The sequence below is a fragment of the Chelonoidis abingdonii genome, chromosome 5 (assembly GCF_003597395.2).
Source record: "Chelonoidis abingdonii isolate Lonesome George chromosome 5, CheloAbing_2.0, whole genome shotgun sequence".
Classification (NCBI taxonomy): Eukaryota; Metazoa; Chordata; order Testudines; family Testudinidae; genus Chelonoidis; species Chelonoidis abingdonii.
The window spans coordinates 18409684-18475634 of record NC_133773.1 but is presented as its reverse complement, the minus strand read 5'-3'; the positions used below and the strand labels follow the sequence as shown (position 1 = coordinate 18475634).

The window sequence follows — 65951 nt, the reverse complement described above, 5'->3', positions numbered from 1 at the left end:
AAGAAGGAACTGAAGGGTGGCCGGGTCGGCTGGGGTATTTATGCGGCGCCATGGTGGCGCCACTCCAGGGGGCGCCCAGCCGACCCGCTGAGTGTTGCTAGGGTAAAAGTTTCTCCGACGGCTGTGCATGTGGCGCGCACACACCTAACTGGAATGGATATGAGCAACACATCTCGAAGAACAACAGTTACAAAGGTGAGTAACCTTGTTTTATTGGACAACACAAATTATACACAAGGCTCAGAACAATTCAGAAGCCATGCACCAAATCGCTAAGCATCGTGGGAGGTATTCGGCACAGGGTGAAGCTTAAGCATAACTTTAAAAATGAAAAAGTTTCTCTGTAAAATCGGCCTCCACATCCTGTTCCATACAGACATCCCAAGATGCTTTCTTCTGTGGCATTACTACTACTGTTAACCCATTCCACCCTCAGCATTAATCATGTCGTGGTCTTGGATGGACATAACTCTCCTTTAGTCCATAGGGGACAATTTTATGTTGCATCAGGGTGGTGTTTAATGCACACTGTAATAGAATTAGTAATGTCTTGATATGTTTGAACGTATTCTCAACCCAGAAGGTGGAGAGAGGCTGATCAGTTCTGGTCAAAGCTGTTAATGGTTTAGTGACTGAGTTTTATTTACCGTTGGACTGCTGAATGGAGAAAATCCAAGTCAGCCATGGAATAAAGTGTCTGTGACGGGGCTTCATTTAAATCAACCAAGGTACTAGTGCTACAGCTCTGTTAAGTATTTTTGCGGCTATTGTATAAGGTTCTTAAGTAAGTGCTGCTTCAGTTTTACACGCTCACTGTTAAAGCCTGATCATGCATTTCAGAGCTTCATACTTCAGAAATGCTATAGAAAGCTCAACTCCTGGAATCTCCATTTACACAAAAGAAGCATTGCTAGACATTTCACTGTCTAGCAAACTGCCCATTTTTGGACGCGTCAGGACACGTTGCCAAGTTAAATTTAAAAATAATATATAGTCCTATCCATTGCCAAAGTGCTGAAGTAATATTTACAATACCTTAAGTATTCAAAGCTGTCTCTTGTGCCCAGTGTAGAAATTCCTACCGCTTTCTGTTGGTAAAGAGACTGCTGAAAATGGTTCTTGCTCATTGAGGTCTCTCCGAAGTAGGGCTAGTATGAAGAAAAAAAATCTACTAGTTGCAAATAGAGAATTTAATTTGTTTCTTTGGGGGTTTTATTTATGATAAATATTTCAAATAATCACTAGAGTGTGAAGAGCAATTTGTGGGGGTGGGGCAGGGGGGGAGGCGGAATCACAGGGCTAAGTACCTCAGGAGAAATCTCCAACAGAGAACAATAGACATAACCTTCATAGGGGACCTTTTTAGTCATGTCTTCAGTCTTTGTCAGGACTGGTGGATCTAAATGTTGTTAGGTTTGTTTGGCTCTTCCTGGTTTTGTTCAAATCTTGCGGGGCAAAAGACTGTATAGGACTGTTTGGAGTCTCATAACACTCACAAGGACTGTAAGAAAGCTAATAGAGCACTGTTCTGGGTTCAGCATTGGTGCCTCACAACTCCACTACTGTAATTAATGTTCTAGGAAAACCTATAAAAGTAACTAAGCTATGTGAAGTATTAATTTATTATGGTAATCATATTATCTGTTAATGGCTATTTTTTATTGTAAACACTTAATTAAAAAATTAATGTAAACATTTGATATAATCTTCCCTACATGGCAAAACTAAATAGCAGAGAAATAGTCTTCAACAGCAGTTGGTATTTGGGTTGCTTACTCCCCTGTGTCACACTGCTTTGTTGGTTTTGTGGTGTACAAAGTGGCGTGGTAGTGTTGCTGCCAGAGAAGATGGAGTTTAATCATCATGATGGGTGTAAGAGATTATGTGAAGGGTCCCCCAAAGGCCACAAAACCTGGACCTCCTCAAAAGACATGAAATAAAGGTTATATGTATTAGAAACAAACACAAATTCAATTCCTCAAATCCCAGTCAGGGAAGATTTAGGTTGGCATTTGTCATTTCTGCTATTGTTTCTGCTATGGATGCTCATGTGTTTCCCACGGGTATTCTCTGATATGACCTTTGCTTTGCTGTCTTTAGAATTGAAGTGGTTGAGACGTCAGCAGTTGAAATGAACACTACACTACAGCCAGCTTGGACTTCATTGTCTTTGATTAAATAAGCCAGTCTATTCAAGGTGTAAAACTGGGTGTTCATTACCCACTGATGATAAATGGCCTGTATGGTATGTCTTGCTGTCTAAAAGCTCACCCCAGGATGGCTTCATAAACTCAGGGGAGAGTAAAACTGGTCTAATACAAAAGCTACTTCTAAAGTGGAGTCCAAGCTTAAATTGCTATTTTGATCATAGCCACTATGTAAGTGAGATGTGTTTTCTATGGCCTTGTAAGCCAGTTCCATGTGAGTTAGTTCTGAGAAGGCCTTTCTAGTGCATGCACACTCTCATATTGTAAAGCTTCATTTTACCTTTTTAAGTGTTGCCTCAGCTTTGGATATCCCCTAGAATATAAGCCACCTACTTTGAGTTAAATGTGTTGCCTTTTGTGACTCGATTTGTAAGAAGGTGACCATTTGGGTTTTTTTCTGCTTCTGATGTTTCAATGTCTTGAGCTGTGTAATGGTCCCAAATTATCTACAGTTGCCAGTTGTGTATTCCTTGGAGAGTATTTACATTCCACTGAATGGCAACAAAGTCATACCCTTTGGCAGCTTGACAAACCTAATGTTCCTGCACAGCAATGAAATGTTTCCTGTTTGCTCTTACTGTCTTTTACTCTTGCATTTCCCTGTATTGCAAACTCCACTCATTCGTCACAATGAATAGCTGGATTATTTTTAAAACCACAAGTTTTCTTTATTTTTAATTGGAAGCTTTTAAAAAAAGCCACAGGCTTGAAGAATAGCTACTGATGACTTTTCTGCAGCTTCTCTTTATGAAGCCTTGTGAAACACTGGGAATCAAATAGCGTCAGTAAATGTTCCTCTCGTGTCCATAATCATGAATAAAATAAACACTGAAGAAAGTTTAAAAATCAGAGAAGGAAGAGAAAAATTGGGTTTAAGCAAACAAAGCAAGTTCAGTGAAGGGTTGTCTTACTCAGCCCGCTAGCTTCAGGGGGCTATGTGGTAAGTCTAGGCAGGAATTGTCCGTCTGTGCATGACCAGATCAGCTTGCTGGTTTAGAATCGGGCTTGGAAGGATTTGCCTTTCTTTGGAATTTCAGATGTTTCCAAGCTTCTTTGTGTTGAATTTTTCTCCAACAAAGGAAATTACCAAAACCACTCACTTAATCAAAATATGGCTGTGGGAATCAAGACTCAGAAATCATACATTTTGTCATTGTTCAGCTTTCCAAGATGCTTAAGTCTTTGCTAGAGCCACTAACATGCTTCTTGGCCTTCCCGTGCATTTTAATTACAAATGTTTAACTTGGTCTCTAATGTAGTGAGGAAGCTTTTTTGGATGGAAGGGAGAACGGATTACCACCATTTGTCTATTTAATGCCGAAGTTTTGAGCTGTATTAAATGCAGAGTGGTTCAGCTAAGCAGGTTAGATTAGATGGTTTAAAGGTTCACTATAAGCAGAGAGCACCTCATGCTGCTGGAGGCTGAGGAGAGTAGTTTTTTTGTCTCCCATAATTATTATGAATAAGTCTGGGTGAGTCAGTACAGTTAAAATAAGAGTTCTTTCCTTGAATTTTTGAAAATGGGGGAGTTTCCTCCCTTTTGACCCCCTCACTCCTTCTGGTATTCATAGAGGTAGATGTTGTTTTAAACTGCACCAGTCAGTTGTGCAGTCCAGAAGTCCTCTCTGTCATGGACAGGCAAGAATAGATTAACAGTTAAGGCCAGAAGGGACTAAATCCATTATGATCTAGTCTGACCTGCCTGCATAACACAGGTGTCACAACCTCACCCAATAACTTCTGCATCAAGTGCATAACTTCTGATTCAGTTACAGCATGTCCTTTAGAGAGACCTCTAGTTTTCACTTAGAAGTGCACGTGATGGAGAATTCACCATGTCCCTAAGAAAGTACATAGCTGCAAAATTTCAGTGGGTGGGGATTGGAGAGGAGAGTGTTAAACCAGGACCTTCCCTGGCAACTCAAGTTTGCAGCCTGAGCACAGAAAACAAACCACCAGGTCTGTTTCACTTCTGCATTTTGTTCTTACTCTATCTTACAGAAGCTTATGGGCTGAATCTGGAGTTACTCCCATTTGATGCTCAGCTACAAATTGGGGGAGAAAAAGGTTCAAAAAGAAACAGCACCCTTGCAAAATTGTCATGAAAGATGGCTAACCTAGGCCCAAACCCTCCCCCCTTACTCACAACACTGCTGATACACTTGTTAGTTGACTAATCTGGGTGAGTCGAATTTTGCAAGGGCGCTGCAGGGTAGAAGATAGTTATGTAAACTGCAACTGTAGGGATGTTTTGGTTGTGGGCTTCCATGGTCACAGCTGGTGTGTGTTTTGTGCAAGCCAGAATAGAAGGTCACTTGGTACTTTCTGCTTAAAAATAATAAAATAGAATGTTGTGCTGGTGGTTAGAGGCTCATATCCATCTCAGAGTCTGAAGTATCAGCGATGACACAAACTTTAACCAGAACCATGTAGTGACAGTGCTGCTTTTACTCAATTATTTGCACTATAGTAGCACGTGCATATTTCCTACCAAATCCTGGGACCCATTGTGCTAAGCATTAAAAAATATGCCTGACTCCAATTGCTTACGGTCCAGACAGACAATGCGTGGTAAGGGAAACCAAAGCAGAGAGAAGTGAAATAACCTGCCCAAGTTCACATGGCAGGGTAGTGGCAGCACTGGGAATAGAACTTAGGTCTTCCAGTCCTGGTTCAGTGCTCTTTCCACTACACTTCTTTCTCCAAAGGTGGGTTGTGGGAAGAGTCTAGCTGTGGGTCACTTCACACCTTACCCTGCACTCTCACTTCCACTGGGCTTGGGCATCAGGCGGAGGGAGCAGTGTATCCAATACTGTAATCTTTTTATGAAGATAATACAAAATCAATATTGCCATTGCACATTTACTGGATTTAAAACATAGAAAATAGTAGTTAAATACACACAGTACATAGGTAATTGTGATCCCCATAAAAGATTAAATGCAGCTGGTAGGTCACATTAGTAAAAAGTTCGGGACCCCCTGAAGTTAATCACACTGTCCTTCTGCCTATTGATCAGACAAATAACAGTGTGAATAGTCATTCTCTGCTCTTCATTAAGGGCTCAGTCCTATGAGGTGTTGAAGGATCTTCAGATCTTATGTTTACATATGCCAGCCAATTATGTCATTCAAATGTATAGACCCCTCAATGCTCAAATTGTGAAGTTGGAGCACTCCTATGCAACGTGTGAAGGTTATTTGATATTGACAATCTGTGAATTAAATTAGTTAGAAAACCAATATTTTGTTGTGCACATGTTCAGTACCCTGTTGATGAAGGGACGATGGCCAGCTGGCATCTGCGGCAGTGTTAAGGTAATTGGGGGGGCTCTTTTGAAAATGCAACCTTGACCGTTTCTGGGTTTCTAATCCTTGTTTGGGGGGGAATAAATAAATACGAGCTATAGTTCTACAATCTGAGTTTCACCTTACCAAAGCTTTCTGTGCAGGAATACACTACAGTACGCAGTCAGCCGCTAAACTGTCAAATAGGACAGTGTGTTCTAATACAGTTCAGTGTGACTCAGTTAATACTGTGTGGGAAAGGCCACTGGAATTTCCTGACTTTCTCATGGGTTGAAAATCTTTACTCTTTTAAGTTCCTTAATATACAGGCCTTTTTCTGGCTTTGCATGATACATTTTCAGCTTACAAGAAACAGAATTAGCTGCGGTCAGAATGGTCCACCTCGTTTCCCTGGATAAGTCTGCACTTCCTCTGAGCCCTATTTAATTTCCTAGAATGTTTTATCTTTACCCCACACTAGCTTTAAGAAATAGAGTTGATTGTAATGACCACAGGACCAATAGCGTGAAATGCTTTGACTATGCAATACCATGATTACCCCTTCCAAGAAATGAAATACCTCTCATACAGTCATGGGTTCCTCTGGGGAAATGAGAAGAGAACTGAGAATGGGACTAGGCTGAAGGCACTGGGGAGGTCTAGTTCTGGTTGACATGATGCCTGTAACCTTGGGCAAATCACATGCTCTCTGCTGATTTTTTTTTCTCCATCTAGAAAAAGGGGCTAGTGCCACCAGACCTGTCTCCCAGTTGTGAACATTAAGAAGTTTGCAAAGCAAGTTGAAAATGACAAGTACAGTAAATTGTTATAATGAGCCCTATCACTTGAGTCCGGCAGCCTTCAACATCAAGCTTTTGTGGGCTACTAAAAGTACAATGGAGCCCTGGACTTGCATAGCCAAAGTCCACAACATTTGGATTCAATGTGCAATGTGACAATCACTCAGCTCAGCTGGAAGGTAAATAGTGTGACTAGGTGAGGTAGGGAAATATAGAGAACAGTGCTGGCAAGAGTACAAAGAATCTGTTTTGTGAGCACTTCCACAGCAAGGCAAAGGGTAGATCTGGAAACAAACACTGACAAGACATAACTAAACTCAAATAGTAGCCTCTTCTGTACCTGTACTAATGACTTTAATTTAGTGTTTGCTATAATAATTGTCCTGTACTCCACTGATTCATTCATTAGGTAACCCTTACCACATTCCATTCAACTACTCGAATGTGAATTACTCTGGCAGATATTCAGAACGGGGTGTCTCACTCCTGCGCGGTGTATCCATACCAGGGAAGACAGGAGAGCCATTAAGGATCTTGTGCGGGGAGAGCATTGGATTTGATACCGGCTGTCACAACACATGTGTTAGTTTGCTCTGCTGGGTCTTGCTCTGTTGCTGACTAGGAACATGTGAAGGCTTGTGCCAGCCCGAGGCCTGCCGATTTCCTGCCTTTGCTCCAAGAAGGGTTGCATTCCTGGAGCGCAGGGGCAGGTGCGAACCACGGCTTATTTCAAAAGGTCTTTGGTCCAAGAACTTCCTTGTGAGATGAAGGACGGGAAGAGGCCTGGCTTGCTCAGGGCAGCGCTCGGGCCATATGGGCTAGGCACAATGGTACTGGTGGGCAGGGTCCGAACAGCTGTGGAGAAACACTAGCCCGGATCAATCCCGTTTGCAACGCATATGTGCAGGCGGGCCCGGGGTGCAGAGAGCTGCTTACGCCACGAGTGCTGCGGCCGGGAGCGCCACGTGGGGGCTCCCTGCCCAGCCTTCCCCCGGCAGGGGCGTGGTTCGGCTCCGCCCGGCCGCTAGTGGGAGGGCTGGGGGCTGTGCCGCGGCCAGGGAGCTGTGCCGGACGGCGGAGGCAGCAGCTGGAGCCAGCAGCCAGCAGGGCGAGGATGCTGCTCTGGCTGCTGCTGCTGGCCGGGGAGGCGGCGGCGGGCTCCGCGGTGGCGGTGCTGAGCGCCGAGCTGCGCGGCGAGCCGGTGCAGGAGGTGAGCCCGGCTTTCCTCTCCCTCACCATCGATGCCAACCTGGCCGCGGACCCCAGGTTCATCCCCATCCTGGGGTAAGTGACCGGCCCGTCCTGCGCCCCTCACCCCGGGTCACCCCGCGGCTGCCTCCCCTCTCCGTTAAAAGACGGGGGGGAGGGGGCTGTGACCCTCCGCTTCTGCAGCCGCCAGCCCGGCGAAGTCAGAGGGTAGCTAGAGTCCGTTCTTCCCCCCGCACCCCAGGGCCAAACAGCCTCCCAAATCCTGCCACCCTCACCCCCACCCCCAGGGAGTCCCTCCCAGCCAGGTGTCCAGGGGATCCTGCCCTGCTCTCCGCGGCCAGGGACTGACAGGCTGCCCAGCTCCCTGCCTTACCCTGTAGTAGCCCTGGTCTGCCCAATGGCCAGTGCCTGTGCTGTGTTGTGCTTTCTCTCCCAGGGCTAGGAACAGCGGGGTGCCAGCAGTCACCGGCTGCCGCCCAGCTCCCTCTAAGCAAGCGCCTTTATTCGTAGTGTAATAACATTCCAGAGGAAACATGTGAAAAACAACAGAGGTTCCTACCCACCTGCTAAAAGCTTAGCAGAGGTCACCTGTGGGGCCCTACTACCCTTCCGTTTTCCCAACCCTTCCGCGAGGCTTGGGGTACCCTGGGGCAGGAAAGCCTGTCCGCTTGCTGAATGAAAAAGAAGGATGAGGCCCTGTGTCAGTTCAGGCTCCGCTCTTTATACCAGGACACTTATGGGGTCTTCTGGACCAGGACCTCTACCCTGCAGTTTTATAGCCTCCCAGCCTGAGCCCCATGGGCCTGAGTCAGCTGACACGGGCCAGTCATAGGTGTGTGGTTGCAGTGCAGACATACCCATTGGCAGGAAGGCCGGGTGGAGGGAGTTCACAGGACAACTGCCCATGCTGTACTTGGTTTGAGGATAAACAAGGTGCTTTGTTCTGCAGGGCTGTAACTGCAACAGCTTTCATCAGCACAAAATCCGCAGGATTTTTTTAAACTGAGTTAAAGAGAGCAGGAGAACTGAGTGGAGAAAAAGGTAGGGCTGAGGTGCAGTGACAGGAGCACAGGTGTAATCCCAGGAGAGGTGAGCAGTACAGCTACCAAGGGTCAGATGGGGGCCAAACACCACAACACAGAGGAAGCAGAGTCTTTCAGTGATGGAGGGGCTCCTGAACTCACAGCCTTCTAGCTCCTCCACTGAGCAGGGTCATGAAGTGAGCTGATCTCCCAATCCTGGTGTAGTTTTGGACTCTCCTCCCACTTATCTCTTTTGCTTAAAGTGGAGTAAAACAAACGGAGGAGGCTCTGTCACTGCCTGAGGCTGAATCTGCACCTGCTGGAAAATGCAGTCCTCCCTCATCTGCCGCCCTTTTAAGGAAATACATCAAAGAAACCAACTCATGTTTAATCTTCACCAGAGTTTTTCCTCTCTCCTGTTTCCTTTCTGTTTTGATTCTCCATGTCTTTTCTCTCCCCCCCCCCACTTTTACTTCTCTTGTGTCCACAAATCTTTTCTTTTTTACCACCTGTTTTCTATCCCTTTTGTCTCTTTCCTCATTTTTTGACTTCCTCTTTCCTGCAGCTGCATTCAACCTGCTTGTCTTGCTTCTGTTCTCTACATCCCCTTACTCTTAGTCCCCATTCATGTGTTTCCCTTTCTCTCCCCTCACCCTGCCTCACTCTTTTTTTCTTTTTCTTTTTCTTTTCTCCTTGCCCCTCTGTTGCATTTTCCTTTGCCAGGTCTCAGTTTTACTGTCATCTCACAGAGGTGTAGAGGATTAAAGTGTTAATGTTTGACTTGTTAAACACTTTCTTCTCTCTCGGCTTGGGCCTTGTAATTTTTTGGGATCCCTCCTGTTGCTTGGCTACTGGAGATGGTCTCCCATCATGTGGGAGTCTTCCTTCTAGCTAGCCGCAAAGAAAATCTGCCCTTCTCTTCCACTGCCTGAGCTCTGGGAATAAGAGCCTGGAGCAGGAGTGGGCAAACTTTTTGGCCCAAGGGGCACATCTGGGTATGGAAATTGTATGGCGGGCTATGAACACTTATGAAATTAGGGTTGGGGTGCAGGAGGGGGTGAGGGCTCTTAGGTGGGGCTGGAGATGAGGAGTTTGGGCATAGGAGGGTGTTCTGGGCTAGGACTGAGGGGTTTGGAGGGTGGGAGGGGGATCAGGGCTGGGGGAGGGGTTTGGATGTGGGGAGGGGGTGCAGAGTTCAGCTGGAGGTGTGGGCTCTGGGGTGGGGCTGAGGGGTTTGGGGTACCAGAGCGTGCTCTGGGTTGGGATCGAGGGGTTCAGAGGGCAGGATCAGGGCTGGGGCAGGGAGTTGGGGCATGGGAGAGGCTCAGAGGTGCAGGCTCCGGGCGGAATTTACCTCAAGCAGCTCTCGGAAGCAGTGAGCATGTCCCCACTCCAGCTCCTACACAGAGCCGTGCCCAGGCAGCTCTGCACGCTGCCCCATCTACAGGCACTGCCCCTGCAGCTCCCATTGGCTGCAGTTCCTGGCCAATGGAAGCTGTGGGGGCAGTGCTTGAAGCAGGGTGCAGAGCGGAGACCCCTGGATGCCCCTAAGGGCCATCCCTAGACATTGTGGTGCCCTACGCAGCCCCTCTGTGGGGGGAGGCTGGCCCCAGGCCTCTGCAGGGGTTGTGTTCCCAGGCCTCTGGGGGGGCCTGCCCCCCAGCACAAGCCAGCAGAATGGGTTGGGGCCAGGTCGCTCCACTTCCTGCCATCTAGTGAGTGCAGGGTGAGCCCAACCCCACACTCACGGGGTAGCAGGAGGTGGAGTGATGCAGCCCCAGCCCACTCTGCTCCCCTGGCTCCCAGCCTTGGGACTTGGGGGGCAGGGGGGAACCGCCCCCAGCACTCACCGGTGGCATGGCTAGGAGCCCATGGAGCGGGCTGGGGCCTGGTTGCTCCACTGCCCAGTGAGTGCAGGGCATGCCTGACCCCTGCTGCAGTCCCCGAGGACGTAGCTCAGGGGAAGGGGTGGAGTGAGGGTGGGGCTGGGATGGAGCAGGGGTGGGAAGAGGTGGGGCAGAGCAGGGGCGGGGGCTATGAGAAATGGATGGAGTGGGCAGGAGCGGGGGCAGCTTTCCTGGCCAGCTCAGCCAGCCGGGGGATTGGGCTGACTGCTGGAGCACACAGCTGCGTAGCTTGCATATGGGTAAGGACTGCCCTGCTGCCCCTACATTTAGGAGCCGGAAGGGGGACCATGCTGCTGCTTCTGGGAGTCACGTGGAGCGGCCTCTGACCCTGCTCCCCAGCTGGAGCGCCGGAGCGGGGCAAGCCCCAGACCCTGCTCCCCAGAGGAAGCTCGAGGGCTGGCTTAAAACAGTTGGCGGGTCAGATCAGGCCCATGGGCCGTAGTTTGCCCACATCTGGCTGGGAGCCACTTGCTCATCCAGTCACCCTTTTTCTACTGAAAATGCACCCAGCAGCAAGTGGGGGTGGGGGAAGGGGAAGTTATCTTCAACCTGCCTAGTGCATTTCTAACCTCTCTGACATTCAACAGCAAAGTGAAAGTGGAATGAAAAATGTCTATCAGAGTTCATGATTCAGGCTCTGCCACAAAGAGGAAGTAATTGGCGGCTGATAATCTCCTGAACAGTTGTTCCATAACAGAGATAGCATCGGTGAAGTGGAACATTGTTGCCTCTGCCACAAGGTCAGACTGAAGAGGAGCAGTCTTGTCTTTTCCTTTGCAGTGGCTGGGCTCACAGAGCATGTTCCCTTCACGTTACTCCAGCTGAGAACTTGGGCAATCTCTCTGTGTAGACCAGTTTAATTTAAATAGATTTTTTTAATCTAAGTTAAATTGATGCTAGCCCCTGTGTGGACTCTGTTTTTGGTTTAAGAGTCACTGGCATCAGTGTTGCTTAGGTCAATTAGGAATCAAAATTTAAAACCAATTTTAAGTTAAACCAGTGGAACTTTCTTATGTAGATAAGGCCCTGGTGCACTCCAAACTGCTGGTTGCAATGTTTCCTTATTTCAGAAGGAGAGAAGCATGGGTACATATATTCCCCCCAGCATTCAAACATGACATTTAAGCTCTGTCATCTCTTCCAGTTGTTGGAATTTTTAGAGAGGGAAGGTGGGGAAAACCACAACAAAATAGAAAAAATCCTTCATTTGCAAAGGATACTCTCAGTTGTATCATTGACCATTTTCATCAGAAGTGAGGACTTTCCCTGGAGAACAGCTGCCTGACTTACAAAATCATTGATGACTTAATCAGAAATCTGCCAATCCTATGATCTAATGGCAGCCCTGCTATATGATGCAGGGGATTGAGGTATGGATCTGAGAGTGCTGGAGGTAACACACTCAGCCTCTGGGTGTAATAGGAGGCAAAGAGTGACATGGTTAAGGGGAGGTATAAAGAGAGGAAAGGGAGGGGAATTCCTGCAATCCCCACACCCCCTCAGGCCACATGCTGCAAAATTTGCATCTGGATTTGAATGTTTCTGATGTTCAGACTCATCTCTACAACTAATTATGGTGCGCTTGACTGTGATGAAAATGTTTGTTCCATTTCTCAATACTCCCTTCTGCAGTTCTCCCAAACTGCGCACCTTAGCAAGAGGTTTGACTCCAGGCTTCTTGAGATTTGGTGGCACCAGAACCGACTTCCTGATCTTTGATCCAGAGAAGGATTCAACTTTAGACGAGAGAGACTTTTGGGAACCACAGGAGAATCAAGGTAAAACAGATGGCAACATGTTAACCATGAACATGTCTTTGATTTAAATTGATTAAAATGTGCTTTAAAGTATGCTGCAGATACAGTAAATACAGGGCAAAGCATTCCACTCCATGCTTACATGTCAGTAGACTCGCCTGAGGTTCACAGGCATGTCCCATGTTCTGGAGGACTAGCTCCTAGCTGCTGGGTGAGGACAGCACAGTTGAGTGGAGTCTGCCTTAGAGGTACCACTAAGTGAAGCCTCCAACTTAGTGGCCGAGGGCTGTTTAGAAGATTCTTCTCTGCATGGGTCTTTAGAAGCATCTTCCCTCCCACCCCTTCCATTCTGCTCTGTCTCTTCTCTTACCACTGCCCCAGTACTTCACAGGCTGCCTGTCTCCCTTGCCCCATCAGCTGTCTCCTTGGGTTTCTTTACATTATGAACTCTAGCAGGGCCTGTTTGTGTGCTCAGAGCCTAATGCGTTCTGACTGGTACCAGAGTACAAAAACCAACAATTGAGATGCAGGGTGGAAAACCGGTCACTTTACAGGCAGAATCCCTACCCAACAATTGGGAAATCCACCTTTTTACTGCGTTGCTGTTCCATATGCTGTCATCAGAACAGCGTTCCCAGCCTCTGCTTTCACCAACAGGAGCTGGGAAATTTCAGCTACATCCTAAAAATAAAGCACTAACTGACAAAAATAATTAGGTGGAAGAGAGGAGATTATTCTGCTTTACCTTCTTGCGGAGGATTTGCAAAAGCACTCAGTTTTGGCTTATTTCCACTCTCATTGAGACCATGGTTGTCTTCTTTCTTAGGGCAACTTGAAAAGCAACTTTAAAGATCAGTGTCCAGGTTTGTCATCCACTCTGTCAGCTTCCAGTGACATGAAATGAACCAAGGTTGTCCTTCTGGAGAAGGATCTTAGGGGGCAGTGACTCACTAGATGTTCCATGGTTTACTCCCACTAACTTTAAGGGGAGCAGAGTAAGGATAACATTGAATGCTCTAGAAAATCCCTCCCTTATATTTAAATAGTGTGGTTTTTTTTTTAAATTCCACACTTTGCTTCTAGACAGATGGCTTGCGTATGCCAAGTTTTAGCATCTAATGAACTTCACTGAGAATTTATACCTTTCTAAAGTTGGTTTTACTGATAAAAAGCCTTGACAAAGCAATCTGTACAGTGGTACTAGTGGGTAGTGTTAAACTGAAATATTTCTTGTACGTTGTCCTGCTCTCTTGAGGTGCTTATGAACGTACATCCTCCTCAGTTTACTGTCCGACAGTGTTGGTGTGTGGTTTATCGGTTCAGTCATTTTTTTAAAAAATGTTGCCTGAAGAACAAACTTAACATTTCCAGAACTTCTGCCAAGACCTTTTTCTCACCACTCTTGTAATGAGATCAGCAGTTCTCACTGCCTTAACCAGGAAATGAGTTTTTCCTGTTTTGCACAATGAGAGCTGCTGAGCTTGCCATCTTCCTGCACTGTGGTTCTTTATTCAAATGGTACATTGTCTGTCTAGTTGCTTTGCATACAAACTTTAAAGACATTAGCATGATAACTCAGAGAACTGCCTCCAGTAATAACTAAACAATCTACCAAAATATAGCCACCCATAATCCAAACTCACCATATTCCAACACAGTCAGTCAGTCCCCACTCTAAATGTCTTAAAGAAAAGATGTGCTTTGCACATATTTAAGTGCTGTCCTGTAATGGGAATACTTTTGTTAGAACGGGCAAAAATCTTAAAACCAGCAGAAACATGGTTAGTGCCGTCACTGTAAATGCTAAATATTTTTAGATGTTGAAAATTATGAACTGGCTTTATTTGATTTTAGAAGGTGGAAATATCAACCCAGTCATTCTCCTTTCTAATGTTTAATGTATTGAACTCAGCAGGAGGATTCAGCCTACAGAAATGCATGAATGAGCAGCTCTGTACAAACTTGTGTGGGATACAGTCCTCCATTTATTGTAACCTAAGCACAATACTATGAAATGTTTATTGTTATGACATGTGGGGTTTTTTTGGCCTATAGGTATTTGTGGAGTAAGAGCTATTCCTACTGCTGTGGAGGAGCTACTGCTATCTCAATGGCCCATCCAGGAGAAGATACTCCTTAAGGAACAGTACTGGAAAAAATACAAAAACACTACCATTACAAGTAAGATGTTTGTGACAATACCTGTTAACTGGAAGGTCATTCTTGTGCTCTGACTTGCAACTAGGAGGCTGCAAACCTCCTTTGAGTTCACAATTTTCAAAAGCACACAAGTCCCATTTTCAAAAGAGACTTTGACCATTGGGCTCCTAAATGCCTTTGAAAGTTTGAATAGATAAGGTGGGTGAGGTAATACTTTTTTATTGGAACAACTTCTGTTGGTGAGAGAGACAAAGTTTCGAGTCACACAGAGCTCTCCTTCAGGTCTGGAGTGCTATGTGAACTTGAAAGTTTCTCTCTCTCACCAACAGAGGTGGTTCAATAAAAGGTATTACCTCACCCACCTTGTCTCTCTAGTATCCATTGACCAATGTGGCTACAACAAATTTGAAAGTTTGCCACTGAGGTGTGACTGAAAATGTTACCACTAGTGTGTGTTTTCTGATTTAATATTTGTCAGTTGCAATGGGAGTTGAGAGGATGCTCAGCATCTTACAGGATAAGGCCTTGAGACTGTAAAATCAGTGGGGCTGTACATGCTTCATACATCTTCAGCACTAATAAAATGAATGATCACCACAATGAGTAGGCTGTATATTTGTTCTAAGTCAAGAGGCACTTCAGAACTTTGAAGAAAATAATTCATTCCCCCCCCTCCTTTCTTCTTACAGAAAGTACAGTGGACATTCTGTATAGCTTTGCAAAGTGTTCAAAGCTGGATCTGATCTTTGGCCTTAATGCCTTACTTCGAAAAGGTGGCTTGCAGTGGGATAGTTCAAATGCTCAGTTGCTCTTGGATTATTGTGCTTCCCAGCATTACAACATGTCTTGGGAACTTGGGAATGGTAAGTGCAGAGTGTGAGAGGTGTGGGGTGTGTGTGTGTTAGTGTTAGGGTAATCATAGTAGATATTATTATGCTGAGAGGTACTGGTGACTATATCGATCACAAATCTCTGAGATTTGATGTGAGCTCACCCGGCATTTAACACAAAGAAGAGTTAATCAGAAGCCCCCTTCACCTGAGACACAAAGAGGTTGTGAATCTGCCTGGGAGTTTGGACTGAAGCCATGTCTACACTACAAAATTAAGTCAACCTTGCTTACATTGGCATACAGTCACTGCAGTAATTACATTGCTTGTGCATGTCTGTGCTTTGCTCCTTGTGTCAGAGGTGCACGTCTTCACCAGGAGCACTTGTATCGATTGTACTGTCAGTGTCAGGCATTGTGCAATGACTCCTGAAAGCCAGTAACATTTGACATAAGCAGTGCAGTGTCTACACTGACACTGCGTCGACCTAACTACATTGACCTTGACTGTATGCTGCTCATGGAGGCAGAGTGATGTTGGCGTAGTGGGGCAGTTACGTCGGCAGGAGCAAAATTTAAGTGTAGACGCTTCCATAGTTAGGTTGACATATAAGATGTCTTGGGTCGACCTAACTCTGTAGTGTTTACCAGACCTGAGTGCTTTTGCTGAGTATTTGGGTAGGGGAGTGTGTTTTGAAGGAAGTGGGAATTCACAGAAAGGGGGGACAGAACAGAGAGGGAGGCAGAGGCGAAAACCAAGCTGTAGCCGGTGACACAGTGTGACCCTAGCGAAAGCTAGAGGGCTTTTGAGTCTGAGTAAAGAGCCTTGGGACTGTAAGCTAAGACACTGCTCCTTTTGTTATTGGTTCCTCCTGCATTCAGAGAAGCAGGACTTGTATGTTCCTTGTAAATAAACAAGATCGCATTAAAGAAAATATCCCACTCACCAATTTCTGCTCACAACTGAAACATCCCCAGGACCCTGAACCCTGAGTAGCTGCTTGGATCAAAAAGGGGCCACAGTATTTTGTACATTCCATGGCTGCAAAATTGCAGAAAACTCTTGTTTGACAGGGTTTCTGCAGCCAATGGGAGATTTTTGTGCCTGCATCTCATACTGTTTTGCGAACTGATCAGTAAAGTACTTCGTCGTGCTAGTGAAGGCAGGGGGCTGGATTTGATGACCTTTCAAGGTCCCTTCCAGTTCTAGGAGATAGGATATCTCCATTATTAAAATTAACTAAAAGATGGAATTTTAATAGTTGTCAGATTGTTCCACAGCTAGAGATGGGATGAATCTCAATTTTGGGATATCCAGATAACACTTTGTGGCAGTTGAAGCCATATAGATTCATAATGGTACTAGCCACTGTTGGAGACACGATACTGGGCTAGATAGACCATTGGTCTGACCCAGGATGGCAGCACTTACGTTCTTATCCTGAGCATCAATAACTGCAATCCATTAGGGAGCTACAGTGGGAGAATGCTCCCTGTAATTTGCTGTGCTGGGGTCAGGAAAAGCAGGGTGTCAGCAACAGTGACCAGGGGGCACTGGCTCAGTGGGAGGGGATTTCTGGTAATGCAGTAGAAGGAAAGAGCATTTGTATACTGGGTTTGGGAATGGGTTGGTTAGCAGTAGGCTATACTAGGAAGGAACAGGAGAAGAGACTCTGGATTCAGGTGACAAGAGGGAGACAAGTAGTGATACACAGCAAAAGAAGCCTCTAATAACAGAAGATGTGGGGAGGTTCTCCGGGGCTGAGAAGAGAAGCGTAGCAGGCCAGGTAATGGGAGAGAGAGCAAGATAAGACTGGAAATATTTACTACCACATGGCAATGGCCATTAATTTCTACAATGAAAAATTTTCAGGAACGGTTCTTTGATAAAAATCCAAATGAGGGCGTGTTTTATGGGGGAAAGGGTGAGATCTTAATCATGGCTCAGAGAAGCAGTGGAAGACCTACCACTTGAATTGTTTTAAATCAATTCACTGTTTGTAAAGTGCTTTGTCAGCCACAGATGAAAGGCGCTACAGAGGTGCAAAATATCATCATCGTTACTTATTCAAACTAATTTGGATAGAGGTCTGGAAAACAGACTATATGGAACAATCCTTTCCTGGGAGGGGGTGGTGGTAGTCTCTCCCGTCTCTTATTTCATAGCTTATTTACTGCCCAACTGTATAGTTAACTTTCTGTAAGTTGGTTGGTTATTACTGCTGTGCACATTTTGAATGAGTCATATGTTTGTTCTGTAACACTACTGAGGAACAGTCTGTGTGTGTGTGTATGTTTCTTTCAGAGCCAAACAGTTTCAGGAGGAAGTCTGGCATCTATATTGATGGTTCCCAACTAGGGCAAGACTTTATTCACCTGTATCACCTTTTGAGAAACTACAGCAGTTACAAGAATTCAAAACTTTATGGCCCTGATGTTGGTCAACCACGGAAAAACACTCAGAAGTTGCTGAAGAGGTAACAAAGCAGAAACCTGCCATCGTAGGCTTGATGAGAGAAGGCAGTACTCTGAGCGTAGAATGCAGATGTGTGGGAGACAGGTCTGAGAATTTAAGGGATCTGATGATTCCATAGTTGGAACATGCGTAAGGTGTTAGGATGCTGAAACATTAGATTTGATTGAGAACTAATTCTATTTTAGTTTTATGGAAAACTAGAGCCAACAACTGTCTGCCTGTTGGAGTCTGATTAAAATCATAACTGCATTGCCAGAGAGTAAGGGCTAAATCCCAGCTGGTGTAAATTGGTTCAGTTCTACTGATATAAATGGAGCTACTCTGATTTATGGCAGAAGCTCTGGCCCTAAAGGGTGACAGAAACTCACTAACCCACACACTTTTCAGTCAGCACCAGAAAAGTGAGTCCCCACCTTTCAGCAATGATATAGCAACAAATGCTGTGTCAGTCTCTTACTGCTTTATTATTTATTGTTTTTACAAACTATTTTTCAGTCCATCCAGTGTACTGTAAAATATTACCAGAAATAACTGGCATAAATTCAGTATAATACATTCAACAAATTTTAAAAACTCAAAGGAAGGAGGAAGGTAGGGCAGGGTATTATGAATATTTTTTAAATTTAGGTTAGGATGTCTAAAACATGTGAAGCATCAGTGAGATTGCAGCATTTGATATAATGGAAAGCTTGTGCTTTAGGTTCTTGTACATCTTCTGATACCAGTCAAAAAGCCCCAAATCCACTTCTGCTGTAGTCACTAAATCCTGTTTAAATAAAAGTTTTAACTAGTGTTTTTCATGTGAGAATCTCAATATTGCACAAACATTAAATAACCCTCAACAGTCCACTGGTGTAGGTAAATGCCACTAACCCCATTTTACAGATGAGGTAAACTGAGGCTCAGAAAGGTTGAGTGACTTGCTCAAGATCACTCAGAGGCAGGATTAGTTTTCTGCAACTCTTTTTTGTGCTCATAGCCCCACAAAATAATGGAGGTATTTTTTGTTTGTTGACAGCTTCCTGAAATCAGGAGGGAAAGTAATTGATTCTGTTACCTGGCATCAGTAAGTATTAAGTATCTGTTTGGTTGCTATAGTATTAATAGATACAGATTTTTGTGAAACATTATTGATTTTAAATACCGTGATGGCAAAAGTAGAAAAACATCAGTTGAAACAGCTGTTCACACACACAACCACTCGCTGTGGAACTCTGTCCCCGTCGAGTGGTGGGTAGGCCGCAGAGAGAGGTGGATGAAATTGCATACAAAGTGGGGTCTTAACTCATGCAGTAGAGCCACAGGCTCCTGGAAACAAAAGACCCAGGTTCAGTCCCCACTGCCTGGCAGCATGATGTTACACCAACCCTGAGTTAACAATATCCTACTTTTAATAAAAAAGAACAACAAAAGAAATCATTTAGGGCCCTACCTTGCAACCCAAACGAACATGGGAGGTTATCATGGTAGTAAGCAGGTTTTTCAGGATCGGACGTTAAAGACTGACTAATCAAAAGGTTCTCATATTTCAGAATGATTCCGCAATACAGCTTATTGCAACAATGTTATTCTGCAAGTCTCTTGGCTTTGCGTTTGAAAAGCCAGGGTGGCACGTAGTTGAAGGTGAATTATTAGTGCTAAAATATCAGCGAAAGATTTAATTGGCAACATTTGTAAACACAGATTGTGACTTTTTTTCTTATTTTTTATAAGGTTTGCTTGTTAGGTGTTGATAAGGATTCTGTATGGTACCAGACTTTTGACAATTCCTGCATGGAAGTTTTGTGTCTCTTTCCAAAATGCCAGTCTATTTCTTCTCCGTCCCACCATGCTGATGTATCCCAGGACTTCTCCAATGCCATGCACGGAGTTTCCCCCATGATTTTACTTCTCCTTTCCCTGTTCTAAATAAACAGTATATACCAAGAGAAGAGATTTTAAAAATGTTAGGATTATCTAACAGGCCTCTTGGCGCTCCAGGTCAGTGGCTATGCAGCTCCAGTAAAGGTGGAAAGATGCAGTGGCATTCCTGAGCATTCTATAATGTAAGGATAGCCAATAGTCTACTTCCTGTGGCTGTGTACAGGGCTCCATGTGATTACTAAGCTTATGTGAGCAATGATCACAAAGGAGAGACTTCCATCGTGTTAAGATGGAGCCAAGAAGTCCTAGCAGGTACATTTTTTCAAAGCAATGCAAGGAGTTAAGCAGTTTTTCTGACCAGGAAAGGGTGTTGTTCCAACAGACAAGGTCCGGTGGGCTTTTGCATATGTAGCATTTGGACAGGCACAGCCTCTGACATATGCAGACTGAGCAGCAGCCTGGATTATTTCAAAACTCCACAAATGCTACAGAACTTGTAACTGAATAGACTTTCCTACTGGGAGGTGAGTGGGGCTTGGTTGGCATAAAGGAGAAGGAGAGAGTCTTAAATTGATTAGTAATTTGCACTTTCTAGCTAATAGTTCACTTTAAACAGCACAAGGAACTGTCCCAGATGAAACAGCCATGTCAGAAATGAGGGTAATGCCACAGGGTAACTAATTATGCAAATAACTTAACAGTTGAGAGAGGAGTGTTAGAGATGGACGCTGTTTGTTGCAAAAACACCATTTGCAATTCAAGGAAGTTTATCTGTTGCCTGAGTGGAAGCATGATCCAGCTGCCCCTTGGCTGACACACAGGCTTTGGCTAGTAGAGACAATAATCATAGATCATTAGGGTTGGAAGGGACCTCAGAAAATCATCTAGTCCAACCCCTTGCTCAAAGCAGGACCAATGCCCAAATCCAAATGGCCCCCTCAAGGATTGAACTCACAACCCTGTGTTTAGCAAGCCAATGCTCAAACCACTGAGCTATCCCTCCCCCCCAAGTCTGAAAGAGAGAGGAAGGGAGAGAGTCATATCCTTCAGGATAAGGCCCATGTCAATACTGTTGGGGCCTATGAGTTGGAGTCCCCTGGGTGCTGAAGGATGCTCCTGTCCAGTTGTTGCTGAGGCTATGGAGAGGCTTGGAGGTTGAGTTCTCTCAGAGACTATCCCACAGAATAGCTGGGAGGTCTGTCATTAGAGACAGTAAGACCTAGTGACCAGGTCAGATTGGCCTGCCCTCCCACAAAAGGAGCACATCAGCCATTTTAAACATCCCGGTAGGTAGGAGATCTGTGTTGGAACTGAGCCATATTATCTGTTGGACCAGTTTGCCTCATTATAGTCAGTGGCGCTGTGTGAGTGCGACTGAGAATTCAGCCCAGTCAGAGAGAAGCTAGTCTAGAGAACATTCCAGAAACCATCACCAAGAGCGCAAACTAATGCCACCAGTGCAGTGTGTAAATAGGGATGGTCCCAGGAGCCTTAGGCAACATGAGTTGGTGCTTTACATTCTGCATTTTTCTTCATTGCTTCTGCCTGTTCAAGTTTAGTGTAAACAAAGCCCCTTCAGGTTAAAGATGAACTTCTTCCATTCTGAGAATTACCCATGCAATTATCATTAATACAACTTCAGCTGCACGCTTAAATTCCCATTCACGTTTGACAGTGTGCCTCTGATTGGGACCCAGCCCAGTGTGTAAATCATAGAAATGTTATCTGAATTGCCAATTTCCATGTATGTGTTCTAGTGATGTTGTTTTTAAGTGTTGACATATGGGCAAAGCTTTATAAAATAGAACCTTAATTTAGGAAAGCACTTAAGAATGTGCATAACCTTAAGCATGTTCTTAGATCTCTTTGTCACCAATGGGACTTAAAAACATGCTTAAGTGTTTTCCTGAATAGAGGTGCTTTCCTGACTTTGGATCTATATTGTTCAAGATCCCAGGTCATTATCACATAATATTATACAGCTGTAATGTATTTTTAAAATGTAATTAAAATACATTTTAAAAAATTTCTGTTTGATTAAGGTTTGTAAAATAAAGAAACTAATTAATACAACTCTACATAAATGAACCCACTAAGTTAATTAGATAGACAAATAATATTTCACTATACGCAGCAAGTCTGCCTTAATAATAGAACCAGCAACTAATGTAGAAAAGTGATTTTGCTACAGAACTCATCTACAGTTGGGAGTGTTGCTGGAATATTTTAGGTCTAGATATTCAGGTTCTGTGTGAATGGGGAGAAGCCATTTGTAAGAAAGGCAGTGTTAGTTTTGTGATCTCAGGTTAAAAATCAAATTTTTTAATGTCCACTTGAGTTTCTCTTTCCCTGTAGCAGTGATGTCCTCAAAACACTTGTAGCACTCTGTGCACTTCCAGCTGGTTTTGATGTCTGCTTTTTTAGGTCAAACACAGTAATGCTGAACTCAGGATTGGCAACTAAGTGAAATAGGGGACAGAGTTGTGTTGTGTTTTTTGTTTTTTTTGTTTTTTTTTACATGTACATCCAAAGGTGAACCACAAAGCAAGAAGAAAAGCGTGTCTATATAAATGTATAAAGGAGATCTCAAAGTTCTTTCTATTCCACTCCCTCCACTTGCACACAGATATACTTTCCTTTCTGATTCTCCATTACAATCAGGCTTTGACTATCTTTTGTGGGTGGATGGCCGTAGGAGGACTGAAATGGTAACACCATAACAGGTTGAAACCTGAGATGTTGATTTTCCCAACCCATAAGACAAGTCTGACTTAACATCCCTCGCCCCCTTCAGCGGATGACAGGGAAAGCTGTAGCCTTTTGGGATGTTACCACCAAAGTCCTCCAGCTAAAAGTGGGAAGTTGGAACATGACAGACCTAATGTAAATAACAGCCGCAGTATTTTTTCTGTTTATCTTTGTACATCAGTGGTTTTCAACCTGTGGCCCGTGGATTCCTGGGGGTCTACAGACTGCCTAAGATTTCCAAAGGGGTCCGCAGCTCCATTCAAAAATGTTTAGGGGTCTGCGAATGAAAAAAGGTCGAAAACCACTGTTATACATCATAAAGGAGTAATAAAGGCCCCACACATCTATTTATCAGTAAACATTTAATGATTTGGGATCTTGATTTTTAAAAGTTAGGCTGTTGACAATTTTATGATTTATACTGATTTAGTCGATGGTGGCCAGCAACTCACATATGTGCCCAGACAAGAGAAGGCAAATCGGTTTTTTACTGGCTGAGCTTATCCCTGCTTGAAATCATGTAAGAATAGCAGGGGCAAAATATTGATGTTAAATCTGTAAGAACAGACAGCAGTGAGATGAATAACAAAGTTCTTTAAATCACGTTTTGTAACTTTGGCTGTGTCATTTAGTTTTGCTTGGTTGGGATGTCTCTTAATCTTTCAGTTACTACGTAAATGGACGAATCGCTACCAGAGAGGATTTCTTGAGTCCTGAAATGCTGGATACCTTTATTACAGCAGTAAAAGATGTTCTTCAGGTACATGTTATGTTAAATTGTCTGTACACTCAGCTACCGTGATGATGGGCCTATAAAAACCAGAATAGAAATTCTTGGCTAGCGATACATCTAAAGAATCTCAATATTCAGATGCTGTACTCATTGTAAATAATATAACAAATATTGTCAGTGCTAACAATCTTTGATCTCAAGGAAGATATTTTAATATGAGGTATCTACTAAGCAGAAGGTTTAACATATTATAAACCATGAAAATGAACTGATAGTTATTTGTTCATGCCATCAGCCCCAGAGATGAAATTTATGGCTAGAATCTGCCCCCTTACTCACACTAAGTAGTATCTTATTCCCAGAGTACTCCTGCTGATTTCAACAAGACTACTTACATAGTAAGATACTGTGTGTAAGGGTTGCAGAATCTGGTCCTGATTAATTTAGATTTGGGAATCTATTCTTTAATATATGTGAGTTTAATATAAAAAAGAGGTTTTTTCTTTCCTCTACTCCTTTTCATCAGAACTCTTATGGAGCCTTGGCTCATTAAATATAGTCATATTAAGAGGCCCTGAAAGTCGTATGATCTCTCTAGAGATCTGTTCTAAAGTGCATAATTTGTGACTATTTAGGCAGATCCATATATGTACTTACTTTCCTGTCTTTATCTTAATGATGCAACATTCTCTAGATTGTTGATGGAACTGTACCTGGTAAAAAGGTGTGGCTAGGAGAAACAAGTTCAGCCTATGGAGGTGGAGCTCCCAGACTGTCTAATACATATGTTGCTGGTTTTATGTAAGTAGAACAGCATGCCTTTAAAGTTACTCTCTCTTTCTATAGGGCTCTGGGTTTTTTAGGAACTCCTCCAGTTAAACGACCACCATTAAATACCCAGCATGTCAGCAACATTCTCCTTCTGAGTAGGACTGGCTTTCGTTGGAGCCCCGTAACACTTCTGCATGCAGACCTGAGGTGGTCACTCTCATGCCAGTTAGTCTCCAGGAACAGAGAACATTGATCCAAGAACATTCCCTGTGTGAGGGATCTAGCCAAAGACATGGTATTTTATGTTAAGTAGTGGCCAGGAGAATGTTTGCTTGACTTTTAACACTGTATAGAAAGGGTGGCCAAAATAAGTGTGGCCTATAGACTGCAGTACAACCATCATAGCATTCTGTAGGGTCAGTGGTTCATGTGTAAGTTTGGAGGTGTGGCTCAGCGAAACTACAGGTCTCAGCATACTAACACCGATCATACAAGGGAAAAAAGTTCTGGTATTATCCCTAGTTTCATGCATAGCTGGTGCACCCTCCACTTGTGATGCAAAATAAGATGCGACTGACAGAGCACATCTTCGCCATATGTTTGTCTGTATTTCTTTTTTTTGGCTGACAGTGAAATAACTCACCACACAGATGTTTAAATTGTTGCCACTGGATTTCAACATTAACGCTTCATAGAAATGAAAGGACAATGTTTACGCTTTTCTCAGAAGTTAATTTCAGTCAGTCTGCAGACTCGGGCAGACATGACTGCATTGGTTCACGTCTGGTTCATGTTTTAGCGACCAAAAAATCTAGATAACTATTTTTACAAATGAAAGTCAAAAGCTAGAGCACAAGATGATCTCTTCATGTGAAGCTCCATCTGAAACTTATTGCTTCTGTTCAGGACACAATCACACGCTGAGCCTTTTCATCTCCATAGGCTGCTGCTCTTTACTCAAGACGAAGATGGTGACAAGAGAGTTTAAGGAAACAGCACAGTAGACTCAGACAGCTAGTCAGATGGAATGTGAAATGGATTTTCAAGGACACTCCTGCCATTTCTGTATTTTGATTGAGTTTCATGGGGTTTTTGTGCTTAGTATTATCATTTGATTTTAATTCTTGTTTAATGTACAAGGCAGCTGAGATGGCATGTAACATAGTTTAGATGAGCAGTTTTTTCCCTGTTTATTTTGGCGATGGTAATGCAAACATTTTTTTTTCTTTTTTTGTCTCCTGTTCTCTGGCAGGTGGTTGGACAAACTAGGACTGTCAGCCAGAATGGGTATTGATGTGGTGATGCGACAAGTGTTCTATGGAGCAGGAACCTATCACCTGGTGGATGCAAATTTTGAACCTTTGCCTGTGCGTATACAATAACATTGCCTTAATAATAATCATACATATTGTGTCTGTGTCTGTTTGTATTCTGGTTAAACCTGATGTGGAGAGAGATGCCAGCTATTTTTCCCTCCCTAAAGAGACTGACATATACATGCCTGTGACATACCAGGGTACAATCTAGACTAATGAGCAGGTGTGTCACTCCTGCCCTGCAGCCTTGAGTGCCTTACGATGCCTTACTGAAGTAGCTCCCACCTAGGCCGCTCACAACCAGCCTTCCAGCATGCAGGCCACACCCTGAGTGTCCGTATGTAACTGCAGCCTGCCTGCCACACTTGGGTTATGCTCTGGCTCTCTCTAGCCTTGGTTATACTGTAGGGTGACCCCAACACACCCCTAGTCCCAGATTTCCCTTTGGAAATATATGTCCTGCACTGCCCAGCCCTCTCCTCGACAGTACAAATTATATTAAGTTGGTTGTTCCTTTAAGAGAATAATATGCCCCCAACTTGTCACCCCAAATGGAGTTACTCAGCCACTTCAATTTAAACACACTGGATTAGATAAACCAATAAAACAAGTTTATTAACTACAAAAAGAGAAATTTTAAGTGAGTACAATAAGGTATAAAAGTCAGAAATGGGTACAAGAAAAATAAAGACTAACACCTAATTTAACAAACTATATCAGATTCAAGCAACATTTCTTACCACATATTTACTGCAGTCTTACTGACCAAACTGTAGGACGAAACCCTCCCCAGAGTCCAACGATTACTTCCTTTGTCCATTCAGGTACAGTGAATGCGATAAGCAGGGAAAGAGAGAGGGGTGCCTTGGGGTGTTTGTCCCTCCTTTTTATAGTTTCAATCCCTCTCTTGAAAAACATTCCCAGCTGAGCATGGGAGACAAAAAGTCAGTGTGGAAGGATGTTCTGTGCCGGTTTTTTCTCACCTGTTTGAGCTTCCTTTGTTTCCCTTCCTGCCTGATGACTCTGTTTACTATTTAAATGCAAATTAAGCAGAGCATACCTTCCTTTATTTAGGACAGACCTGTTTGCCAAGTTCTGTTTGGGCAGGGCTGTGGGGTTTGGAACATGTGTTAATAACATCATAGAAGGAACTCTTATAACTTTACTGACAGCATTGCCACACACATTTTATCAGGACTGTACTGACCAGCAAATCATGAGTTTTCAAATGATACCGTACAAGACATGCTTTGTACAAAAATTATTACACTAGCATGTAGGTGTGATCAAAGGGTTACATTCTCTCACAGTATCCACGTATCTAAAATCAATTAAGTTCTGAATATGGATCACGTGCAGTCTAAGAAAACAATAGGTAAAGAAAAATAGGGGGAAAATTATGTGCTTGAGCAGCAAAGACAGACCTGAGCCACAATGTTCTGATCTAGATACAAACTTCCCCAAGTCTTCTGAGGAGTCCATGCTTTGGTTCGGAGGTTTCTCTAATGAGTGGTAAATGATTTTCAAATGTTAATGATTTGAGATGTTTCAACTTAATTATTTGTTTTGAACTAATAGCATAAGAATGTTATTTTTAAGAACAAAGCTGTTAGTCATAATCATTGAGATAAAAAAGCAACAGAAACCAATACACTTATTCATTTCCTTATAACACAGGGATCCAGATTTATTTGGATTAACTATAGGTTCTACTCTCTTTCTATGAGTGTAGAACTCTCATTAGTGCTAATTGCGATTATACATGGCTATGGGGATGAGTAACAGTTCCCATCCTTCTTTCCTACCTTCCCCACGCTTATCTGTTTCCAAGTTGTGGCTGCTATAAATTCGTGAAAAAAGGGCTTATAATGGAAACTGGTGTATGTAACTATGATGCTGTTTTATGTATCCTGCTCATTGTAAGATGTCCCCAGGAGGCAGGGCTGTGGGGGGATTTAAGAGTTAGTATTTGTCATTCTTGTTTTCCTTAATCTAAAATAGAAGTCATCTAGAGCAGATAGTGGGAAATGTATATGATTGTAAATAAAGCCAGTTCTCTGGGTTTGCTGGTGAATCACTCATCTGAAAATTTAGATCTTTTTCTATACAGCAGCCTTCGTTCTGCAGGGCAAATATCTTTCATGAACCAGAGGAAATTTAAAAATAACAGGCTTATTTTGGAACCAGTCAGCCTCCATATGGTCCTTATACATATGGTTATGGGGAAAGAAACGAGTTTGCTAAAATGGAACTTGTCTTTTCCCTATGTGTTTTCCAAGACATATCTACCAAGCTTATCTAAAGTCCATGTTTTCCCTGGCATTAGAACTACAGAGCTAATCTAGCAGAAAGTGAGTTGCAGTGTATGCTATCTCCTCTTAAAAAAACAAACCAAGTTAGAAAAAGGAATAGTGCAGCAATTTAAATACATGGGTCCCTGATCCTGATCTTACAGCATTTTTGCATTAGGATAATTACAGTGACTTCAGTGGAGTTACTCCTGACTCTCTCGATTGTGTACGAGTTCAGAATTGATCTCCTGATATTTATAAAACTGCTTTATTGGAGAAGAGCTGTTCAAACCAGGCACGGTTAGAGCTAATTGAGGGTCCATCCCCATGAAGTACTGAGGGCAGCTCAGCTCCTGTTGATTTCAGTTGAAAGTTAGGGCGCTCAACACTCTGCAGAAGGTGCTTACCATTGTGCAGGATCAAGATCTGCATCTCCCACATGAAGGACTCCTATTATCCCCCTATGAAGAGAGGAGAGCAAAATAGCTCTAAATGTACCTTCTACACTCAGCAAATCGATAACAGGATTTTTCTTTGTCACGTTATTTGTTGTGAATTTGAACTAATTTGATATGAAAGACATTACAAAAGAGAAAATAAAAGGAAAAGCACCAAGATAGCAGAAAAGCGACTCTGTTAATTAAACAAAAAAGTCACTCACCATATACTGCGTTAGCTCTAAGCTGCACTAGCAGATGCAGTCACCAGGTTTTTAGTCATTATATATCATCTGCATGAGGGTATTCACACTCCCAACAACTTGATGGTGGTAGCAGAGTGAATGTACAATCAGAACATACCGTGTGTGGCTTGCCAAGTTCTGCAATTTATTGGAGGGTGGGAGGTGCAGCCACTGGAGCCTGTGAGCCCAACGTGGCTCAATATCCATCATTGGATGGTGGATCTAGTGGTTTCAGGAGTCTGCACTTAGGTATTAAAAATGAGAGGCTGCAGCCTGCCCTGGTACATGCATATTGGATGTGGCCCTCAAGCTCCTGGCTAGTTATCATTGGGACCTTGTTAGGGTAACATTTTGGATACCCCTGACACAGAGTATGGTGATATTGTAGTCTAGTGCCTGAGTGTAATTTCCCTCTTACCTAAAATACCTTGTTTGCCGTATGGAAACATGTTTTGTTTTATATGCAACACAGGATTATTGGCTTTCTCTGCTGTACAAAAAACTGGTTGGCACCAAGGTACTGAAAGTTGGCCTGAAGGGAGCAGATCCGAAGAAGCTTCGAGTGTACCTTCATTGCACGAATAACCACAAGTAAGCATTTAAATACAACAGCCAGGAACAACTGAATACAGTAAAAACAGAGGCCTTAATGCACAATGAGCCTATTGTAACCAATGGAAACATTCTGACAGGCTAAACAGGGCTGTGGATCAGGCCCCGCAATTGATCTGCAGTTACACAGTGTAACACCTAGAATGGGGAGGGGAGTTCTAGAAAAACATTCAGGAGTCTCTTATGAAACTTTCAACAACTAGGTCCATAGGAATTGCTATAGTGAATTATATGAGAAGGTATAGATGGTATTGAGGTTAAAGTCCTGGGCTGGGACTCAGGAAATCTGAGTTTTATTCTTTGCTCTGCTTCAGACATCGTGTGTGACTTTGGGAAGTCACCACATTTCACTGTGCCTCAGTTCCCCATCTGTAAAATCGAGATATTTCTTCCCCCCGCCCCCAGCCCTTTGGTCTAACTCTCTGGGGCAGGGGCTGCTTCTCACTGTGCGTGTACAGTGCCTAGCACAATGGGGCCCTTATCTCAGCTGGTACTTTTGGATGGTACTGTACTACAAAAAAATACCACCACCATTGGGTCCATCCAGTCCAATATCCTGCCTCTTGTGAGGGGCTCTGGGAGGAGTCTTCTTACCTGCCATAGAACTAATTCTAAGGAAATGAGAGCAGTGTACTTGCAGGTGCAACCTTGTACCTCATCTTCTTGCCATCCATGTTGCTTCCTTAGTGGCTAAGGCACTGGGGCTGGTGGGGTAGACATAGCTGCAGATGCAGCAGCCCATCGCATGTCTCCCTGCATTCTGGGATGTTGTGAGCAGTTCATCGTGTACTGGGGGCACAGACACACACATGGAATTTTGCCATTCATGCTCTCCTGGGCAGAGAAACCACAATTGTTCTGGTGAAGAGGGAACGTGATCTGCCCAATTGTGAATACAGCTCCTTTCAAATACTATCACTTATTTTTAATATGTGATTGCTAATGTGCCTTTCTCTTCCCTTTCAGCTCAATGTACAAAGAAGGGGATGTTACTCTGTTTCTTTTAAACCTCTATAATGTCACCAAACACGTGCAGTTGCCCCATAACTTATCTAATAAACATATAGATGAATACCTTTTATTACCTCATGGGGAACAGCACATACTTTCCAGGTGAGAATCCATTTTCTTTTATTGTAAATTGTACTCTCACTATCATGTAGATGAGCTATAAAAACAGGTCTCTATCTTCAATTTTTTAGGATAAATAATTACTTTGATGTTTTAGTTTTTTGTAAGTGCTCACTTATAACGTTTGGTCTCCTAAAACCAGGAACTGTTTATAAATGTTGTTGATATGGTAGCTCTGCAGACATGTAATGACTATTATTGATGATCTGTTTCTGCATTTAATATGGAACATGGAAGTGATGGACCATCACAAAAACGTATTGATCAAAAAGGCTGCCTGTATCCAGGGTCAGTATTTTAGGCTTGATTCTAATCTCAAACCGATTTTGAACACAGGTTTAACTGCAGCGATTTCAGGGGAGTTACTCTTAATTTACACTGGTTTTATTAAAATTAGAACCAGGCCTTCCGTGTTTAACACCTCCTATTAATATCGCTAACACAAAAATGGTCAGGATCTGCATCCTTAGATTCTAAGGTCAGAAGGGACCACTGTGATCATCTGGTCTGAGTGCACCTCTTTGGGTGTCGTGTATTAACAGTTTCAAGAGAAACAGAAGTTTATCTGTGCTTTTCAAAGTACGTTCTCCACCCAGCTTGTGATTGTAAACAGTTTAACAACAAAAAGTCTACTTTTCAGTTTTCCTTAGTTACCCCACGTAAGTGTGTGTGTGTGTGTGTGTGTGTGTATATATATATCATATACATAAATACATGTAGCTTTCAGGCAGCTTAATAGATCTAGCAGGCACGCTGCCAGTATCCTGTACACTTGTAAGTCTGTACGGATGGGGGTGGAAGTGGTTTAACTAGTTTTAAAGCAAGATAAATCTGCCTTAATGTCCACACTTTCCTCCTTTCTTCCAGTCACACCAAGTGAGCTTTGTGTTAGGTGGTGCACACAATGCATAACTAACCCAACAACCTCTCTCCATGCAGGTCTGTTCAGTTGAATGGTCATGTCTTAAGGATGGTGGATAACAAAACACTGCCAGCACTTTCTAAGAAACCCCTCCCTCCCGGGAGTGCTCTTGGCCTTCCAGCTTTTTCATACGGATTTTATGTAATAAAAAATGCAAAAGCTATTGCCTGCATTTAAACACATCCTCACAGGACGGTTGCAGGCGCATTATGGCTAAAACTCAGGTTTGATACTAGAGGGTCACGTTTTTGCAATAAGCATTAACTCTGGCAAACTTGCTGCAAATTTGCTGGAGTGGCAGCAAACGCTGGGGGAGGAGAGGGCATAAATGCATATTCTGTACTGTGTACATGAACCATATTGATGTAAACCTCCAAGAACATTGTCCCCAGGTTTTGGGGAGGTTGCTTCCTTCCTCTCTTGGGTCCCCAGTGGTCCACTTAGCAGCAAGTCCTTCTCTTTTCCGCACACTCCTGTCACAGGAGCTGATTACACTGTGTCTGCAGATCTGCCAGCTAAAGACTTTGATATTCCCTCATCGCCTAGGTTATATAAATTTAAGCACAATTGTTATAGTAGCCTTTTTTTTTTTTTCTGAGAGCAGATGAGGTTCATGAGGGCTTTTTAAAAAATATATCCTCCCCCTCAGTGTTTTTACTCACGCTGTTCCTTTAATGTCCACACAATATGGGAGAGCAGGAGACAATCATGGGAAAGCCACCACTCGCTACTGCAGGTAATGAGCTTCTGATTTTTTTGTGCATTAAGGAATGTCCAAAGCGCAGCTGCACTTTTCAACTGTTAGTTATGTTGGGGGCGAGGGATGGAGAAAACAAGCAAAAGGAAGATGAATAAAGGAAGGAGGGAAACAGTGAGGAAAAATGTTGAAACTTAGGACTTGTCTACACTTACAAGTACAGCTATGCCACTGTTGTGCTTAGTGAAGACACTACCTGTGTCAACAAGCGAGCTTCTCCCATTGACGTAGGTACTCCACCTTCCCGAGAAGCACTCCTGTAGACATAGCGCTGGCTCCAGTGGGAGTTAGGTCAGTATAACTACATCACTCAGAGGTGTGGATTTTCACTCTGATAAAGCTTTTCACTCTGCTATACTGATTTTTCAGGATAACTATGATCTCCTTTTAACCTGCTTCGCTGGCTCACAAATGTCATCAGTGTTGGGAAAAAGGTACCTCTGAACAACGCCATGAGGAACTGTGAATATGCTTACTGAAGTCCCCTCATGTCACTACCAAGTGCCTGAATTATGATCAGGCTGGATGGTTTCACTAACTGTAGGGAAGGCACAGAGGGTCCGACTCAAAGCCCATTGAAGTCGGAGATAAAACTTCACTGGGCTTTGGATCACGCTAAGAATAACAAACATGACTGTAGGAGACAGCTGATTTCTCCCAGTCAGAACTGTGAGACCTCTCCAAGTCTATGAAAGTCAGGAGATCTTTTAAGATTCTTTGGGCCAGCAGTAGTAAATGTCATCTGGCGCCACCTTCTCTTGGTAACCTTTCAAAGCCAATTTTCCTTCTCCCTTAAACTTACTGCATTCTTCCTATACCTTTACTTAGGAACTATTTATTCTGTCACAAATAAATCTCAAAACACCAAACAGCAATATAACTTAAAGCACAGCTATTGCCTTCGATATTTGTTTGTAGCTAGTTTTCTTAAAAAACATACAACCTGCTACAGTGCAAACTGTGAATGCTTATTTTGAGATGTATCAGGGAAAAAGTTTCATATGACTATTTTTCCTATTCAGGATTTAAGAGACCCAATTGAGTAAATAAGGAACCAAATTGAGATTGTTTTTTAAAAAACCCAACTACTTTATAAACCTACAAATCACTGAAATACAGTTATGACATTTTGTTTAAAAATTGCAATGAAAACATAATTTGTGTTCAACTTAAAATATTTCATTGCAGTATTTGCAATGCAAAAAGTGCACTATTGTGCTAATACATATTTGCCCAAAAGTGAAATTGGTATAAACAAAAGCAAGACCAAGTCTCCCTTCATTCTCCAAATGGAAGAAGTAAATAGCATAAATTATGAAAAAAAATTAGATTTATAAATGTTTAGTTGTAACAGTCTAAAGTTTTGAAAAACAAGTAGTAACATTTGGTTTTCTAACCTGACAGCATGCTTTACAGAACCGTTCTTAAACCAGCAACACAGCCAACCCTGTTTGTAATGACTTTATATTTGCATATTTTAATAAAATTTATATTACAGTTTAATTGTGGTTTTCTTTACAATATCAGTTTAAAAATGGAAACACAGCTCTCACTGTTTGTTTTACTGTTGTGACATTTTTATATTTGCACATTTTTAATAAAGTAATTTATCACATTTTAGTAATTGTGGTTTTCTTTAGAAGGTTTGTTTTTAGCTTATTCACATCTGGGAAAGGTAAATCCTTACAGTCAGATTTTTTTCTTTTAATCAAACCTCCCCCAGCTTCTTTCTGTGGTTTCCCATGAGAGTGCAAGAGAGAAAAAATAAAAGAACCTCATCTGAAGCACACAACCTCTTATTGCGATTTATATTTTTTGTGGAACATCATCTGACAAACATTGATTTTACAGTTTCAACCAGATGAATATAAAACAAGGGATAACAGTACAAATGCAAGGGAGCATGGAGACAAGGCTTGTGATGTCAACATGTAAATCATTGTGATAGTTTCATTTTTAAACATATGGCCTCTTTAATAGATAATTATCATTACAGAGGTAACAATTAGTGATATTTAGAACTTGGATAATGTTTTTCAATCTCAAAACACTTTACCAATGTCATTAATCTTTATAACACCCTCTGAAGAATACTATATAATGAACAGGAAAGCACTATTAGCTGCACTGTACAGGTGAAGACATTGAGGCACTGAAGTTAAATGATGTGTCCAAGGTTACAAAGGGTTCAGTGTCAGAGCCTGAATTAGAATCCCAGGTTCTCAGCACTGGGCTCATGTAACTTGACCATGCCTATCTCCCGCCCACTACAGTTGTTGCCTTAGCATCTTGTTTTATGGTTTTTCCATGGCATTATAATAAACCACAGGAATTTAATCCAGACTGAGGAATTGATACATACATGAAATCATAGCTCATGAATTTTTTTCCTATCCCCATTTTAATTATTTTCAAAGAAATTACTTTGTTGTTTTAATACTCATGGCATTTTTCAGAAGTATAAAAGAGAGAACAGCATTTTTGTACAGCAGGAAAAATTAACAGCTTTGGCATGTACCTCTTCTCCCATTGTCCCCAGAATTGGGAGGAAGGGGAATTCAGGTTCACACACTTGACATGGTTTGGTTAAGCAAACGTAACCTAATCATCATTAAGTTCTGTGTTTTGAAGTAGTATTTTCCAGAAGATGGTTATCTCCCATGAACTCGTATAGTCCAGCTACTTAAAGTACGTCCTTAAGCATGAAGCAGAGACAGAGACTGGCTCTCCTTACAGTGAACGGGGCAGGGGAGGAGGGGAAGAAGGCAAAGTGTGTCTAAGAAGTTTTCAGTGTTAAGACACTGAAATTTGGGGTCCTGTTTTGTTAATCACAATGCAGCAGGTTGGTATATGTCAACGTTCAAGGTACCTGTGAAGGAAAATGATGAGGGGGGGACATAAATAACCAGGAAAGAATTAATGAAGCTAGAGTCTCCAACTGCATGGGAATCATTAGCAACCAACTACCTTATGTGATCACCCTCCTCTCTGCTTAGGGACGGTGCTTACAGCATTTCTGCTCTTGAAAAGATAGCAAAATTCTGAGCTGGGATCATTAGAGTGAGAGATTTTAAAATGATGGCTCCTTTTTCTATGGTATAGTCATGTGAAGTGGAGAAATGATATATAGAGATAGGTGCAAATCCAAACAGTAGAACCAAATGGCTGGGAACTTTGGGAAAGCATGACTCTGAAGCTGAAAGTAGTGGGCCATGTGATGAAAGCTTCCAGAAGAATTCCCTATGTGTGAATATCAAAGTCTTTGGATGGAGATAGGTAAAACAGAACAGCAAAAGTTCTTATTGTGCCTTATAAAATGATAGTCAAAAAGAAAATTATTTGCATCTACAATTTTTGTATTTCTGTTACAAATAAATTCTAAGGTTACTATACCATTCTTTCCTCTTTTTTGCAATCTGTTTACTTTGTGCTGATGGTAAATACTTTTTCTGTAAGACCTTAAAGGGGGCATTTACCAGTCACAGCAGAAGAGCTGAAAATGAACAAATATCAAGCAGCATCCACCTGCAGGTGTTACAATTCAGGGCAACTGCACCTCTATTCCACTTCCGTGATCCAGCAAAGGCATCCACTCGAGGCTGCCAGCTTGCCTCACTATCACCTCGCTTGAATGGAGATGGTCTCGCTCCCTCCTGACTGGGGTATTTCCAGGCTGCACAGTCCCCCTGACTGTATTCTGAAATCTCCTACAAAAGACAGACTCCCTAAACAGCACTGATTACTTTGTCTTCAGAGGCTAACAACAAAGTAATTGCCCACAGTTGTAAGGTACCACATAGCACTTCCTCTGCAAACCTATTTTATTCTTAAGTTGAAAACATTCAGAACTACAAAGGAACCACCATGCATGCCAATAAGCTTACCAGAGATCACAGGAGCTGACTTTCCAATGTGCTAGGGTGTGCTTGACCCCCCCAGCTTTGCCCCAGGCCCCTCCCTGCCCCTTTCCACCCCCTTCCCCAAGCATGCGATGTCCTCACTCCTCCCCAGAGCCTCCTGCATGCCATGAAAAAGCTGATCACGGCAGCTGGGATGGAGGGAGAGGTGCTGGGGGATGAAAGGGGGCTACTGGTACGTGCTCAGCACCCAACATTTTTTTCCCATGGGAGCTCCAACCCCAGAGCACCCTAGAGTTAGTGCCTGTGCCAGAGATCACTCCAACCCTATTGTGGGCTTTGGCAGAAGTAGTCCTTCAAAACACCCAAGGAGTTTCATGGTAGTTTCAAGTTTGTCAGTTTCAGCTCAGAACAAGCATCCAGTCTGTTGGGGCCTCAGTAGGCCAACTCCTTCTACCCCTCCCTAAGGATTGGGACCCTCCATAAACTAGGGGGTCCACTTTGTTTGTCACAGCAGGAAGAAGATGATGAACCTGTTTAAAATTAGGCTATTTACCAAAAAATCCTTTCTTCTTCTGCTGGTCCCTAGAGAATCCAGTCTGAACACTTCAACCACTCAGTGACAGACTTGAAGGTGGTAGTTTTGCTTCAAAAACAGACTCTAAAGAGAGACTGCTGAACTCGAATTAATATGCAAATTAGACACAATTAACTTAGGCCTTAACAGAGACTGGGAATGGCTGGGTCATTACACTAATTGAATCTATTTCCCTATGTTAAGTAAGTTCTCCTCATACCTTCTACAGGTCGTCTTAACTATCACTTCAAAAGTTGTTTGTTTTTTTTCCTCCTGCTGACGATAGCTCATCTCAATTGATTAGACTCTTCCTGTTGGTATGCATACTTCCATCTTTTCATGTTCTCTGTATGTATAAATATCTCCTGTCTGTGTGTTCCATTCTGTGCATCCGAATAAGTGAGCTGTAGCTCACGAAAGCTCATGCTGAAATAAATTTGTTAGTCTCTAAGGTGCCACAAGTACTCCTGTTCTGTCAGTCTGAACTAGTATATACTCATCTCTCCAGAGGGTGGCATCAAAGGGCTGATAATTGCAGAAATGTGATTAGCGTCTCCCACGTCCTAGAGGAGTTATATACAATTCCAATAACATACACGACTGATATTTAATACAACAGACCACAAATATATTAAACCTAATTCAATATGTTATTACTTAACTCAGTAAATGTATCATACTTCCATAAAGTTTGGCCAGACTATTATCAATCTGTCATAGTATGAGCAGAGAGAAAAAAGTGAATTGGAGTATTTTTGGTTTTGCTCTCTGGCCTACCCAAAAGGCCCATCTAAACATTAAAAGGGAAGCAGGGAAAAAACCTTAACTGTTGAAGGACCTTTTTAAAATGCATGTGATTTAAATGGTGCTCTATCTGAAATAAAGCTTTACGTAAATTGTTAATCTAAGAAAATGTAATTGGACAGTTAATTTAATGTGTGCGCTAATTTAGGTTCCAATCCCACAAACATTTTAGTATGGTTTTGCAGGATTGGGCCATAGGATGAACAAAGTGCTAATCTTTTGGCCTTTTTTAAAATCATTTCCGCAGTTTCAAATAATAAATCTTCAGACATATCCTGAAACTCAACGATATACACAAATCAAAATATACAGCACAAACAAAACTGCACTACAAGAACAGTCAATGATTATTGCCGGAAATATGACTAGGAATTAGGAAGGGAGAAAGGATGACAAACAGAACATCTAAAGCACTTGTACGCAAACTCATTGTGAAATTATTTTATGGAGACTAATTATAGTGATTGCGAGTGTCTGCCTCCACCCTATCATTGCATTGACATGTAATCCATTTGAGGGCGTAGAGCTCTAAGTGTACTTGTGACTAATACCCGTCCTTGAGGAAATTTTCATTTTTGTGAAATCTCTTTGTGATAAGTTGTATTCTGTGACAAAGTAGAACTTTGATTACTGAGCCCAGATTTACTGCAGCTCTGTTTCTGAAGATTAGCTATCGTGGAACATAAAAATTTATGCACTGCAATATTTTATACACATAAACACACATGATCTACTACTGCTATCACTGAAAGCAGTTGGAGTTTGACCATTGATTTAAATTGGACCAAAGCAGGCTTCTGTCATATGAATGCTGCTTCTCTGATTATGAAAAGGATTCAGCAGGCCCGTAACATCTAATGTACATTGTTGACTGGATGCAGTAACAATAACTCCACATGATTAACAGTGGATCACTAGAGATATCAATCCTTTTTAAAAATAGCCATTACATCTACATACTGGATAACAATGGCACTCATAGTACCATCTCTTTTACCATAGAATTACACTTTAACTGGGCTTGTGATTGAAGACTTTCATTTCACTTTGCTATAAATGGATGTTCATTCCACCAGTGGTCAGCAACTGTGGGTTCCCCTGTGGGTCATGGTGTTCTTCACAGGATGTTTTACTGCCTTAAAGACTATTCTACAGCCGAACAATGAATGGAATAAACTGGGTGACACCCTGAACTGTACTGTTTTTCTCTGTTTCCAGTTCTTTCTCTTAGGATAATTTCAATGAATTTAAAGTTAAGTTTGTAGAGCTTCTGTCAGCTCTGTCACACTGAAAGGGAGAGAGGCTGTGGCATGAGACACCACTTAGCCTCCTGGGGAACTACAGAGGTCATAGAGTCATGATGATTTGATTCCTGATACTGCACAGTCACCTGAAGCTTCTTTTGTAAGAGGCTTCCTGTTATAAATGACTCTTGCTAAATCAGCATATAAACCTCTTACACAGTAAGAGAATGGACTCAACCCATTTGTTTGAGGGTAAGAGAATGTCTACAAAAATAAGTGTCCCGAATAGCTGCAGAGGCAATGGGCAGTAATGGCAAGATAGCAATTGTCTAGTGGCTTTGTCACCACAATGGCTGTCAAGACCTGAGTTCTGTTCTTGCTTCTGCCACTCACTGTGTAGCCTTGAACAATTTACTTAACCTTTCTGTGGTCAGCCTCTCTATTTGCAGAAGAGAATAAATATTTCCCTACTTTTGTAAAAACAATGAGAAGTCCTTGGGTGAAAGGAGCTCTCCCTGTGTACTATACTCATAGTACAACTTTTGCAGTGAAAACGCACCCATGACAAAAATGTTAACTGTAATGTGCTTTCATATCCAAATCAGGCAGGCACCTTGCTCAATGAGCTTCACAGAGATTTTGGTTAAAAAACAAACCTATAAATTTATAGTGTGAAATTAGCGACCAGAGGGAGCAATTACTTAAACTATGCTACAAAGCTCATCTCCTCAATTCATAACAAGTGCTCTCTGTATTTCTAGTGCAGCACTGTCCAGTCCAAGCATTCAAGAATCAGGAGTAAGGCCTCAAAAATCATTAGTTGTTTTTTTTTAAAGTTTGTTTTTTATTTTGCCTTCCAGTTACTTAGCCTTTACAGTGTACACAGGTGATTTATTCAGGCTTTTCTCCTCCACCAGGGAAGCTGAAACTTACTTTTTTAAAGGAAACTGAAATCTTCACATAATTAGTTGCCTCCAGGACCTGAGACTTTAAAATATGTGAAATATCACAAGATCTGGTAATGGTGATGATGGTCTTTGTAATCTGAATGCAGATTGTAATGGGCGATTGTAAATTGTAAAGGGAGATTAGTAAAACACCAAGACAGAGCTGTGACAGCCCACATCCAAATCATACATGTGAAAAATGTTTATCACATATAATCTGTAAAATAAGATTTAAATCTATTAGGCATCAAAGCAGCATATATAAAAATTCCATAAACAATATCAGGTAGTGTTAATACTACTAAATTAAGTAGTAAGAAAAGGCTTTGATAAATAGCTGAAGTGAAGTACTGTAACTAAAGAACTTAAAGTTCTTCACATTTCAATTTATAAATCCCGTTATTTTTAATGCATGTTACCAAATGCACTTAGCAGAAAAGTTGAAGGCCTTTGGTGGGAGCTGGTAGATAAACAGCAAAGGCACAAAGATCCACACACAAAAAGCATGGATTTTTTGTAAGAGAAAATGTATTGAGAGTAGATGTAAACTTAAATATTAGTTCATGGAAATTAGAGATGGAAAAGACCTATTAGGTTATTTAGTCCATCCTCCAGTCACTACATGATTGTTCTCTACATTGTATACCATGTTATTTTGTTCAATCTTTGGGGGGACTATTCCACAGTCCAACAGATCTCAGAGTCAGGAAGTTTTTCTTAATATTCAGCTAAATTTTCATTCTCTTAAATTCCTTTAACTACCTTTGGGTTATTTCGTTTCTTCCCGTTAAACATTTCCTCTTACTGACTTTTTACTCATATCAATTATAGATAACTATCATGTCCACCCTCTTAGTCAACATTTATAACTAACTTTTCCTTATAGTCAGTCTTTCCAGTTCCCTAATTAATTGCTCTTTGCTGAACTCACTGCAATTTGCTTAAGTGTTTCTGGTGCTGAATAGCCCAGAACTGAACACAATATATTAGGTGTAGTCTCAGAAGTTCTATCTGAAACACAATGTACAAACAGCACTACCTTGTACAACAAAAATGCAGCTCTTTCTGTGTAAACAGTCATATCCGCTGACTTTAGTAACCAAGGTACATTTGTACTGCTTTTTACTCCCTCTCATTCTGCAGTGGCCAACAGCTCTGAGATATACCTTGATGAACAGTTCCAATCAATTACACCTGTGCAAATTCAAAGACAACACCAGGGTTGAAGAGATATCAGAAGACATAATTTGGCCTGCAGAAACTTCCGGGCAGAGGTGAGTAAGAAGGAAAGAACCCAGCTTGACTATTTTCAGGCTTGCATTTAGTTAGAAAGAAATATCCTTTGTTTTTGTAGACTGAGTCTATCTTATGTGGAAATCGAGACAGCATGAACAGCCATGTGTCATCCCCCCCTCCCATGCCATTTTTAGAATTACTTTTTAAAAAAATGCAATTTAGAGATTTGTCATATGTGAAAACATTGCAGTGGATACAGAAACTGACTGAAATTAAAGTCCAGGCCTACAGAGGAAAATAATATGAACTAAAGTTAAAATAAAAATATTAAAATGTCAAGTCATTAATTCAAAGAAACACCATCAGGCTAGTTTAGGACCTGAAACATATTCATGGCCTTTTCTTTTTAGCTAGAAGAAACTTTAAAACACATAGAGACTAAGTTTTGTTGTTAAAATATCTGTCACTGTTTTGTATCAGAGGGGTAGCCGTGTTAGTCTGAATCCGTAAAAGCAGCGGAGAATCCTGTGGCACCTTATAGACTTAACAGACATTTTGGATCATGAGCTTTCCTGGGTGAATACCCACTTCATCAGATGAACGTAGTGGAAATTTCCAGGGGCAGGTATATATATGCTAGCAAGCAAGCTAGAGATAACGAGGTTAGTTCAATCAGGGAGGATGAGGCCCTGTTCTAGAGTTGAGGTGTGAAAACCAAGGGAGGAGAACAGACATTTTGGATCATGAGCTTTCGTGGGTGAATACCCACTTCGTCAGATGCATGTAGTGGAATTCCAAGGGCAGGTATATATATGCTAGCAAGCAAGCTAGAGATAAGAGGTTAGTTCAATCAGGGAGGATGAGGCCTGTTCTAGCAGTTGAGGTGTGAAAGGCCTCATCCTCCCTGATTGAACTAACCTCGTTATCTCTAGCTTGCTTGCTAGCATATATATACCTTCCCCTGGAAATTTCCACTACGTTCATCTGACGAAGTGGGTATTCACCCACGAAAGCTCATGATCCAAAACGTCTGTTAGTCTATAAGGTGCCACAGGATTCTCTGCTGCTGTCACTGTTTTGATGTCCCTAGCTCTGCAGTGGGGAATGTATATGACATTCTGGGGTGCAATCCAGACCAGTAAGGAGCTGAGTCACTCCTGCAACACAACCTTGAGTGCTTCACAATGCTTCACTGTTATTGCGTACAACTTGGGTTGGTCACAATCAGCTTGCCAGCGCACAGGTCGCACCCTGAGTACTGTGTAAAGCCACAGCACTGGCCCAGCAGCCTGTCAGCAGGGATTAGCCACACTCTGTCTTCCAGCACATTGGTTACTATTTTCAGCCTGATCCCAATGCACTCCCTGTCCTGAATTCCCTCCCCCAAAAATATGTGTTTTGCAGTGTCCAGACCACTCCATTGCCCCCTCTAAAGAGTAAGTACCCACCAATGCTACCTTAAATTAAGATACCCAAACAATTCACAACACTGGATTAGTTTTAATTAAAGAATAAAACACATTTATTTAACTATAAAGAGATGGATTTCAAGTGAGTACAAGTAATGAGGCATTAAAGTCAGAAATAGTTACAAGGAAAATAAAGCTAAAGCACTTTAGCGTAGACACTACTTATGCTGACGGGAGGGGGTCTCCATTGGCATAGGTAATCCATCTCCTTGAGAGGTGTTAGCTAGGTCAACAGAAGAATTTGTCCATTCACCTAGTGCTGTTTCCACCAGGACTTAGGTCAGTTTTTTAACAGGTAATGATCAAGTGATCTCTCTCCTGCCATTCATCAACACCCTCTGATAAACAGAGGCTAGGGACACCATTCCTTACCCATCCTGGCTAATAGCCATTAATGGACTTAACTGCCATAGAATGTTAGGGTTGGAAGGGACCTCAGAAGGTCATCTAGTCCAACCCCCTGCTCAAAGCAGGACCAATCCCCAGATTTTTATCCCAGTTGCCTAAATGGCCCCTCAAGGATTGAGCTCACAACTCTGGGTTTAGCAGACCAATGCTCAAACCACTGAGCTATGCTGCTCAGGGGGGTGGAGTTTTCACACCCCTGTGTGAAAATGCAGTTATGCTGTCCTAATTTTCTAGTGTAGACTAGGCCTAAATTTGTTTTTCCACTGGTTTAGTCCTTATACCAATGTAACTGTTTGTACTTTAGGTTAGAAAGGTCACTCCTGTGATCTCTGTATTTTCTCCTAATTAGAAAATAGGCCAGCCTACTGCAACTGCTCTTGATGGAGATGTGAGGAAGGCAATACTTAATGAAATCTGCTACTGCTTAGGGATGGGAAGAGAAAGAGTCTCATCTTCCAATATATACCTTGGTGAAGGGAATTTAAGGATGGGAGGGTGTTCTTGGTGAAGGGCATTAGGCACAAATGATTGGGAGCAAGCAGCTTTCTGGGGCTATAGAAGAGTACACAATACCCTGCCCTCCCTCTTTTTTTTTTTTTTTTTTTTTAATTGCTGCACTTCAAACTTCAAGAGAAGCTTCTGAGCTTAAATGACCTAAACTCCCAGGTGGGTGCCCTGGGCTATAAAGTCATTCATTCCCCTGCCTCTCGGGCCACATGACTGTTTAAGTATTTACAACAGTGGAATCGTTAGAGGTCAGAGAGAGGGGGGGAATGCCTCCGTGGGTAGAGCACTCACCTGGAAGAGGGGAGACCCTGACTCCAGTCCACCTGCTCCAATCACTCTTTCATTATTTAATCCACAGTGGAGCACCTTCAGCAGGAGAGACTGAGGGAGCCCCCACATCATAATATTCTAGAGCTCAGCAGGTAATGAGAGGTAGGAGACCCCTATTCAAATCCTTTCTCCCCTAGTGGCAGAGAGGAGGAAACTGGGTTTCCCACATCCCAGGTGAGTACTCCAACCACTGGGCTAAAAGTAATAAGGTGAGCACTACCACTCCCTCCTCTGGCTGTTTTGTGTGAAGCAAGGCAGATCCCATAAGAGGTGCCTAACCTGTCTGACTCCAGACAGCTGTTTCCTGTTTTTGGCTTGCTAAAGAGAGGGAGATGCCTCTTTATAGCCATCTATCTCCAACACCACTCAGGTTGACATCTCCCATTGGCTAGTTTAGCAGCTCCCCACCTAGCATGCTGACTTTTGTGAATTGCATGCTTAGGCACCTACCTCTCGCTATTCATTCTATAGGGAGCTTAGGCACCTAAGTCTTCATGGTGGACTGCAGTGTTGTTCCTGGGACTTTCTAGGCACCATGACCCTCAGTGTTTCAACACCTAAGTACCTTTGTGAATCCCAGCCTTAATCTGTGCTTCTATTTCCACATCTATAAATTGTGATAATGATGTATAATTACCCCACAAGGTTAGTGTGAGCCTTACTCACTGTTTGTGAAGTACTTTTAGTTCTTCAGGTGGAAGGTTCTTTCAAAGTGTTGGCAGTTGTTATTCCATAAGTAACCATGTATTATATTAGTAATAGGGTTCCTACCTAGCCAGTTTCCAACTGGCTTGGATGGTTTTTCTACTGCCTTACTGGTTGCAATGTTTTTGTTTTGTTTTTTTTCTCTCTCATCTCTAAGCTATTCACACATGCAGCAGCACAACTGGCTGTGCTGCAAACTTCTAACTACCATATATGTAACTACAATATACGTCACATGTCTGGGAGTGCCACTAGTGCCACACCCAGGTCCTGCTCTGAGCGCTGGTCCCTCAATATGCCCAAACCATGGTGGCTAGGGTCCTGCTCCACTGGGAAATGTGAAAGATGGGATTGGGAAGGACAGATGGACCCAAGGCTTGCTATTACGGAGCAGGAAACAGTGGGGACCAGTGTGGGGCAGGCAGGGGCTCTTGGGAAGGCATGGATGTAGGCGCTTATGGGCTGGGGGTGTCTGGGGATGGTGGTGGACACCTAAGAAGGGAAAAGGAAGATTGGGCTGGTGCGTCCTCAAGAATCCCAGAGAGGGGAAACGGGGTCCGGCTGGTGGTAGGCAGGGCAATGGCGAGTTTCTCTGCATCTCAGAGGTGGTGACACTAATTAGTAAGAGGAAAGGAGATGGTTAAGAAGTGACTGTTGGTTTGAAAAGATTAATGTAGCCAGGAGGCTTTTGGGAATCAAACTTATAACAGAAGGAAGAGGTGGCTTAAGAACTGAGAGAAACGTTGTCCTGCCCTAGAGAAATGGAAATGAGTAGTAGGCACAGCTATAGGCTTTGCCAGCGACCGAGGGTATCACTCCTGGAAGTTTATAGGATGAGTCCATCCTCCAGGGCCATGGCAGGGGAAAATCCAGATGAGAGATGATGGAAACAAACGGCATTGTGCACAGCAGGGAGATAATGGTTCAGCTTCCCCACAGGCAGCAGGACTGCGGTGCTGCCACTGGTGACCTTACGGGGACGTTACTGATTGCTGGGGTTCTCCGTCCAGGGCCAGCTCTCGCAATCCAGGCACCCCGGCTCTCAGTGCAAACGTAGGCCCTGGCTTGGAGAGGTGTGGGGAGAAAATGGCCAAGGGCCAGTGGGCTCCGTCATCAGAAGGGGCGAAATCCCCACGCGTTGCTGAAGGCAGGGATTTCCCGTAGGCCAGGCCGGGGCTGGGGGTTTCCCCCAACACTGTGGCGCAGACACTGAGACCAGCTGGCAGCCTGGCCCGGCAGGCCGTGGGGAAGGGGACGGGTATGCGGCATCGCGTGGCCAGGGCTTTGCGCTCACCGCCCACAACGTGCGGGGGCCAGGCCCGTGGCCGTGGGGGGAGGGGCCGCACCACGCGCCCCGCGGGGATGGCTCAGCAGCCTCAGGCGAAGTGACTGAAACTCTTCGCGCCCTTCGGGAGCGGGCGGACACGGGCAACAGGGAGGAAAAGGGCTGCGCACGCGCAGTACCTCACAGCGGGACGGAGCCGAGGGAGCGTCCCGACACCTGACGTCATCAGGCTGCGCGCGCCCCGCCGCCGGAAGTGAGCAGCATGGCGGCTCTGGTAGGGCGGCTCTGCCGGGCCCCTGGAACTGCCGCCGGGCCCCGCTGCCTTCTCCGTCTCCTCCGCGCCGGCTGCGCCCGCCCCGCCGCCGCGCTCTCTGTCCCGGCCCACGGGCCCCCGGCTCGCCGCTGGGCCTGGGCTGGGAGGCGGGGAGCGGGAGGCGGCCGCTGAGCTTCTCCGCGGCGGGGCTGGTGAGCTCGGCCCCCGGGCCGCTGCAGCCCTACATGCGGCTCATGAGGCTGGACAAGCCCATTGGTGAGTCCCTGCGGGGCTGGAGGCCTGGGCTGGCGCCGTCGGGCGGGGCGGGGCAGAGAGCCGCCTTCCGCCCCCGCGTGCGGGACCCCGGGTTCAGCGCCTTGCTTCGCGTCAGCGCGCGGGCCCGGCTGTCCAAGGTGCTGAACAGCCGGGCGCAAGCACTATCCGTAGCTGTGGCAAGCCCCGGATTGCCAGGAGCTGGCCCTGGACAACACAGGTGGCTCAGTGGATGATTGCTGCTCATTCATGCCGCTGACGCACCTGGCATTGGCCATTATCGGGCCACAGGATGTTGGGTTAGATGGAGAATTGGTATGACCCAGTGTGGCTGTTCGTATGTTTCTACAGTAGGCGCTGGTTCCCCTCTCCTTGGGGAGTGATGTGCCTTTGCCACACCAGGATTGTGTGAGGATAAGCTCCATGAAGGCTGCTGCAATTACTGGGGCTTTCAGGAGGGAGGGGTCATAGAAATGTGAAGTGTTGCTATAAAAATAGATTTCAGGAGCATTCACCTGCCAGGAGACTGCTGGATTGTCTATCTGCTGCAAAGCTAAACTGCCTACAGTAATACCTGTGTCTGGTCTGTACAGTCCTTAATCATTTTTTTAATGTACAACTTTCAAAACCACCATTCATCCTATCACAGTCTAAAACTCCTTGTTGTTTGAGCCACAAAAAAGACATTAAGTACAAAGTGCCTTTTGAGTTTGAGAGCACTTTTCTTTACAAAAGAAATTCCAGTGTTTGTTTTACAAAAATCATGTTATAATAATACACCTTCATCCTGATATAACATGACCCGATATAAGATGAATTCGGCTATAACATGGTAAAGCAGCGCTCTGGGGGGGCAAGGCTGCGTGCTCCAGTGGATCAAAGCAAGTTCAATATAACGTGGTTTCACCTATAACATGGTAAGATTTTTTTGGCTCCCAAGGACAGCGTTATAGCGAGATAGAGGTGTACTTCATGCAACAGAAGTCTAGTAATATAAAACACTTAAGGATCATTCAGGGCAAAAGGATTGATTGGTTTACAGGTGATCTAGTACAGCACCATTCAAAGGATCAGGTGCTAACAGTTTCGTGCCCAGCAGCACTGTACAATTATGGGAGAGGAAAATGTTTCTCAAGGACAGTAAGGCAAATCTCTGCACTTGTATATAGTGCCCTGGGATAGTTTATGTCTATGATTGTCACGTGGAAGTCTCTCCTGTCGGGGTAGTTAATCCATCTCCCCAAGAGGTGGTAGCTATATTGACGGGAGAAGCTCTCTTGTTGACATACTGCTAACTACATGGTAGGTATAACTAGCTCACTAAGGAGTGGATTTTTCACACACTCGAGCAATGTAGTTATACCAATATAGGTCTGTAATGTAGACTTGCCCTTACACGGAGTTGTTCTTCAGGTCTGAGAAACTTGCTCACAAGTTTAAACTAAGGCTGTGTCTACACTAGCACCTGTGTGTGTCGGGTGTAAAAAAACACCCCTGACAGACACAAGTTTCACCAGCAAAAGCTCTATTTTCTTTGTCTGTTTTCCCAATGAAAACAGAAAACTGAACCATGGAGGTAATGCAGTGTTTGAACAGTAGCTATAAAAATCAGCCATTGCAGAGAACATAAGATGCAACACACACTTGCTAAGTCACTTTGTTCCACATCTCTATCCATGCCAAATATTTAACTACCTTTACTATTATTCACAAGGACATATTCCAAAACAGATTTGTCTCCTGAGTTTATATGAATTGTCTAGCGAATCTGTAAAAAAAATTTATGTTCCAAATATCACATGACCTGCATTATGAACAGCGTTATGTCAGCAGGAGACACTCTCCTGCAGCTTGTTAGGGGTAACTTAATTATGCTGGCAGGAGAATGGCTACATGGGAGACCGTACAGCTGTGCTGCAGTAAGGTCCACAGTGTAGACATAGCCTAAGACGTTAAAACACATTTCAAGGGACCTTTTAAGGTGAAATTGCCTGTTAACACCCCTCCAGTCATAGGGGGGAAGAAATGGGGATGGATGGCGATGGGGGGAGAGAGGTTGTTTTATAGATTTATAATAAGACAGAAATCCAGTATGCTCTGTTCTTGATAGAAGGATTGCAATTTGCTTATTCAGGTTAGACAGTCAATTAGTCAGCAGGTCATGTGATATTTGGAACATAAATTTTTTTTACAGATTCGCTAGACAATTCATATAAACTCAGGAGACAAATCTGTTTTGGAATATGTCCTTGTGAATAATAGTAAAGGTAGTTAAATATTTGGTTTGGATAGAGATGTGGAACAAAGTGACTTAGCAAGTATGTGTTGCATCTTATGTTCTCTGCAATGGCTGATTTTTATAGCTACTGTTCAAACACTGCATTCCCTCCATGGTTCAGTTTTCTGTTTTTATTGGGAAAATAGACAAAGCGTCTTTATAGTCAACATTTCAGTCAAGAAGAAGAAGAAAAATAAAAGTAAAGGAGCAGAATCAAATTGTGAAACTGCAGCGCCTTGCACAGATAACCATTTTAGCCATCTCTCAGCTTTGGTGTTGCAATTTTAAACGTTTTTAATTAGTAATTCGACACTTATTTGCCTTTTATGGCATGCTAAAGAGTAATTCCATGTATAATTTCTCTTTTTCTAATCCCTTTCAAACTCACTTTTCTAGGAACGTGGCTGTTGTATTTGCCGTGCACATGGAGTATAGGCTTGGCAGCAGAGCCAGGCTGTTTTCCAGACTGGTATATGCTATCACTGTTTGGTACTGGAGCGGTCCTGATGCGTGGAGCAGGCTGTACAATTAATGACATGTGGGATCGGGACTTCGACAAAAAGGTAGAGAAAGCCCCATGGACTTGAAAAGAACAGACAGGCTCCTCTTAATGTTTGATGAGTAAGTAAATTGCTGGCCTTTTATTGAAGTAAGTCCTCTTCTGTCTTTCACCAAGACAAACTGGTTGTTTGTCTGGTAGAAATACAGGCTTGTCTGATAAAGACTACTTCCAAGTAATCTTTTTTTTTTTCTCTCTCCTGGTTCAGATGTAATCTGAGTAAAATGTAATAACAAGTAATCTGATGTTTACCATTAATCTTTGAATGGTAAAGGTGATTTTCTTTTTTGTATAAGAGATAGCCACAAGTAGTAATGCAGCAGTGGTTCTTTGTTTTCTAGGTAATTTGTATGTAGGTTAAGGTACATCATATAGTTACAAAGTAATCAGCGTAATCAGCGTAAACCCACTTCTTGTAACGTTTTCCTAAAAACTGAGCAAAACCAACTGACATGCTTCTTTTAACCTTGCTAGCCGTTGTCTACCCAAGAATTATCAGGGATTTCTTTATCTGCATTTTGTAACTTTTCAGGTGTAAATTTTTGTCAAAGGTGAATTTTATACTCACTTGATTAAACTGGTGGCTATAGTAGTGTACCCTAGATAAGAATGAGCTTTTTGTAATGTCAACTTGCAGTTTCCTCAGTAATTTTACACTAAGGGCACATCTTCACTGGCAACATTAAAGCGCTGCCGCAACAGCGCTTTAACATGGCTTGTGCAGTCACAGCGTAGCGCTGGGAGAGAGGTAAAAAATCCACCTCCGCGAGGGGAGTAGCTACCAGCACTGTTGCACTGTCTACACTAGCACTTTATAGCACTGAAACTTGCAGCGCTCAGGGGGATGTTTTTTCACACCCCTGAGGGAGAAAGTTTCAGCGCTGTAAAGTGCCAGTATAGATGAGTCCTAAGAGAAGACTGGATAATTTGACACTTATGTTCCTGGTAATAAAAGCTGCTTCCCTTATGGAGTCACTTGCACAATTGTGACCTAAATACAACAAAATAATGAACTTAAATGAAATTGAGATGAATGTAACAGTAAGGAGTTTAAAATTCGTACAGAAAATTATTTTACAAATAAAACGTCAGACAGCTGTCTTCAAGAGTGGGTCGGGAGTGTTTTAGTGGTGGTATGTCTAGTTAGTGGTCATTTTGTTGATTTTCCTGACTAAAACATCCCTTGCTTGGTCTTACCCACAGGTGATTTTTTTCTTGAATTTTAGAGTTAAATTGGTAGAGCCATTTTTGAGTTGTGTGAAGGTGAAGATAATACTTTCTATGGCCCCAAAAATATTTTTTGTGTCTCACTTAAACTGCAGATCTATAAACTTCTAACTTTGGTATAATTGTAGTTTTAACTGAGAGAGGAAAATTGAGCCAAACTTAAAGGAAAATAGCTTAGTATTGTTAAAGTGTACACAAACAACACTTTTTTGATAAATTTTTTGGAGCACTGTAAGCAGGTGGCATTCTTACCTGGCTCTCAAAGTACAACTGCTCTGTATAAAGTGAAAACGTACTCCTTCCCTGGGGTTTAGTTTTATTAATTTAGATAACATAAATTCAGCTTCAACTTTCTTCCCAAACTTGGTTGCTCCTAGAGTTTTTCCTGCTGACCTCTCTGCCCCTGAAAGAGGTTCCATTGCCTTCTATATCCTGCTTGGAGCTAATTGAATCCATCTGTTAGTATGACCAGGAATTACTATACAGCATCCTTATGTAGGGTTTAAGTATTTAAATGCAGGATGAGTCAACAGAAGGAGCCCTGTAACTCTATTTAATAATCCTAGAATCTTCCACCCTATTACAGACATCTTTATACAGAAACACTTCGAATGTTTGAACAAAATTGCTTTTAAAATAGGGATATTCAGTGCAAAAAGTTAATTTTTCAATATTGCACTGAGTGCAAACATAATAAAATTCAAATCTAAACTTTCTGCAGTATCTCTAATTCAGCCTCATTACACATAATCCTGCTTTCATTTTTAAAATGCTCCATATTTTAGTAGAAGTCTTAATATTTATTCATAAATATGTACCATATACAGGATGTGAAATGTGGTAGAGGTAATATTGGTGTAGGAAGTGTAACTTTTGAATTCCCTGACTTGTGGGCTTAATTTTTCCAACTTACTTTGCACTAAGATATGAATTTTGCCTATAATGTGTGTTTTTACTCAGTATATTGGATTTAGTATTGAAACTGTTCTTTCTTTAGGTTTTAAGAACAGCAAGTCGACCAATAGCTGTTGGAGATATCTCAACTTTTCAGTCCTTCGTTTTTCTTGGGGGACAGCTTAGCTTGGCTTTGTGTGTCCTTCTGTGTCTAAATTATTATAGGTAATGTACCTGTGATCTTTTATTCTTACGCTATTTCGCTATCAGGCTAAAGCAAAGCATGATGAATTTCAACAGATAAGGCAGTTTTTTGAGAAAGGAACCAAATCCATGGTTTTAGAACGAAATAATACTTTCAGTCTTAACTACAGCATCACTCCTCTGATACTACAGTATTGTTTCTTAGACTAGGGAATAATGAGAGTACAACAGAATTATTTAAAGTAAACCACATAAAGTCTCTTAATGAACCTCTTTCACTACAGTATTGCCCTAGGAGCAGCCTCTCTGTCTCTTGTGATCACTTATCCACTGATGAAGAGAATCACGTATTGGCCGCAGTTGGTTTTGGGTGAGCTTCAAAATCACTAGTTTCCCTTCTTTCAGATGTAATTTTTTTTTTTTAAGTGTTCTGGCAAAATCTTAATAGTTGAACTTCAATATCAAATGAAGTTGCCTGAAACTGCAAATAAGGTCATTGGTATGTCCCACATTTCTTAAACAGATAGTGAAACACATGGAGTTTCTTTTCCTCATGTAGTTCCTCCTTTCCCCACACTCTGGTGTTGAGAAATAATCCGTTTGTCATCTGAGTGCCAAGTAGGAGATGTGGGACATTTTTCTCTCAGCCTCTGGAAATCTTTCTTAAATATGTATTTCACCCTGTATTACAATCTTAAACATTTAAATTAACTGTGGTAAACAGATGCATTGCACTGTATTCCAGCTTGACCCAATTTGGTATCCTACCTTAAAATTTTTGTTTCCCATATTTTTTCCACTTTTAGGAACCATTTTTAATATCTACCACCTTTAGTAACCACCACTGTTGTGTCTGCTCTGTTCTCCTTCTATTTTTCGTCTTGAACAGTTCTCTAGAGCTAACAAACATTAAGCTTAGGCCCGACATTTAAGAACATGCTTAATTTGAGATATATGGGTAGTCCTGCTGACTTCATTGGGACTAGTCACATGTACACCTGTTTGCAAGATGGATGTGTGTATCTGTGTTAAATCAGATATAATTTAGAGAGAGAATGTGTTGCTATTTATACTGTGTAATCTATAGGTACATAGATGTATATGAATGTTACAAACCCAATGTGATATACATTTAAGTTTTTATAACAGTTCATGTGGTTTATCTTTGGTTGTTATTTTTCTTCTTCTTGTTTGAACACTCCACTGCACTCTTCTGAAATTTTAAAAAAGAAGAAAAAAAAAGTAAAAAGAAAAGATAAAACATTGCACAGTGCAATGTACTAACAGCTCAGCTGTCTGCTCTTCAGATACCATAGGGTTTCTCTGTTACTGTCCCTAATAGTAGCAGTTAGCCAGCATCCTTGTCAGTGCATTCTCACCAAATATTTCAGAGTCTGGAATGTTAGTCACTTTCCTTCTGCTGCAGGTGCAAGAAGAGCATGGAAACCCAGGGATTGGTAGAAGAGAGACAAGTGGTGTTTCCTACTATGATCAGCACTCCTGTTTTCTCATATAGCTCCTTTCTTTTCCCATGAGAAAATAATAGAATAATCCTCTCTTTTCCCCCCTTCCTCATGTATGAGTTCCGTGTTTCTGGGTTCATAGATTCCAAGACCAGAATGGACCATTGTGATGATCTAGTCTGACCTTGTGTATAACATAGCCCATACAACTTCCCCAAAATAATTTCTAGGGCGTGTCTTCTGGAAAAATATCCAATATTGATTTGAAAATTGCCAGTGAGGGAGGATCCACCATGACCCTTGATAAATGATTCCATTGGTTAATTACCCTCACAGTTGTTAATTTATGCCATTATTTCCAGTTTGAATTTGTCTTGCATCAGCTTCCAGCCATTGGATAGTTATACCGTTCTCTGATAGATCAAAGAGCCTATTATCAAATACTTGTTCCCCATGTGTGTAGTTATAAACTGTAATCCATGTTGTTAAAGCTGTGTTGGGTCCCAGGAGATTAGAGAGACAAGGTGGGTGAGGTGATGGCTTTTACAGGAGCAGCTGTTGTTGGTGGGAGGGACAATGTGTGTTTATCTGTGATGCTCTGAGTAAGTTTCCCAGACCTGAAGAAGAGCTCTTTGTAAGCTAGGAAGCTTGTCTCTCTCACCAACAGAAGTTGGTACAATAGAAGTTATTACCTCACCCACCTTATGTCTCTAGACTGTAAGCAAGTCGCCCCTTAATCTTCTCTTTGCTAGACTCAAGGAGCTCAATCTATTTAGCTTGTCACTGTAAGGCATGTTTTCTAATCCTTTAATCATTCTTGTGGCTCTTCTTTGACCTCCTTCTCCAATTTATCAACATCCTTTATGAATTGTGGGCACCACAACTGGACACAGCACTCTAGCAGTGGTCACATCAGAGCCAAATACAAAGGTAAAATAACCACCCCAGTCCTGGTTCAGGTTTCCCCTGTTTATGCATCCAGGGATTGCACTAGACTTTTGGGCTACAGTGTTGCACTGGGAGCTCATGTTCCGCTGAGTGTCCCCACAACTCCTGAATCTTTTTCAGAATCCCTGCTTCCCAGGAGAGAGTCCCCCATCCTGTAAGTGTGTAGGGATTAAAAATAAAAAAAACCACACAGATGCTTGAGTGTCAAATGCTGATTAAAAAATAATATATAATTTAGATTGTTCCTGACTCTTACATTTTTAGAAGCCTATAATTCTGTATATTTTTCTTATTTCTGTTACTTACAGGACTTACATTTAATTGGGGAGGCTTACTTGGGTGGTCTGCGGTCAAAGGTTCATGTGATTGGTCAGTGTGTTTGCCTCTGTACTTCTCTGGAGTTATGTGGACATTGATATATGACACCATCTATGCACATCAGGTGAAGTAATAACATTAACTGTTAACTTTCTCATTGTTAGGTATGTTTGTATTTATGTATAAAACCCATGACTTTGGACTTGCATAGCCCTACTAATCTTCCCACTGCAATCAGCAGATTTAAAACGTAGAAATGCTTTTAAGAGATTTTTCTTTTATCCACTAGTTTTCACCCCACTAATTACCCTATCATCGCGTGTTTTTCTGCTCACTGTACTATCTCTGTAAATTAGTTCATGAATGCCTCTGAGTAGAGCCCTTACTGTTAAAGTGCTATGTATACCTAAGTACCTCACAGTCAATAGCAGTGGTCAAGTGCTCAGCAGTTTTGAGAACCAGGCTCCTTATTTCAGTGCCTAAAAATGGATTTAGGAGCCTAACATTAGACACCTGTTCTTAAAAATCTTGGCCTTAAGGCAAAGCCTTTTCTATTACAGCCCTAAAACTACTTTCTCCACCCATGACTTCTCAACTTGTGAATTGCTAAGGGTATTATGTTTTTTCTAATAACCCTTTTTTATTCTAGGATAAAAGAGATGACATGTTCATTGGTGTGAAGTCAACAGCACTACGGTTCAATGAAAACACAAAGCAATGGCTCAGTGGCTTCAGTGTTGCAATGCTCATGGGTCTGTGTGTGGCAGGAATAAACTGTGAACAAACTTTCTTCTATTACACAGCTGTGGCTGCCATCGGTGCTCACTTAGCTCACCAGGTTTGATCTGATTTTTGTACTTTTCTGAGTGAAAGCTCTAGATCTAAAATCCTGTATCAGTTTACCTAAAATATTCAGTCATCGTGTCTCAAACTGCTACAGCAAAAAAGAAGGCTTTTTAATAACAGCTGCAGGCAGGTCTGTCTTTATACACCTAAGCATATGGCAGCCTTTTCTCATCTCCTAATATGTTTGTTGTAGCCATCACCATGCTATTTGGATGCATGACTTAGAGGACAATAGGTTCATATTAGCGTAGAACCTCAGAGTTTCAAACACCTTGGGAATGGAGGTTGTTTGTTACTCTGAAATATTTGTAACTCTGAACAAAATGTTATGGTTGTTCTTTCAGTAGTTGACAACTGAACGTTAACCTAATACAGCTTTGAAACTTTATTATGCAGACGAAAAATGTGGCTTCCCCTTTATTTTTTCAGTAGTTTGCATTTGATACTGTACTATATTTGCTTTTTTCTTTTCCTCTGTTGCTGCCACCTGATTGTGTACTTCTGGTTCCAAATGAGGTGTGTGGTTGACTGGTCAGTTTGTAACTCTGGTGTTGGTTACTCTGAGGTTCTACTACACATTAGGATCATTCACTTAAATTAAAAGGTGTATAAAGGTTAATGGGGGGGGAAACTAAATGGCCCAGTAGCTTGGCAATGAATGCAGAATCTTAAATGGGGTTATGCTCTGAAAAACAGCAATGGAAAAATGACTTTTTTGTTTCCTAGTAACTCAATGAAATTGGCACAAAATGAATACATATTTTCTAACTGCAAGCCCTGCAAACTCAGTCTGGGATCTCAAAGACAGTCGGGGTTCCCTTGGTCTCATACTTTATCACCAACTGCAAATATCCTACAATTGTAATTCAGGTAACAATTCTGTGTAAGTGCCAGGAAACAGTCCAGTCCACTGTCTCATACCTATATTAGTTTTAGTGATCTGATGAGTAAAATGTAGTAAAAATCCAACTTACTTTAATCAATAGAATGAGCAGCTGGGACTCATATTTTTATATACTCACACTTCTGATTTTTAAATTCAATCATCAGTTCGTATCCAGATCTAGCTTGTAGTGATGGTAAGTAGTCTGTAGAAAATGAACCGGTGGTCTCAGTAGTAGACTAGTGGTAGGAGAAGTGTAGAGGTAGTTCCTGGTAATAGAGAAGAGTCCATATGCCAGCTTGCAGCCTTGTTAGTAGTTGTTCTAATTGGCATGCAGTCTGATCTATGATCTCCCCCACATCAGGGTTGTGAGGTACATTGGGATGATTTGGGGAAGGTCGCACATCTGATACGGGTGCTGTCCTCTATGGATGGATTTCATTCTCTCTGACTGCTGGCCTGGCATCTTTCATGGGCACTAAATTCCCTCTTTCTAATCATGCAAATATTGAATGGCCAGAATTCCTGTACATGGGAGTTGGCACAGCATGAGAACTTCTGTTCTCCAGACCAGGTAGGCTTGGATACTTGAGAATGAAAACATAAGACTCTGTGAGGAAGGGAGTATAGAACCATTAGCAAGAACAACAAAACCGATTATTCGTCCATGTGCCCATGCAAATACATACACAGAAGTGATATTTGGAAGGTAATTAGGTATTCAACTGTCTTCCGTATGGTAGCTGATAAGACTTTTCGGAAAGTTAATTGCAGTTGTCTTTTGCTATTCATTTAATCCCCTCTCATCTCTTTTCCCACATGCCCCTGTCTTGCACTTGCTTCTCTGTTGCTTGGTCGTCATCCTGTTTTGTACCCTGAGCATCCTACTGCAACTCATTTTAAGTAGCAGTGTTCCCCAATGGAGGCAGCTAGGCTGGCTAATCCTTATTTCCAGCTGCTATTGCAGGTCTCCTGTGAGTTTTCTGTGGATGACAATTTGAGAACCCTTTTCCTGTAAACTCTCGTGTGTTTGTATTGAATCTTTGAGTTAGATTTTTAAAGGTACAGATAATACCCTATGTACCTTTTGTCTGTATCTTTTAGTGCTTAAATACCTTTAAAAATCTGGTCCTTAGTATCCATACATGTTACTCGTTCTCTGTACGTTTCTGATATATCTTCATCCATTTGTCAAGCACATTTAGGCAGACCTCTGTGTCTGTATCTAATCCAGTGCAGGCACTGACGCTAGCCTGTGTGGAGCTCATTTTGAGTCCCTTGAGCTAGGGACGTGTGTCTTCTCTGAAGTGTCTGGCATGCTTGTCGTACTGTAGATAATAACAACAGAACATTATACTGTACTTTCACAGATTTACACTTTGGACATACACAAACCTGAAGACTGTTGGCAGAAGTTTACCTCTAACCGCACAATCGGACTTCTACTTTTCATAGGGATTGTAACTGGAAATTTATGGAAAAGAAAAGATCCCAAAGAAATGAATGTAGTCAACACTGATATTTAGTCATTATTTAAAAAAAAAAAAAAAAAACTATTGAAAGGTAAAAGCATCTTATCTGCAACTGCTACTAGTTTTGCTTAATTAAAATATTTGGCCAAAGCGTCTGTTTTTTAAGAAGATACTTCAGCAAACAGAATTATTGTTAGTGTGTGCCTTGTGAATACACTTTAAAGACTGAACTAGCAGTGGTCTTGGCAACTAAGCTTCTCTGCTGCTTGTGGTGATCTTTTATTGTAAAATCCCTGTCCTCCCTCTTGCAAGGAATCTTTTGTAAAATGTTGACTACTGCCCTGGCAGTCTGTAAAACTCTCAGTACGTTTCTTAGGGTCATGGTTCATGTGAAAATGTAGTAATTTTGTAATGAAAAATAAAATCTGCTGTGAAGTTTTCGTGGTTTGATTTTTGCAGTAGTTTTTTTTACATGAAATATTTAGGTCCAGTAAATCATTTTTTATCCTGTGTGACAAAGTTCCTTCTCTACCTTGGTGGGTCCTGCGCTTCTTGGCAGATTTGCTCACCTCAGTGATCTTCCCCACAGTCTGGATCAACTCCTCCTGTGTCTGATCAGGAGTTGGGAGGTTTGGGGGGAACCCGGGCCTGCCCTCTACTCTGGGGTTCCAGCCCAGGGCCTGTGGATTGCAGCTGTCTATAGTACCTCCTGTAACATGCTGCATGACATCTACAACTCCCTGGGCTACTTCCCATGGCCTCCTCCAACACCTTCTTATCCCACCACAGTATCTTCCTCCTGATGTCTGATAATGCTGTTCTTTAAATCTCCCAGCAGTTCACTCTCAGCTCCTGCCTCTTATGCTCCTCAATCGCACTCCTTCTCCTCTGGCTCTCTCTGCCTGACTGGGGTGAGCTCCTTTTTAAACCCAGGTGCCCTGATTAGCCTGCCCTGATTGGCTGCAGGTGTTCTAATTAAAGTAGCTAACTCCACTGCCTTCTAGAAAGGTCTAATTGGCTCCAGGTGCGCCTTGATAACCTGGAGCAACTGCCATTTGGTTACCAGGGTACTAGGGATTTGTTTAGCCTGGGGCTAAATGTCTGTTCTCAGTACTTTACTGTAGCCATCTGGCCTTGCCCATCACATATCCCCTCCATTGCTCACACACATAGGGTTGGGCACTGGGACGACAGGCAGTGTGCTCGTAGAAAGCCATGCAGCGTTTGGACGTGGTACATCCAGCCAGGTGCCGTATGTGAATGAATGGTTGGAGGGACAAGGAACCACCTGGTGACCTTGTTTTCATTCTTCCTATTTCTCTGCCATCCACTGAAAGGGGCTGCTGGTCATCACAAGAGCTAAATCGCTGCCTAAGAGTAATACGCAGCGTCTCCATGCCCATTTGACAGCAAGGCATTCTCTCTCGATACTGCATAAACTTCTGTTTCTCTTGGGAGCAGCTTTCTGCTTAGGTAGAGATGGGTGTTCTTTTCATCTTTGCGACCAGAACCGCCCCAACCCCACCCGGCAAGCATCTGTTTGCCAAATAAATTCCTATGGCAAAGTCGGGGCTATGTAGCTGATACGCTGACAAGAAGGGGGGTGCGTATCGCCTACATCTTCATGTCTCCTGCCAGAAAAACCTCCTCAGGAATCGGGCCTGGCGTTTTCTCTTACCTCTAGGTGTCTCCAAACAGGTGACTGTGGGCGAGGCTCAATATGGCTTTTGATGTTTTTGTGGCACCAAAGTTGATGTATCCCTGCTCCTGCATTTGCACCACAACGGTAACAGGAGATCTTTCTGCACTATAAAGTTGGGTCCTAGACCCCCGGACCTTCCCCTCCACTGGTGTCCCCATCTATCTCAGCCAGCCTTCTTTCCTGATGTTATCATATCTAGGTCCTCTGCCTGGTCCCTCCTGAAAGTGCCTCTCCCAGGACTACCTGCTGAGCTCCCAGGGGCAGCTTCTGTTTCTTCCAACGGCTCCATCACAGTCATGGCTGGGCCAGCCTCCGGCTCACCTTCCATGTTGGTAGTTTCTCTGATGGCTGCCTACTAGTGGCGGTCTTCTGGCCCTGGGTCAGGATTCTGGGTTCCAGCCTTTGCGGCCTTCCTTTCTTTTTTTTTTGCTTCTGGGCCTTTTGAGGGGCTGAGAATAGATCCTGAAAAGACCTCTGAAAACATTGGGGTTGACATCCCCCAACGATGAGTCGCTGCCAACAGGGTCCCCATCTCCTCCAGCCTCTCTGGGGGAGTAAATTATCAAACCCTGGATAGTCCCTCCTAATGACTTACAGGAAATGGGAGTTTTTAGGAGTTACGCCCACTGTCACCTCAATAGGGTTCCCCTGAACCTCTATCTCCACTGGGATGTGGGGTAATGACTCACGCCCCATGCACGCATGTCACTGCTATGGCTTTGGCTTGTAGCACTGGCTACTTTTGTACCAGCTTACCCGAATAAGGGTGATGAGCACTCCCGTACCACAAGCACTGTAGTCTCCACTCCATTTATCTTCACCGGCCTGGTGTAGTTATGCGGGCTAATGTGACACCCGCAAGGTGGATAAGGGAGCATGGGACTTCCAAATCCCCCAAGTGTGCATTGCATAGGCTCCTCGGTGCTGGACATTGTCCTAGGTGTCCCACTCCCCACATGCATAACATTCATAATTGTTTCTAATCATTCCCCTATCATGTGGGTTAGGGGGTTTAATCTCAGGGTTCCCCTACTCAGGCCAATCCCTTCCTTCTGGGTCTCCGCTGGTTTTCGGCCCCCTCTCTTCCTCACCTACAGGACTCCCCAGGGGTTGGCTGCCCCACCTCCAGGGTTGAGGTTGGGTGTTTGCTACGAAAGGGGCTTTCCTTGGGTAGTCGGGTCAATTCCCTGGCTGTCATGCGTCTTTCTACCAGCGTATCACTCATCATAGGTGAATGGATCGTTCTGGCCTAACCTATTTGCGGAGACCTTGGCAGTGCCCCTCACGTACCGGTCGATGACCAGAACCTCTAATCTCTTCCGGACTCTGAGACTCTGTTTGCAACCACTTCGTGCAAGATGGATGAGGTCATACAGTGGGACCGCGGGGTTTTGGTCTTCCTGGTATCTCCATTCGTGATATGTGGGCCCGCACTGCAGTCGTTACCCCAGAATCTGCCAGGATATCTGCTGCCCAGCTGGGGAGTCTGCTGCAGCCTCTTCAGGCAGATCATAGTAGGCTCTGGGCCTCCCACACAGGAAATGGGCAAGGATGCCAGACCACTGATCTCGAGCCAGGCCCCATAGGGCTGTCCCTGAAAGGCCAGAAGGTATGCCTCTACATCATCCTCCCGCGTCATTTTCTGCAGCCAATGCTGGCCCGTATGAGCCGCGTCCCATCCTGGCCACGGTTCAGCTCTGTAAGGGTTTTACCTGGCTTACCAGTTCCTGCACATAGCTCGGTCTTGAGAAGCCTGGTCCACCAGCAGGCGATTAACTTTTTGCTGCAGCGCGCACTGCCTCCTGTTGGGCCGTGCCTGGACACGGGTAGCCTCCTGCTGGCCACCGTAGCTTGTATCAATGCCCGTACTAAGTCCTCCATTGTGGTGGAAAAAAATAAATTCTCTTCTTCTGCCCTGCTGTGCACACCAAATCCACTCTGACACCAGTTGTGACAAAGTTTCTTCTCTACCTTGGTGGGTCCTGCGCTCTTGGCAGATTTGCTCACCTCAGTGATCTTCCCCACAGCTGGACAACTCCTCCTGTGTCTGATCAGAGAGTTGGGAGGTTTAGTGGAACCCGGCCGCCCTCTCTATCCGGGTTTCAGCCCAGGGCCTGTGGCCTGGATTGCAGCTGTCTATAGTACCTCCTGTAACAGCTGCAATGACAGCTACAACTCCCTGGGCTACTTCCCCATGGCCTCCTCCAAACACCTTCTTTATCCTCACCACAGGATCTTCCCTCCTGATGTCTGATAATGCTGGCTCCTAAATCCTCCAGCAGTTCACTCCAGCTCCTTGCCTTCTTGGCTCCTCACTCGACTCGCAACTCCTTCTCCCTGGCTCCTCTCTGCCTGACTGGGGTGGAGCTCCTTTTTAAACCCAGGTGCCCTGATTAGCCTGCCCTGATTGGCTGCAGGTGTTCTAATTAAAGTAGCTATCTCCACTGCCTTCTAGAAAGGTCTTAATTGGCTCCAGGTGCCTTGATTAACCTGGAGCAACTGCCATTTGGTTACCAGGGTACTAGGGATTTGTTTAGCCTGGGGCTAACATGTCTGTTTCTCAGTACTTTACTGTAGCCATCTGGCCTTGCCCCATCACACCTGCCAAGTTTAGAAGCATTTATATTTTGGTTCTGGGTAATAAGTAGAACAACGACTTTCCTGTCTGATTGGCCAGCTGTGGTTCCAAGCCAGGTGGAAATGCTTTGCTGGAATCTATTCATGGGCCTCAATATTTTGCCTTTTTTAAATCCCTTTTGAAAACACATCTGCAGCATTGCTTCCAAAAAGTGAGTTGATCTGCCAAGAATTAGTGATTGGAATATGGGCTATATAATAAAACAAACCCAAAATAGCCCAGAACTATTAAAAAGCATATGTAGCCATTCAAGTTGTTTGATGTTACAAATCTAATCATGTGTTACTTTCACTCCTTTGTGTTTATTACACTTCAAGATTGTAAGATTTCTGGCGGAAGGACTTGTCTTTCTCTGTGTTCTGTAAAGCCTCTAATATGCTCTTGGGCACAGTAAAAGTAATAATTGGATGACAAATACTTAGGTGAGAACTACTTCGTATTTTTGTTTGTTTCTACTATGAATTACATCATTTAGTAGGTGGTCCAACAATTCTTTTATTGGCCCTTAATATAGGGCTGTGTCCTGCAAGGTTCTGGGTGCTTTAATATTCTATTGAAGTCAAAGGGTTGAGGGTGGTCAGCCTCTCACAAGAGTAAGTTCAGTGATTGTGACTTTCAGTAATGTCCTCGATAGTGTGTGATTTACAAGTGAAGCTGCTCAGCCAGCCTGTCATTCCCTCACTAATGAAACTCTATAAAGAGAGTGTACTGTGTAATTTCTGCAGTTAGTTTCTGTATAAGGAACAGCAGACACTGTTCCCTGAGTTGCTTCCCTGGCATTTCTTTTAGATGAGGCAACTGTGGTTTCCTGAAGTAATGAGTTCTGACAGTTTTGGTAAGTAAGGCACTGCACCCTCAAACAAGTTCTTGTGGGCAAACCACTGCCCCCACATAGAGTCCCATTGAAACCACTAGCCCAGGGGTACACAGATTGTTTGCACTGAGTTTATTGCAGGATTAGACCTGACTGTCATTTTTTATAAGGCTTCCATCTTACTTTTATAATTCGTTTGTTAATTATTTTTTCTCAAAACAAAGTAATTTTCTCTTACTCTTTGAACAAACAAAATATTTTAAGCCAATAGTAAACAAATTAAGAATCTTACTCTCTAAGGATGCATTTTTCAATCAAGTCCTGCATAACACGACTCCAAGTATTTCCATATATTTTAGCAACTCATGATAGTTTTGTTTTTCCTGGTGGCTTTTAGATGTTTGGGCCAAGTTTTTTCTAAAACTAGGTAAATTGTCTCTTGTCCTCTATTCTGTTTTTTTTTTTTAAATATTAAATGGTGTATGCTCTAGATACGAGGGACTTTGAGACTTTAGATCTGCCTTTAAATGAACCATTGCTAATTAAGATATTGTGCAGCTCTATAAAAGGGTAGCTGCGATTTTAGGTTTTAAGCCATCTACTCAAAGCTGTAGTGTTGTCATTGGTGATCCTGGGTCACCAGTAAGGAGAGAGAAAAAGCCATGTTAACTTTTAGCTTCCTTAGAACTATTGGTTCCCTCTTGCTCCCATGTTATCAAAAAAAAAAAAAAAAAAAAAGGTGGGGTGGGGAGGGAGAGAAAACTTGAAAGAATATCATTAAGGTAATAGCACAGTTAGAGTGGCTCAGTTGGTTTGTTCTTTCCTTAAAATACAAACAACCCTCCCTCCCCCCGATATTCTGGAGGTGGGTGGATAATTTCATTTGTCATCCTCATCTGGTGGGAGGTGGGGTGAGGACAAAACAAAATACACAACCCCAGTTTATCTATCAGTACCAGTTTAAAACTGTTGGCTTACTAGCCAAATCTAGACCAGTGCTTCCTGGTAGCCTCTATTCTATTGAGGATTCTGGCCTTTTAAAAAAAAATAGTTTCCCGTGTTCCAGATTCTCAGTTATTAACATGTTGCATCTGAGTCTCCAAATCATTAGTAATTATCAGGATAACTTGTCCATAGGTGCATGCGTTTGCCTATTTGATTTTTGTTGGCTCTCCGAGAAGAAAAGAAAGATGTTGCAGCTAATAGAAGGAAGAAACAAAAGAAGCCTTTACCTGTCGTGCTTCATTCTGATCCATTTCACTCACACCAATGCCACACCGAACAAGGAAACTCCGAACAGGAGAGTGACCTGAATCCTTAAGGAAAACAAAACCAAATCTGAATAGTGCCTTAAGAAGACAGACCACACCCTGTCACATACGAAGAATGGTAGGCAAACCCAAAATGAAGTCTTTGACAATGTCAGTGTAGTCTCAGGATTGTTTTAAATACAACGGTCTACCCTCGATGAGTGGCTTGAAAGTGTTCAAGATCCTTGAAACTGCATCTTCAAACCAGCTGGGTAGGGTTTTTTAAGTGGATAGATCCATCCAAAATGTTCCCTCTTTTCCTAAAGTTGGATTTTTGTACATTAACTTCTCCCTGTAATGCGTATAATCCCCACCCACAGTTTGGAGTTCTGAAGTAGTATCTTAGTTATATTTGGTAGGAGAGCTTGACATTACTGCTTGATTTTAATCCTGTGCCTTTTGCCAGTAATGAGATGCAGCTTAGGTGTTTAAGGTACAGCACTGTGTGTGAGTGGACTCCCAAACCTGAAAGGCCAGCACTGGCACAGATAACCAATGATCTCTAGGGAAAAGCTGTGATAGCTTTCAGCCCTGCTGATTGATTTAAAAATTTAAATACTTATGTTTTCAAAGCAGTTTTCAAAAGGAGAAGGCTTGAGGGTGGGGGAGAAAGAGTTAATGAAAAGTATGGAAGAGAACATATGTATACATTTTTGCAAACCAGATCCAAGTTACCCTAAAGGTCAGCTTCAACTATTCTGTTCCCATCTAGTCTCTATGTAATGGTGCGGGGGGTGTGGAGGTAAGAATCTCAAGTTCCTTGAAGTTCATGGTTTTGCTTCTACAAATCTCCTTGATCTCCCAGATGATGAGCCTGCAAGGGTGGAATGTAGATACCCTGGTATAAAGAGCAGAGCGCCAGTGGCTGAACTGTCTGAAATTCATCCTTGGTATGGAGGCTATTAAAGGCCCCCCTAGACCACGTAAACCTAGGTCTCAGTAGACTAGTATATAAGGTATTCAAGGATTAGGATGTGTGTGTGTGTGTGTGTGATGTGTTGTGTTGTGTGGGTGTGTGTGTGTGTGTGTGTGTGTGTGTGTGTGTGTGTGTGTGTGTGTGTGTGTGTGTGTGTGTGTGTAATCTTCCACGGGGGACGAATTAATGCCCCAAAACCTCTTTCTGACCTTTGTAACAAGTTCCATTAACTTTCAGTTGGACTGATGTTCCTGCAAGTCATGTAAGAGCATTGGAAAATCCAAATCTTGGTCTTCCGTGGCAGAATTTCAAATTACACAGTGTAGCAGCTCTGGAGCTAGATGTAACAGTAAACAAACAGTTTAAAGTGCACTGGTCTTTATTTTTTTGAACTGTAACAATTATTACAGAAATCTTAATTTTTGTTTTAGTCACAAATGTGTACTTATGGTAAGCGTTATGGCCCCAGTTCTCAACTGACTTGTAGTCATGTAAATTGAAAGTAATATTCACTGCAGGCTGTAGAGTCAAACCAGTGTAAAACTGATGGTACAAAGAATCAGTCCACTTATGTCAAAATGTTTACCCATTATCATTTTATATTTATGTGCTCATTTCTTCTGTTCTCCCTTTCTTTCTCCCATTCATTCTTTCTCTGTTGGAACATTTTTTTTTTTTTTTTACCCCTTATTTTTTTTAATTAAAAAGCCAATTTTTCATAATGGTTTTAATCATACCAATCTCAGGACATTTTAAATTTAGTTTTCTATAAGAACTGTAACTCAACCACGTGTGTGTGTGTGTTTGTACAACGAGGGTGGCCAACTTGAGAAGTTGAGCCAGAATTTACCAATGTACATTGCCAAAGAGCCACAGCAGCCCCTCATCAGCTCTCCCACCCCACTCCCAGCACCTCCCACCCACCGGCAGCCCCACTGATCAGCGCCTCCTCCCTCCCAATCAGCTGTTTCGTGGTGTGCAGGAGGCTCTGGGGTGGAGGGGGAGGAGTGAGGGCACGGTAGGCTTGGGGAGGGGGCAGAAAGGGGTGGAGTGGGGGCAGGGCCTGTGGCAGAGCTTAGGGTTGAGCAGTGAGCGCACCCCCCCCCCCAGCACGTTGGAAAGTTGGCGCCTGTAGCTGCAGCCCCAGAGTAGGTCCCTACACAAGGAGCTGCATATTTAACTTCTGAAGAGCCGCATGTGACTCTGGAGCAACAGGTTGGCCACCCTGAAATACAAGATTGACAACCTATATTCAAAATGTAACAAGGGACTTGAGTTACTGTGTGAACAAAGATTTCAATTCCGAATTTTGCAAGATTAAATCTCACCCTTGGTATTGCATAATGTATTTCTTTTGTTTCTAACATACGTCATTTTATGATGGAAAAACAGATGACTGTTCTTACAAAATATCTTTTCAGGTCAATTTGTGATATCCTATAATTAAATTCCTTGATGACAAATAGCCAATAGCAATTTTGGAATGCCGCCTGGTTAATTGACATGTTGCAATTTGTGTAGCATATGGATATATAAGGGACTTGGTTGAAGCTGGACCAGGAAAAGCGATCTCTCGATCTCTCCAAGGCTGCTCTGCAAGTGGTATGTGGATATTTCTTTGTTTAGTTTGACAGAGAATTTGGCAAAGTTCAATGTATTCAACTTGTGAAAGCTGTTAGCTGCTGAGTTGGTTATTTCTGGAAGGGAAGTTAGTAAACAGTGAAAATTGTTTAGTTTTCTGCTCAACAAACCAATTAAAGGTAAAAATGAAATATGCTATCAATCCTGTTAGTGGGCATTTGACAAAATTATGCACCTAAGCTGAAAAGCAGAAACTCATTTTTGTTTGGTGGTGGGTTTTTTTGCCTTCCACTGTTCAGATTTTACAAATATATTGAAATTGATATTTCCCAGAAAGATCAAAGCTGATTTTACTGAAAAATTAACTTTGCTACAGTTTAAATTTGGCTCCATAAATTTCAAAATGACCAATGGAGACAAAGTACATCTTACTAATGGTATTGGAGTTCTGAAATAGATTTCAGAAGAATTCAAGGAAACTTCTATCCTATGTGCTTTGGAATTATCCATGTTTTAAGAGAAG

The 65951-nt window shown here is 42.8% G+C and overlaps 2 protein-coding genes across 3 annotated transcripts; both read left to right on the top strand.

Moving 5' to 3' along the window:
• The first annotated feature begins 7357 nt into the window (after positions 1-7357).
• On the top strand, positions 7358-40141 carry HPSE (heparanase). Of its 2 annotated transcripts, none has more exons than XM_075066114.1 (12): positions 7358-7578; positions 12065-12210; positions 14245-14370; positions 15039-15212; positions 17484-17655; positions 18673-18720; positions 22932-23025; positions 23693-23799; positions 25022-25136; positions 28531-28649; positions 29637-29783; positions 40053-40141. In XM_075066114.1, exons 1-12 carry the CDS (start codon positions 7409-7411, stop codon positions 40066-40068), a joined length of 1434 nt encoding a protein of 477 aa, XP_074922215.1. In that variant the 5' UTR covers positions 7358-7408; the 3' UTR covers positions 40069-40141. The 2 variants fall into 2 exon arrangements, with proteins under 2 accessions (XP_074922215.1, XP_032656306.1); XM_032800415.2 differs by lacking the exon at positions 40053-40141 and adding an exon at positions 30741-33095.
• A 4964-nt stretch (positions 40142-45105) lies between these two features.
• Positions 45106-56900, top strand: COQ2 (coenzyme Q2, polyprenyltransferase). The gene is given in 8 exon segments (XM_032800414.2): positions 45106-45235; positions 45238-45378; positions 48050-48216; positions 50437-50558; positions 50822-50907; positions 53257-53390; positions 53916-54104; positions 56366-56900. Coding segments are annotated over 8 exon segments (1119 nt in total). The 5' UTR covers positions 45106-45111; the 3' UTR covers positions 56522-56900.
• The last annotated feature ends 9051 nt before the right edge of the window (positions 56901-65951 follow it).

Bases quoted from the DNA above. Each gene is read 5' to 3' on its own strand.
- HPSE (XM_032800415.2), top strand. From the start codon at position 7,409: ATGCTGCTCTGGCTGCTGCTGCTGGCCGGGGAGGCGGCGGCGGGCTCC. The intron at 14,371-15,038 runs GTAAGATGTTTG...TTCTTCTTACAG, and splicing joins CAAAAACACTACCATTACAA to AAAGTACAGTGGACATTCTG. The intron at 23,800-25,021 runs GTAAGTAGAACA...GTTCTCTGGCAG, and splicing joins ACATATGTTGCTGGTTTTAT to GTGGTTGGACAAACTAGGAC.